The sequence below is a fragment of the Moschus berezovskii genome, chromosome 16 (genome assembly GCF_049115385.1).
Source record: "Moschus berezovskii isolate FMDL1 chromosome 16, NW_MosBer_1.0, whole genome shotgun sequence".
Lineage (NCBI taxonomy): Eukaryota > Metazoa > Chordata > Mammalia > Artiodactyla > Moschidae > Moschus > Moschus berezovskii.
The window spans coordinates 84,174,634-84,237,133 of record NC_142475.1 but is presented as its reverse complement, the minus strand read 5'-3'; the positions used below and the strand labels follow the sequence as shown (position 1 = coordinate 84,237,133).

At 39.1% G+C, this 62,500-nt stretch overlaps 2 protein-coding genes and 2 pseudogenes across 3 annotated transcripts; all 4 read left to right on the top strand.

Moving 5' to 3' along the window:
• The first annotated feature begins 12,090 nt into the window (after window positions 1–12,090).
• Window positions 12,091–13,028, top strand: LOC129560353 (olfactory receptor 5M5-like; annotated as a pseudogene).
• Window positions 13,029–27,616: 14,588 nt separating this feature from the next.
• Window positions 27,617–28,555, top strand: LOC148775305 (olfactory receptor 5M5-like). Its single transcript, XM_088844628.1, has one exon. The coding sequence runs from the start codon at window positions 27,617–27,619 to the stop codon at window positions 28,553–28,555; it is 939 nt and encodes a 312-aa protein (XP_088700754.1).
• A 12,410-nt stretch (window positions 28,556–40,965) lies between these two features.
• On the top strand, window positions 40,966–44,327 carry LOC129560369 (olfactory receptor 5M11-like; annotated as a pseudogene).
• A 4,497-nt stretch (window positions 44,328–48,824) lies between these two features.
• Window positions 48,825–54,409, top strand: LOC129560041 (olfactory receptor 5M5). Of its 2 annotated transcripts, XM_088844627.1 has the most exons (2): window positions 48,825–48,831; window positions 53,481–54,409. In XM_088844627.1, exons 1-2 carry the CDS (start codon window positions 48,825–48,827, stop codon window positions 54,407–54,409), a joined length of 936 nt encoding a protein of 311 aa, XP_088700753.1. The 2 variants fall into 2 exon arrangements, with proteins under 2 accessions (XP_088700753.1, XP_055287959.1); XM_055431984.1 differs by lacking the exon at window positions 48,825–48,831 and having other exon boundaries at window positions 53,453–54,409.
• The last annotated feature ends 8,091 nt before the right edge of the window (window positions 54,410–62,500 follow it).

Sequence of the window (62,500 nt, the reverse complement as noted above, 5' to 3'; positions counted from 1 at the left end):
GCTCCAGGTCATCTCGGGAACCAGCCCCGAGCATCCTGTATCATGTGTCAAAATTGGACTGATGATTCTTTCACGTATGATAATATACATGTTTCAATGCCATTCTCCCAAAACATCCCACCCTCACCCTCTCCCACAGAGTCCAAAAGACTGTTCTATACACCTTTTGCTGTCTCGGATACAGGGTTATCTTTACCATCTTTCTAAATTCCATATACATGCATTAGTATACTGTATTGGTGTTTTTCTTTCTGGTTTACTTCACTCTGTATAATAGGCTCTAGTTTCATCCACCTCATTAGAACTGGTTCAAATGCATTCTTTGGCTGAGTAATACTCCATTGTGTATATGTACCAAAGCTTTCTTATCCATTCGTCTGCAGATGGACATCTAGGTTGCTTCCATGTCCTCGCTATTATAAACAGTGCTGCCATGAACATTGCAGTACTTGTGTCTCTTTCAATTCTGGTTTCCTCAGTGTGTATGCCCAGGAGAGCGATTGCTGGATCATATAGCAGTTCTATTTCCAGATTTTTAAGGAATCTCCACACTGTTCTCCATAGTGGCTGTACTAGTTTGCATTCCCACCAACAGTGTAAGAGGATTCCCTTTTCTCCACACGCTCTCCAGCACTTATTGCTTGTAGACTTTTGGATAGCAGCCATTCTGACTGGTGTGAAATGGTATCTCATTGTGGTTTTGATTTGCATCTCTCTGATTATGAGGGATATTGAGCATCTTTTAATGTGATTGTTAGCCATCTTTATGTCTTCTTTGGAGAAATGTCTGTTTAGTTCTTTGGCTGATTTTTTGATTGGGTCGTTTATTTTTCTGGAATTGAGCTGCAGGAGCTGCTTGTTTGTTTTGGATATTAATTATTTTTCAGTTCCTTCATTTGCTATTATTTTCTCCCATTCTGAAGGCTGTCTTTTCACCTTGCTTATAGTTTCTTTTCTATGCTAAATTTTTAATTTTAATTAGGCCCCATTTGTTTATTTTTGCTTTTGTTTCCAATATTCTGGGAGGTGGGTCATGGGGGATCCTGCTGTGATTTATCTCGGAGAGTGTTTTGCCTATGTCCTCCTCTAGAGTTTTATAGTTTCTGGTCTTACATTTAGATCTTTAATCCATTTTGAATTTATTTTTGTGTATGGTGTTAGGAAGTGTTCTAGTTTCATTCTTTTACAAGTGGTTGACCAGTTTTCCCAGCACCACTTGTTAAAGAGACTGTCTTTTCTCCATTTTATATTCTTGCCTACTTGGGCAAAGATAAGGTGTCCATAGGTGCGTGAATTTATCTCTGGGCTTTCTATTTTGTTCCATTGATCTATATTTCTGTCTTTATGCCAGTACCATACTGTCTTGATGACTGTGGCTTTGTAGTAGAGCCTGAAGTCTGGCAGGTTAATTCCCCCAGTTCCATTCTTCTTCCTCAAGATTGCTTTGGCTATTCGAGGTTTTTTGTATTTCCATATAAATTGTGAGATTATTTGTTCTAGTTCTGTGAAAAATATCGTTGGTAGCTTGATAGGGATTGCATTGAATGTATAAATTACTTTGGGTAATATACTCATTTTCACAATACTTATTCTTCCAATCCACGAACATGGTACATTTCTCCATCTGTTAGTGTCCTCTTTGATTACTTTCACTAGTGTTTTATAGTTTTCTATGTATAGGTCTTTTGTTTCTTTAGGTAGATAAATTCCTAAGTATTTAATTCTTTTCATTGCAACAGTGAATGGAATAGTTTCCTTAATTTCTCTATTTTCTCATTATTAGTGTCTAGGAATGCATGGGATTTCTGTGTGTTGATTTTATATCCTGCAACTTTACTGTATTCATTGATTAGCTCTAGTAGTTTTCTGGTAGAATCTTTAGGGTTTTCTGTGTAGAGGATCATGTCATTGGCGAACAGTGAGAGTTTTACTTCTTTTCCAATTTGGATTCCTTTTATGTCTTTTTCTGTTCTGATTGCTGTAACCAAAACTTCCAGAATTATGTTGAATAGTAGTGGTGAGAGTGGGCACCAATGTCTTGTTCCTAACTTTAGGGGAAATGTTTTCAGTTTTTCACCGTTGAGGATAATGTTTGCTGTGGGTTGGTATATATCGCTTTTATTATGTTGAGGTATGTCCCTTCTATTCCCACCTTCTGAAGGGTTTTGGTCATAAATGGATGTTGAATTTTGTCGAAGGCTTTCTCTGCATCTATTGAGATAATCATATGGTTTTTATTTTTCAATTTGTTAATGTGGTATATTACATTGATTGATTTGCGAATATTGATGAATCCTTGCATTCCTGGGATAAAGCCCACTTGGCCACGATGTATGATCCTCTTAATGTGTTGTTGGATTCTGATTGCTAGAATTTTGTTAAGGATTTTTGCATCTATGTTCATCAGTGATATTGGCCTGTAGTTTTCTTTTTTTGTGGGATCTTTACCAAGTTTTGGGATTAGTGTGATGGTGGCCTCATAGAATGAGTTTGGAAGTTTACCTTCTTCAGCAATTTTCTGGAAGAGTTTGAGTAGAATAGGTGTTAGCTCTTCTCTAACTTTTTGGTAGAATTCAGCTGTGAAGCCGTCTGGACCTGGGCTTTTGTTTGCTGTAAGATTTCTGATTACAGCTTCTATTTCCATCCTTGTGATGGGTCTGTTTTCTGATTTTCTATTACTTCCTGGTTCAGTTTTGGAAAGTTGTACTTTTCTAAGAATTCGTCCATTTCTTCCAAGTTGTCTATTTTTGGGGCATATAATTGCTGATAGTGGTCTTTTATGATCCTTTGTATTTCTGTGTTGTCGGTTGTGATCTCTCCATTTTCATTTCTAATTTTATTGATTTGGTTTTTCTCCCTTTGTTTCTTGATAAGTCTGGCTAGTGGTTTGTCAATTTTATTTACCCTATCAAAGAACCAGCTTTTAGTTTTGTTGATTTTTGCTATGGTCTCTCTTGTATCTTTTGCATTTATCTCTGCCCTAATTTTTACGATTTCTTTCCTTCTACTAACCCTGGGGTTCTTCATTTCTTCCTTTTCTAGTTTCTTTAGATGTAGAGTTAGGTTATTTTGTTGATTTTTTTCTTGTTTCTTGAGGTGTGCCTGTATTGCTATGAACTTCCCCCTTAGCACTGCTTTTACAGTGTCCCATATGTTTGGGGTTGTTCTTGTTTTCATTTTCATTCATTTCTATGCATATTTTTATTTCTTTTCGATTTCTTCTATGATTTGTTTGTTATTCAGCAGCGTGTTGTTCAGCCTCCATATGTTGGCATTTTTAATAGTTTTTCTCCAGTAATTGAGATCGAATCTTACTGCATTGTGGTGGAAAAGATGCTTGGAATGATTTCAATTTTTTTGAATTTACCAAGGCTAGATTTATGGCCCAGGATGTGTTCTATCCTGGAAAAGGTTCCGTGTGCACTTGAGAAAAAGGTGAAATTCATTGTTTTGGTGTGAAATGTCCTATAGATATCTATTAGGTCTAACTGGTCTATTGGATCATTTAACGTTTGTGTTTCCTTGTTAATTTTCTGTTTAATTGATCTATCCACAGGTGTGAGTGGGGTGTTAAAGTCTCCCACTATTATTGCATTGTTGTTAATTTCCCCTTTCATACTTGTTAGTAATTGTCTTACTAATTGCGGTGCTCCTATGTTGGGTACATAAATATTTATAATTGTTATATCTTCTTCTTGGATTGATCCTTTGATCATTATGTAGTTTTCTTCTTTGTCTCTTTTCACAGCCTTTGTTTTAAAGTCTATTTTATCTGTTATGAGTATGGCTACTTCTGCTTTCTTTTGGTCTCTATTTGTGTGGAATGTCTTTTTCCAGCCCTTCACTTTCAGTCTGTATGTGTCCCTCGTTTGAGGTGGGTCTCTTGTAGGCAACATATATAGGGGTCTTGTTTTTGTTTCCATTCAGCCAGCTTTTCTCTTTTGGTTGGAGCATTCAGCCCATTTACATTTAAGGTAATTATTGATAAATATGATCCTGTTGCCATTTTCTTTATTGCTTTGGGTTTGAGTTTATACACCCTTTCTGTGTTTCCTGTCTAGAGAAGATCCTTTAACATTTGTTGGAGAGCTGGTTTGGTGATGCTGAATTCTCTCAGCTTTTGCTTGTCTGTAAAGCTTTTGATTTCTCCTTCATATTTGAATGAGATCCTTGCTGGGTATAGTAATTTGGGCTATAGGTTATTTTCTTTCATCACTTTAAGTATGTCTTGCCATTCCCTCCTGGCCTGAAAAGTTTCTGTTGAAAGATCAGCTGTTATCCTTATGGGAATCCCCTTGTGTGTTATTTGTTGCTTTTCCCTTGCTGCTTTTAATATTTGTTCTTTATGTTCGATCTTTGTTAATTTGATTAATATGTGTCTTCGAGTATTTTGCCTTGGGTTTATCCTGTTGGGGACTCTCTGGGTTTCTTGGACTTGGGTGATTATTTCCTTCCCCATTTTAGGGACATTTTCGACTATTATTTAAAGTATTCTCTCATGGTCTTTCTTTTTGTCTTCTTTTTCTGGGACTCCTATGATTTGAATGTTTGGGCATTTAACATTGTCCCAGAGGTCTCTGAGATTGTCCTCATTTCTTTTAATTCATTTTTCTTTTTTCCTCTCTGTTTCATTTATTTCTACAATTCTGTCTTCTAGCTCGCTTATCCTGTCTTCTGCCCCCATTATTCTACTGTTTGTTCCCTCCAGAGTGTTTCTGATCTCATCTATTGCATTATTCATTGTATATTGACTCTTTTTTATTTCCTCTAAATCCTTATTAAACCTTTCTTGTGTCTTCTCAATCCTTGTCTCCAGGTTATTTATCTGTAACTCCAGTTTGCTTTCAAGATTTTGAATCATTTTTACTCTAAAATTCTAATTTCTTTATCAGGTAGATTCCCTATATCTTCCTCTTTTGTTTGTGTTGGTGGGCATTTATCCTGTTCCTTTACTTGCTGGGTATTTCTCTGCCTCTACATCTTGCTTATATTGCTTTGCTTGGGGTGGGTGGCCTTTCCATCTTCTGGCAGTTTGTGGAGTTCTCTTTATTATGTAGTTTCCTTGCTGTGTGTGGGGTTGGATGGGTGGCTTGTCAAGGTTCCCTGGTTAGGGAAGCTTGTGTCGGTGTTCTGGTGTGTGGAGCTGGATTTCTTCTCTCTGGAGTGCAATGAAGTGTCCAGTAATAAATTATGAGATGTCAGTGGGTTTGGAGTGGTTTTGTGCAGCCTGTTTATTGAAGGTCAGGGCTATTCCCCTGTGTTGCTGGAGAATTTGCATGGTATGTCTTTCTCTGAACCTTGTTGACCCTTGGGTGTTGCCTGGTTTTGTGTAGGTATGGAGGCATTTGTTGAGTTCCTATCGATTAATGTTCCCTGGAACAGGAGTTCTCTGGTGTTCTCAGGATTTGGACTTAAGCCTCTGCCTCTGGTTTTCAGTGTTATTCTTGTCGTTGGCTCAGGACTTTTCCATCTGTCACTTCCTTCTGTTTAAGCTTTTTCTGTTTGCTGGTCTCTTCAGTGTCTAATTCCCGTCCTGACTCTAGGGGGCGGTGGTGGACACTTTTTTAGGCTCACCTGTTCAGTCGTGCTGTGGGGAGGGAAGAACGCTGCTATCAACTATCTCTGGCATCTGTGGGGAGTGATCACAGTGTCACAGCTACACTGGAATTGCCCCCGCTCACGGCGTGTGTGCTGTCCCAGTCTACACTGCACAGGGTCTAGATTGCTCTGCCGTGAACTCTCTGAGGCCAGCACTGGGTTGCATGCACATCCCAGGTCTGAGCCACTCAAGTTCAGGTACTCGGATACTCCACAAAGGGGCAGACTTGGTTGGGCCTGCGTTTTGTGCCCTTCCCCGGTCCAAGCAGCTCAAGTGACCAGGTGTTTGGCGAGAGCAGTCACTGAGACTTATCACCTCCCCGGTCCCTGCTGCTTGATTTTCTGGGTGTACCACCAGTGCACCTTCTCAGGCGGATATCGACCAGCCCGAACCCAAGAAGTCTTGGTTAGCAACGAAGCTTGTTTGTAGCTTGGTATTGGAAGTCTCTCTGGGGCCGCGATTGCCCGCTTCTGGCTCTGGCTGCCCTCCCCTGCGTGTCTCGGTAGGGGATGGTGGATGGGCCAACTGCAGCCGGCTAGCTCTGTTCGGTCCTTTGTTCTGTGAGCGGGTCTGGTGGTATCTTAGGTTGGGACTTTTTGCCTTTTCACAGGGTAGCTATCCCACAGTCTGCTTAACTATCTCCAGTTAGAGCCTTCAGATTGCCCTCAGGGCATTCAGGCCTGGTCCTCACTCTAAGCGATGCCGTCCTTGCCTCCCTGCCCAGCCCCCACTTGGTAGTGGGGAGTGCAGGCGTCTGCGCTGCTTCTCCACTGAGAGTTACCACTGGGCATGTATTCTGTGGGTTTTAATTATTTATTTCTTTTTTCTCCCAGTTATATTGCCTTCTGAGGCTCCAAGGCTCACCACAGACTCACCAGTGAGTGTTTCCAGGTGTTTGGAAACTTTTCCCTTTTTTTAAGCCTCCCTTCCTGGGACAGATCTCCATCCCTCCCTCTTTTGTCTCTCTTTTTATCTTTTATACTATTTCCTTCCTCCTTTTAAAGACAATGGGCTGCTTTTCTGGGTGCCTGATGTCCTCTGCCGGCATTCAGAAGTTGTTTTGTGGGATTTACTCGGTGTTTAAATGTTCTTTTGCTGAATTTGTGGGGGAGCAAATGGTCTCCCCATCCTATTTCTCTGCCATCTTCCTGTCTCCCCCTCAAATTTTCTTTTAAATAGTTATTTTTCTTCTTTTTCTCTATAACGTGGGTAAAAGAAGAAGTAGTGCTATATAGATCATCAGCTCAGTACCTACTGCTTATTGAGTCCTTCCTGGTATAAAAGTGAAAAAAAATGGCAAAGTCACTCGGGCATGTACAACTAATTGGTACCCCATGGACTATAACTCACCAGGCTTCTCTGTCCATGGGATCCTCCAGGCAAGAATGCTGGAGTGGGTAGCCATTCCCTCCAGAGAATCTTCCCAATCCAGGGATTCAACCTGTGTCTCCTACATTGCAGGCAGATCCTTTACCAACTGAGCCATGGGGAAGCCCACTTTCTGCTATACTGCCCTTCTAATTGCCGCTAAATTTCCCTTGATGACAGTGATAGGTTTCCCCAAAAAAGGTGTATCATAAACACACACATCAAATATAAGACACAGTTCACTTTGAGAAATGTTAAAATGTGACTCAGATTCGACAGTCATTTTAAGTATTAGGTTGGTTGTTTTGGACACTTCCCTCATGGAGAGGTAAGTGCAAGATCTCATTAGGTGAAAATTGCAACCCTCATTAACATACAGATTTAAAAAAAAAAAAAACCTGAGCAGGCTTAACTTGTTCTATTTTTCTCATAGTACAAAAATTTATAACTGTACCATGGAGGGGTATCATATTGGAAAAAGCAATAGATCACAGAACACAGACAGAGCCTCAAGGTAAGTATGATTGTCAAAAGCACAAATCTCATTAGTCCCCAAGGCCATTTCTGTCCACTTCTGAGTTTTTCTTGCCCAATCATGTAGGATATTGTGTTCTGTTTTTGAAAAGAAAGATCATGTCTATAAAGTACTGAGGTAAATGATCTTAAATATTCATTGCTTGCACTGCCTCATTTCCATGCAGTAAAAGTTGAATGGAGATGTTAAACATCTTGGTTGATGATTGAATAAATACAAACCTTAAAGACACAAACCAGAAACAAAGAATGTTTGCTTATTATGACCATAACTCTAATCCTAGGAATTTAGAAAAACCAAACAATTGTGGTTTCATAGATTTAAATGACTTGCCTTGCATTTTATCACCCTGGTTAATAAGTTCGAATATCTCAAGTAGATAATAAAATAGTTCAAATGGGCAAGAAAGCAGGAGCTGTTCATTTACAAAATGCATTACCCGTGACCCATGTCCATCCCTAACCTTGTAGTTATTCATGAGTCTTATAACAATGACATACCTGGTTATGTGCTATTGAAGGAAAGTGTAGATTTTTTTAGTATGGCCTTCATGGTCTCCTTTATCATGCACAAAAGTTGAGAAGTGAACTTTTTGATTTCTTACCTACTGTCTCAGTTTTATAGGTAATATGATTTTTTATTATCAATGTGATCTTTTACATGATATAAGGAAGTTGAATTCTTGTCATAGAGTTTACTCTTATTCTCTGCAAGGGTTAAAATGAGGTAGAGTTACAACAAAATCACTATGGTTTGGGGACATGTCTGTCAATCATTAAGTAATTGTCTCCTCCACAAAAACGAAGTTTTTGATACATTATTTCCCCAATCACTCCCTCCTTTAATAGTTGATACCAATGATATGTATAAAAATATACACATACTATTTATATACTATATGCTTATCTGTTTTCATAGAAAATCACTTATTTACTTTTATGTCCCATGAACCAATTTTTGCCCTCAATAATTGGCTGTAATATAATAATCTAATACTTTGGCCACCTCATGAGAAGAGTTGACTTACTGGAAAAAACTCTGATACTGGGAGGGACTGGGGGCAGGAGGAGAAGGGGACAACAGAGAATGAGATGGCTGAATGGCATCACCGACTCGATGAACGTTAGTTTGAGTGAAGTCCGGGAGTTGGTAATAGACAGGGAGCTGGTGTACTGTGATTCATGGGGTCGCAAAGAGTCAAACACAACTGAGCAACTGAAATGAACTGAACTGAACTGAAGTATATCCAGAGATGTCTTAAAAGTTAAGCAAAATTTGTTGATGTGAGGGCCTCTGGAGGTAGACAAGAGTAGATAAAATGAACATGTAACACAGAGTGAGGGACTAGGTTGAAAATGATCTTGAGGTTAGAGTGGCAGATAGACAGACACTGGTTCTATAAGGATCTATTTATTCCACACCTTAAATTCATTACACTGTGAATAAATATTTCAATTGCTGATGTTTTAGATACCACATAAAAATTATACTGAAAACAAAGGATTATAATTTCAAAGAAAAGCAATGATTAAATGAATTGAAAGTGACCAATTAATGATAATGAATTTTAGGAAAGATAAAAGCTTCAACTATGAAATGAAATGTAGAAAAACATTTGAAAATATGATTGTTTTTATGCAAAGGACCTCTCCTACCTTTTGTTGTTAGTAACTGAGTCATGTCCAAGCAAGCATTTGCGACCCAATGGACTGTAGCCAGCCAGGATTTTCTGTACATGGAATTCTCCAGGCAAGGTTACTGGAGTGGGTTGCAATTTCCTTCTTCATTGGCTCTTACCGAACCAGGGATCAAACCCGTGTCTTCCACATTGCAGGCAGATTCTTTAACGACTTGAGCCACGAGTGAAGCCAAAAGGAACTCTACTTTTAAAGTTAAATATTGAAAACATTCAGTTCAGTTCAGTTCAGTTCAGTCGCTCAGTCGTGTCCGACTCTCCGCGACCCCATGAATCACAGCACGCCAGGCCTCCCTGTCCAACACCAACTACCGGAGCTCACTCAAACTCATGTCCACAGAGTCGGTGATGCCATCCAGTCATCTCATTCTCGGTCGTCCCCTTCTCCTCCCGCCCCCAACCTTTCCCAGCATCAGAGTCTTTTCCAGTGAGTCAACTCGTCGCAGGAGGTGGCCAAAGTATTGCAGTTTCAGCTTTAGCATCAGTTCTTCCAAAGAACACCCAGGATCAATCTCCCTTAGAATGGACTGGTTGGATCGCCTTGCAGTATAAGGGACTCTCAAGAGTCTTCTCCAACACCACAGTTCAAAAGCATCAATTCTTCAGCAATCAGCTTTCTTCACAGTCCAACTCTCACATCCATACATGACCACGGGAAAAACCATAGCCTTGACTAGACAGACCTTTGTTGGCAAAGTAATGTCTCTGCTTTTTAATATATTATCAAGGTTGGTCATAACTTTCCTTCCAAGGAGTAAGCGTCTTTTAATTTCATGGCTGCAATCAGCATCTGTAGTGATTTTGGAGCCCAAAAAAATAAAGTCTGACACTGTTTCCACTGAGGAAGGCTTTCCTATCTCTCCATGCTATTCTTTGGAACTCTGCATTCATATGTTTATATCTTTCCTTTTCTCCTTTGCTTTTCACTTCTTTTCACAGCTATTTGTAAGGCCTCCTCAGACAGACATTTTGCTTTTTTGCATTTCTTTTCCATGGGGATGGTCTTGGTCCCTGTCTCCTGTACAATGTCACAAACCTCCGTCCAGAGTTCATCAGTCACTCTATCTATCAGATCTAGTCCCTTAAATCTATTCCTCACTTCCACTGTATAATCATAAGGGATTAGATTTAGGTCATATCTCAATGGTCTAGTGGTTTTCCCTACTTTCTTCATTTTAAGTATGAATTTTGCAATGAGGAGTTCATGATCTGAGCCACAGTCAGCTCCTGGTCTTGTTTTTGCTAACTGTATAGAGTTTCTCCATCTTTGGCTGCAAAGAATATGATCAATCTGATTTCGGTGTTGACCATCTGGTGATGTCCATGTGTAGAGTCTTCTCTTGTGTTGTTGGAAGAAGGTGTTTGCTATGACCAGTACGTTCTCTTGACAAAACTCTATGAGCATTTGCCCTGCTTCATTCCATGCTCCAAGGCCAAATTTGCCTGTTACTCCAGGTGTTTCTTGACTTCCTACTTTTGCATTCCAGCCCCCTATAATGAAAAGGACATCTTTTTTGGGTGTTAGTTCTCAAAGGTCTTGTAGGTCTTCATAGAACCGTTCAACTTCGGCTTCTTCAGCGTTACTGGTTGGGGCATAGGCCTGGATTACTGTAATGTTGAATGGTTTGCCTTGGAAACAAACAGAAATCATTCTGTCGTTTCTAAGATTGCATCCAAGTACTGCATTTCGGACTCTTTTGTTGACCATGATGGCTACTCCATTTCTTCTAAGGGATTCCTGCCCACAGTAGTAGATATAATGGTCATCCGAGTTAAATTCACCCATTCCAGTCCATTTTAATTCACTGATTCCTAGAATGTCTATGTTCACTCTTGCCATCTCCTGTTTGACCACTTCCAATTTGCCTTGATTCATGGACCTAACATTCCAGGTTCCTATGCAATATTGCTCTTTACAGCACCGGACCTTGCTTCTATCACCAGTCACATCCACAACTGGGTATTGGTTTTGCTTTTGCTCCATCCCTTCATTCCTTCTAGAGTTACTTCTCCACTGATCTCCAGTAGCATACTGGGCACCTACAGACCTTGGGAATTCCTCATTCAGTGTCCTATCATTTTGCCCTTTGATACTGTTCATGGGGTTCTCAAAGCAAGTATACTGAAGTGGTTTGCCATTCCCTTCTCCAGTGGACCACATTCAGCTGTGGTCCGTGTGATCAGATCAACTCGTTTCCTGTGATTATGATTTCAGTATGTCTGCCCTCTGATGCCCCCTTGCAATACCTACCATCTTATTTGGGTTTCTGTTACCTTGGTCGTGGAAAATCTCTTCACAGCCGCTCCAGCAAAGTGCAGCCGCTCTACCTTACTTTGGACGAGGGGTATCTCCTCAAGGCCATCCCTCCTGACCTTGAACGTGGAGTAGCTCCTCTCCGCCCTCCTGCGCCCAAGCAGCCACTGCCTGTTGGACGTGGGGCAGCTCCTCTCTGCCGCCGGCCCTGGCTTCAGGCGTGGGGTAGCTCCTCTCGGCCGCACCTCTTTGCCTGATCAGTTGTGCAGGGGCCGGCGTCTCTCACGTCTGCGCTGCCATTAATGCATGATTTCAGGTGATTTCTGTTAAGAATTTTTTTGATGTGGACCATTTCTGAAGACTTTCCTGAATTTCTTATGATATTGTTTGCCAAGAGGCATGTGATATCTTAGATCCCTACCTGGGAATCAAACTCTTATCCCCTGCATTGGAAGGTGAAAGTTTAACCACTGGATTACCAAGGATGTCCCTTAGATTACTTCTTTATGCCATAAGTATTTACAAGTTTGAGAGGAGTAAGCATCAGATGAAATGATGTGAACAGTGGAAAAATTATAAAAGACAAATTCATTTTCATTTCCTTTAGGTTAGAGCTCATTGGAAGCTGAGCAAACACAATGTTAAAGGAAAACTATACAGAGGTGACTGAGTTCATCCTCCTGGGACTGACAGATCAAGCTGACTTGCAACCTGTCCTTTTTATGGTCTTCCTAGTCATCTACCTGATCACAGTCATCGCGATGTGAGCATGATTTTGTTAATCAGAACTAACTCAAAGCTTCAGTGTACTCCAATGTACTTCTTCCCCAGCCACCTCTCTCTGTTATGCCACCAATGTCACTCCTCAGATGCTGGTCAATCTCTTATCCAAGAGAAAAACTATTTACTTCCTTGGTTGCTTTATACAGTTGGACTTTTCCATTTCCTTGGGGTCCACAGTTTGTTACATGCACACAGTGACGGCCTATGACCGCTACATGGCCATCTGCAAACCACTGTTATATGCCAGCAAGATGTCCCGAGGTGTCTGCCTCTCTCTCGTTGCTGCTCCTTATATTTACGGCTTTGCAAATGGTCTTTCCCAGACCATCCTGATGCTCCGTCTCTCCTTCTGTGGACCCAATGAAATCAACCACTTTTACTGTGCAGACCCACCTCTCCTAGTCCTGGCCTGCTCAGATACTTCTGTCAAAGAGACTTCCATGTTAGTGGTGGCTGGTTCCAACATCACGTGTTCTCTCACCATCATCCTCATCTCCTACATTTCACCTTTAGAGGCATTCTACGTATCTGTTCTGCAGAAGGGAGGAGCAAAACCTTCTCCACCTGTGGGTCTCACCTGACAGCTGTCACTGTATTTTATGGGACACTGTTCAGCATATTTCTGAGGCCCCCTTCTGAGACATCGGTAGAACAGGGAAAAATTGTAGCTGTTTTTTATATTTTTCTGAGTCCTATGCTAAACCCTTTGATCTATAGCCTTCAGAACAAAGATGCTAAAATAGTAAAAAAAAAAAAAAAAAAAGTGATTCAAGAGAAATTGTTTGTCAAATAGGGTACACATTTGGTCAGCAGTATGTAATATTTTGTATTCTGACAAATAATAATTTAAATTAATAAGTCCCTTTTTGTCATTGTTTTATTTTTCCTTTTGTAATTCACTTACGAAACTTGAAAGAATGTGTCAGATTCTCTTTCCCCCACACACACTTCAGGTTTAGTTTTCTTCTGTGCATTCAGTTCAGTTCAGTTCAGTCGCTCAGTCGTGTCTGACTCTTGGCGACCCCATGAATCACAGCACGCCAGGCCTCCCTGTCCATCACCAACTCCCGGAGTACACTCAAACTCATGTCCACAGAGTCGGTGATCCCATCCAGCCATCTCTTTCTCTGTCATCCCCTTCTCCTCCCGCCCCCAACCTTTCCTAGCATCAGAGTCTTTTCCAGTGAGTCAACTCATCGCATGAGGTGGCCAAAGTATTGCAGTTTCAGCTTTAGCATCAGTCCTTCCAATGAACACCCAGGATTGATCTCCTTTAGAATGGACTGGTTGGATCTCCTTGCAGTACAAGGGACTCTCAAGAGTCTTCTCCAACACCACAGTTCAAAAGCATCAATTCTTCGGCGATCAGCTTTCTTCACAGTCCAACTCTCACAACCATACATGACCACGGGAAAAACCATAGCTTTATATACCCTTATATTCAGTTATTTCAGTGAGAATTTGTGTGAGACTAATTCTCCTTTTTTTATTTTTCTGATAATTTTGTGTTTTAATTTTAATTCTCAAAGAATTTATTTGGATATAAATGTAGATACACAAATACTTTATTTTAGTACTGAAAAATATTCCATTATCTGTCTTCCATTAGTTTTAGTAATACAGATGGTTGCACTATCAGATAATTTGTATTTCTCTGTAGGTAAAATATTGTATTTTTATAATTTGCTTATTTGCAGTTTCAGCATTTGTCTTTGTTGGGATTTAGTTATATTTATCTTCTTACATTTTCATTGTCTCCTTGGCTGGTCTTTCCCAGTCATATCCTCTTAGTATCTGCTCTCAAAATATCATATAACTTTAGATGATAGAACTTTTCACAATTGCAATTTTAACAATATTTTTGTGATTGATTTAGTATATTTTATCCCCAGGATCATCACCTTCAAGCTGACTAGGTCTATGTTTGGCTTTGCTCACTAAAGTCAGTATATATCCCAAAACCTGGAATACAGGTGGTTCAGTAAATATCACTTAATTTAATAAACTGTCTCTATGCCTTTTGCATTATAATTGAGTAATTCAAGCTTACTCTCTTCAAATTCCCAACATGATTTTCACTGAAAGTTAGTTACACAGTCTTGTCCTACTCTTTGTGATCCCATGGATTGGATCCTACTGGGCTCCTCTGTTCATGGAATTCTCCAGGCAAGAGTACTGGAGTGGGTTGCCATTTCCTTCTCCAGGGGATCTTTATGACCCATGGATTGAACCCAGGTATCCTGCATTGCAGGCAGATTCTTTACCAAATGAGTCACTAAGTAAGTCCTCTAATTCTTAATAATTTAAAACTATGTATAGTACAACTGTAATGTTTCATCCCTCCCATCATAAAGAAGACATGCTTTAAGGACAGAAAATATCTTTTGACTTTCTTTTAGACACTTCATTAAGCATATGGCAACAAATAGAATGCTCTCCCTGGATATTTGTTAGTTATGTTGATGGAGGAATGAATGAATTGATGGATAAATGAATGCCACAATACCCATAGGATGTGTAATATTATGTAAAATTTTCACATTTCTTTCCTAAACCATTTGATATAAAAAAAACTATTAGCCTGTTTGAATCCCAGTCTCACAATTCGTTAGTTATCTCTCCCAGAGAAAGTTAATTAAACTCTACTAACCTCAGTTTCCGGAGAAGGCAATGGCAAGCCACTCCAGTACTATTGCCTAGAAAATCCCATGGATGGAGGAGCCTGGTAGGCTGCAGTCCGTGGGGTCGCTAAGGGTCGGACACGACTGAGCGACTTCACTTTCACTTTTCACTTTCCACTTTCACACATTGGAGAAGGAAATGGCAACCCACTCCAGTGTTCTTGCCTGGAGAATCCCAGGGATGGGGGAGCCTGGTGGGCTTCCGTCTATGGGGTCACACAGAGTCGGACACGACTGAAGTGACTTAGCAGCAGCAGCAGCAGCAGCAGCAGCAGCAGCAGCAACCTCAGTTTCTGGAGAAGGCAATGGCACCCCACTCCAGTACTATTGCCTGGAAAATCCCATGGGTTGAGGAGCCTGGTAGGCTGCAGTCCATGGGGTCGCTAAGAGTCGGACACAATTGAGCGACTTCACTTTCACTTTTCACTTGCATGCATTGGAGAAGGAAATGCAACCCACTTCAGTGTTCTTGCCTGGAGAATCCCAGGGGCGGTGGAGCCTGGTGGGCTGCCATCTATGGGGTCGTACAAAGTCGGACACTACTGAAGCGACTTAGCAACAGCAGCAGCAGCAACCTCAGTTTCTAATCTAAAAAAGATTACAATAGTACTAATGGCCCATGGATTTGTGAGGCTTAATATGTGTAAAGTGATAAGCCTAATACTGGCATATACTAAATATTCAGTGTCTATGATCTATATAAGTAATTACTCCAATTCTGTTTTCTTTCCTATAATATTTAAACAAGAGAGTCACTTATCTCATATCATCTCCCTACAGAGTCTCAGTTTTGAGGGATAAAGATGCCTTCAATGAATTCAAAATTACCTGAGAGAAAATAGCCACAATTTATTGTACAGTCACTGAATTAAACGCACACTGCATTCTCCTTAAATTATTCAGCATATATTTGCTCTTCAATTATTATCTTCAGGGACCTTACTAGCTGTGGGTATCACATCGTTTTTAAAAGTGTTTGTAGGCTAGTGGTGGCAACAGAAATATTAGTAGGTAATGGAAGCAATATATAAGCCAAGGATAGGGCAGAGTGGTAATATTGCATGCAGTATGGAGGTGAACAGATTCAAGAGATTAGATCTGATAAAGGGCCTGGAGAACTATGGTCCAGGGTTCATAACATTGTACTGGAGGTGGTGATCAAAACCATCCATAAGAAGAAATGCAAAATGGCAAAATGGTTGTCTGAAGAGGCCTTATAAATAGCTGAGGAAAGAAGAAAAGTGAAAGGCAAAAGAGAAAAGGAAAGATATATCCATCTGAATACAGAGTTCTGAAGACTAGCATGGAGAGATAAGAAAGCATCCCTAAGTGATCAGTGAAAAGAAATAGAGGAAAACAATAGAATGGGAAAGACTAGAAATCTCTTCAAGAAAATTAGAGATACCAAGGGAACATTTCATGCCACAATAAAGGACAAAAATTTTTTTGCACCTAACAAAAGCAGAAGATATTAAGAAGAGGTGTCAAAAATACACAGAAGGACTAGGAACAAGATGGCGGAGGAATAGGACGGCGAGACCACTCCCTCCCCCACAAATTCATCAAAAGAACATTTGAACGCGGAGTAAAGTCCACAAAACAACTTCTGAATGCTGGTAGAGGACGTCAGGCACCCAGAAAAGCAGCCCATTGTCTTCGAAAGGAGATTTTTTTAAAACCCACAGATTACCCACCAAACGGTAACTCCCAGAGGAGAAGCAGCTCAGATGCCTGCATACGCCATTAGCAAGCGGGGGCTGGGCAGGGAGGAGCCAGGAGCCGGGTGAACTGCTTAAAGAGAGGACTGGGCTTGAATGCCACGAGAACAATTTGAGAGAACTGGGGAGAGCAAAGCAGACTGTGGGATAGCTTCCCCACGAAAAGGCGGAAAGCTCTAACCTACGACTCGGCCAGCCCCGCTCACAGAATAAAGGACTGAGCAGAGCGAGCCGGCTGCAGTCGGCCCATCCCCCGCCAAGACAGGCAGGGAGCACAGCCAGAGCCGGAGCGGGCAACTGCGGCCCCAGAAAGGCATCTGATACAAACTGCAGACAGGCTTGTTGCTAATCAGGACTTCTTGGGCTCAGGCCAGGCGATATTCGCCTGAGAAGGTGCACCAGTTGTACACCCAGAAAACTGAGTGGCGGGGACTGGGGAGGCGATAAGTCGCAGAGACCGCGCTCGCCAAACACCTGGTCCCCTGAGCTGCTCGGACCGGGGAAGGCACAAAACGCAGGCCCAACCAAGTCTGTGCCTTTGTGGAGTACCTGAGAACCTGAACTTGACCCGCTCAGACCTGGGAAGTGCATACAACCCGGCGCCGGCCTCGGACAGTTCCCGGCAGAGCAACCTAGAGCCTGTGCAGTGTAGACTGGGACAGCATACGTGCTGTGAGCGGGGGCAAACCCAGTGTGGCCGAGACGCTGTGAGCACTCCCCACAGACGCCAGAGATATTCGACTGCAGCGTTCCTCCCTTCCCAGAACAGGACTGAACAACTGAGCCTTAAAAAGTGTCCACCCACCCCCTAGTATCAGGGCGGAAATTAGACACTGAAGAGACCAGCAAACAGAAGCTAAAACAGAGGGAACCACCTTGGAAATGACAGATAGAGACGTCTAGAGGCTACTCCAAGAATAAGACCAAAAACCAGAGGCAAGAGGCTTAAGCCCGAATCCTGAGAACACCAGAGAACTCCTGACTCCAGGGAACATTAATCGATAGGAGCTCATCAAACGTCTCCATACCTACACTAAAACCAAGCACCACCCAAGGGTCAACAAGTTCCAGAGCAAGACATACCACGCAAATTCTCCAGTAACACAGGAAACTAGCCCTGAGCTTCAATATACAGGCTGCCCAAAGTCACTCCAAACCCACTGACATCTCATAACTCATTACTGGACACTTCACTGCACTCCAGAGAGAACAAATCCAGCTCCACACACCAGAACACCGACACAAGCTTCCATAACCAGGAAACCTTGACAAGTCACCTGTCCAACCACACAAAGAGAGGAAACTACATAATAAAGAGATCTCCACAAACGGCCAGAAGAGGGAAAGGCCACCCAGAGCAAAGCATTATAAACAAGATGAAGAGGCAGAGAAATACCCAGCAAGAAAAGGAACAAGATAAATGCCCACCAACACAAACAAAGGAGGAAGATATAGGGAATCTACCTGATAAAGAATTTCGAATTTTGGTGGTGAAAATGATTCAAAATCTTGAAAGCAAAATGGAGTTACAGATAAATAACCTGGAGAAAAGGATTCAGAAGATGGAAGAAAGGTTTAAGAAGGACTTAGAGGAAATAAAAAAGAGTCAATATACAATGAATAATGCAATAGATGAGATCAGAAACACTCTGGAGGGAACAAACAGTAGAATAACAGAGGCAGAAGACAGGATAAGCGAGCTAGAAGATAGAATTGTAGAAATAAATGAAAGAGAGAAGAAAAAGAAAAACAAATTAAAAGAAATGAGAACAATATTAGAGACGTCTGGGACAATGTTAAATGCTCCAACATTCGAATCATAGGAATCCCAGAAGAAGAAGACAAAAAGAAAGACCATGAAAGAATACTTGAGGAGATAATAGTTGAAAACTTCCCTAAAATGGGGAAGGAAATAGTCACCCAAGTCCAAGAAACCCAGAGGGTCCCCAACAGGATAAACCCAAGGCGAAATACTCCAAGACACATATTAATCAAATTAACAAAGATCAAACACAAAGAACAAATATTAAAAGCAGCAAGGGAAAAACAGCACATAACACACAAGGGGATTCCCATAAGGATAACAGCCGATCTTTCAACAGAAACTCTTCAGGCCAGGAGGGAATGGCAAGACATACTTAAAGTGATGAAAGAAAATAACCTACAGCCCAGACTACTGTACCCAGTAAGGATCTCATTCAAATATGAAGGAGAAATCAAAAGCTTTACAGACAAGCAAAAGCTGAGAGAATTCAGCATTACCAAACCAGCTCTCCAACAAATGCTAAAGGATCTTTTCTAGACAGGAAACACAGAAAGGGTGTATAAACTCGAACCCAAGGCAATAAAGAAAATGGCTACGGGATCGTACTTATCAATAATTACCTTAAACGTAAATGGGTTGAATGCCCCAACCAAAAGACAAAGGCTAGCTGAATGGATACAAAAACAAGACCCCCATATATGTTGTCTACAAGAGACCCACCTCAAAATGAGGGACACATACAGACTGAAAGTGAAAGGCTGGAAAAAGATATTCCATGCAAATAGAGACCAAAAGAAAGCAGGAGTAGCAATACTCATATCAGATAAAATAGACTTTAAAACAAAGGCTGTGAAAAGAGACAAAGAAGGAAACTACATAATGATCAAAGGATCAATCCAAGATGAAGATATAACAATTATAAATATTTATTCACCCAACATAGGAGCACCGCCATATGTAAGACAATTACTAACAAGTACGAAAGGGGAAATTAACAACAATGCAATAATAGTGGAAGATTTTAATACCCCACTTACATCTATGGATAGATCAACTAAACAGAAAATTAACAAGGAAACACAAACTTTAAATGACACAATAGACCAGTTAGACCTAATAGATCTCTATAGGACATTTCACCCAAAAAAAATGAATTTCACCTTTTTCTCAAGCGCACACGGAACCTTTTCCAGGATAGATCACATCCTGGGCCATAAATCTAGCCTTGGTAAATTCAAAAAAGTTGAAATCATTCCATGTATCTTTTCTGACCACAATGCAGTAAGATTAGATCTCAATTACGGGAGAAAAACTATTAAAAATGCCAACATATGGAGGCTGAACAACACGCTGCTGAATAACAAACAAATCATAGAAGAAATCGAAAAGAAATAAAAATATGCATAGAAATGAATGAAAATGAAAACACAACAACCCAAAACCTCTGGGACACTGTAAAAGCAGTGCTAAGGGGCAAGTTCATAGCAATACAGGCATACCTCAAGAAACAAGAAAAGGGTCAACTAAATAACCTAACTCTACATCTAAAGCAACTAGAAAAGGAAGAAATGAAGAACCCCAGAGTCAGTAGAAGGAAAGAAATCATAAAAATTAGGGCAGAGATAAATGCAAAAGAAACAAAAGAGACCATAGCAAAAATCAACAAAGCCAAAAGCTGGTTCTTTGAGAAGGTAAATAAAATTGACAAACCACTAGCCAGACTTATCAAGAAACAAAGGGAGAAGAACCAAATCAATAAAATTAGAAAAGAAAATGGAGAGATCACAACTGACAACACAGAAATACAAAGGATTATTAGAGAATACTATCAGCAATTATATGGCAATAAAATGAATAACCTGGAAGAAATGGACAAATTCCTAGAAAAGTACAACTTTCCAAAACTGAACCAGGAAGAAATAGAAAATCTGAACAGACCCATCACAAGCACGGAACTAGAGGCTGTAATCAAGAATCTTCCAGCAAACAAAAGCCCAGGTCCAGACGGCTTCACAGCCGAATTCTACCAAAAATTTAGAGAAGAGCTAACACCTATTCTACTCAAACTCTTCCAGAAAATTGCTGAGGAAGGGAAACTTCCAAACTCATTCTATGAGGCCACCATTACCCTAATCCCAAAACCTGGCAAAGACCCCACAAAAAAAGAAAACTACAGGCCAATATCACTGATGAACATAGATGCAAAAATCCTTAACAAAATTCTAGCAATCAGAATCCAACAACACATTAAGAAGATCATACATCATGACCAAGTGGGCTTTATCCCAGGAATGCAAGGATTCTTCAATATCCGCAAATCAATCAACGTAATACACCACATTAACAAACTGAAAAATAAAAATCATATGATTATCTCAATAGATGCAGAGAAAGCCTTCGAAAAAATTCAACATCCATTTATGATAAAAACCCTCCAGAAAGTGGGAATAGAAGGGACATACCTCAACATATTAAAAGCTATATATGACAAACCCACAGCAAACATTATCCTCAATGGTGAAAAACTGAAAGCATTTCCCCTAAAGTCAGGAACAAGACAAGGGTACCCACTCTCACCACTACTATTCAACATACTTCTGGAAGTTTTGGCCACAGCAATCAGAGCAGAAAAAGACATAAAACGAATACAAATTGGAAAAGAAGAAGTAAAACTTTCACTGTTCGCTGATGACATGATCCTCTACACAGAAAACCCTAGAGACTCTACCAGAAAACTACTAGAGCTAATCAATGATTACAGTAAAGTTGCAGGATATAAAATCAACACACAGAAATCCCTTGCATTCCTATACACTAATAATGAGAAAATAGAAAGAGAAATTAAGGAAACTATTCCATTCACTGTTGCAAAGAAAATAATTAAATACTTAGGAATATATCTACCTAAGGAAACAAAAGACTTGTACATAGAAAACTATAAAACACTACTGAAAGCAATCAAAGAGGACACTAATAGATGGAGAAATATACCGTGTTCATGGATTGGAAGAATAAATATTGTAAAAATGAGTATACTACCCAAAGTAATTTATACATTCAATGCAATCCCTATCAAGCTACCAACGATATTTTTCACAGAACTAGAACAAATAATCTCACAATTGATATGGAAATACAAAAAGCCTCGAATATCCAAAGCAATCTTGAGGAAGAAGAATGGAACTGGGGGAATTAACCTGCCGGACTTCAGGCTCTACTACAAAGCCACAGTCATCAAGACAGTATGGTACTGGCATAAAGACAGAAATATAGATCAATGGAACAAAATAGAAAGCCCAGAGATAAACCCACGCACCTATGGACACCTCATCTTTGACAAAGGAGGCAAGAATATAAAATGGAGAAAAGACAGTCTCTTCAACAAGTGGTGCTGGGAAAACTGGTCAGCCACCTGTAAAAGAATGAAACTAGAACACTTCCTAACACCATACACAAAAATAAATTCAAAATGGATTAGAGAGCTAAATGTAAGACCAGAAACTATAAAACTCCTAGAGGAGAACGTAGGCAAAACAGTCTTCGACATAAATCACAGCAGGATCCTCCATGACCCACCTCCCAGAATATTGGAAATAAAAGCAAAAATAAACAAATGGGACCTAATTAAAATCAAAAGCTTCTGCACAGCAAAGGAAACTATAAGTAAGGTGAAAAGACAGCCTTCAGAATGGGAGAAAATAATAGCAAATGAAGCAACGGATAAAGGATTAATCTCCAAAATATACAAGCAGCTCCTGCAGCTCAATTCCAGAAAAATAAATGACCCAATCAAAAAATGGGCCAAAGAATTAAACAGACATTTCTCCAAAGAAGACATAAAGGTGGCTAACAAACACATGAAAAAATGCTCAACATCCCTCATAATTAGAGAGATGCAAATCAAAACCACAATGAGATACCATTTCACACCAGTCAGAATGGCTGCTATCCAAAAGTCTACATGCAATAAATCTGGAGAGGATGTGGAGAGAAAGGAACCCTCTTACACTGTTGGTGGGAATGCAAACTAGTACAGCCACTATGGAGAACAGTGTGGAGATTCCTCAAAAAACTGGAAATAGAACTGCCATATGATCCAGCAATCGCACTCCTGGGCATACACACAGAGGAAACCAGAATTGAAAGAGACACATGTACTCCAATGTTCATTGCAGCACTGTTTATAATAGCCAGGACATGGAAGCAACCTAGATGTCCATCTGCAGATGAATGGATAAGAAAGCTTTGGTACATATACACAATGGAGTATTATTCAGCCATTAAAAAGAATACATTTGAATCAGTTCTAATGAGGTGGATGAAACTGGAGCCTATTATACAGAGTGAAGTAAGCCAGAAAGAAAAACACCAATACAGTATACTAATGCATATATATGGAATTTAGAAAGATGCAAATGATAACCCTATATACGAGACAGCAAAAGAGACACAGATGTATAGAACAGTCTTTGGGACTCTGTGGGAGAGGGTGAGGGTGGAATGATTTGGGAGAATGGCAATGAAACACGTATGTTGTCATATGTGAAACGAATCACTAGTTCAGGGTCAATGCATGTTATAGGATGCTCGGGGCTGGCATGTGGGGATGACCCAGAGGGAGCATAAAGGGAGGAGGGATGTGGGAGGGGGGTTCAGGAGGGGGAACTTATGTAAACCCGGGGCGAATTCATGTCAATGTATGGCAAAACCAACCAATATAATATTGTAAAATAATTTGCCTCCAATAAAAAATAAATTAATTACCAAAAAATAAAAATAAAAAAAAGAAAAGAAAAGAAAAAAAAATACACAGAAGAACTATACAAAAAAGAAACTCACTACCTAGATAACCACAATGGTGTGATCACTCACCTAGAGCCAGACATCCTGGAATGCGAAGTCAAGCAGACCTCAGAAAGTATCACTATCATCATTATGAACAAAGCTAGTGGAGGTAATGAGCTATTTTAAATCCCAAAAGATGATACTCTTGAAGTGCTGCACTCAATATGCCAGCAAATTTGGAAAATTCAACAGTGCCCACAAGACTGGAAAAGGTCAGTTTTCATTCTATTCCCAAAGAAAGGCAATGCCAAGAATGTTCAAACTGCTGCACAATTGCACTCATCTCACATGCTAGCAAAGTAATATTCACAATTCTCCAAGCTAGGCTACAACAGTACGTGAAGTAAGAACTTCAAGATGTTCAAGCTAGATTTAGAAAAGGCAGAGGAACCAGAGATCAAATTGCAACATCTATCGGGTCATAGAAAAAGCAATTCCAGAAAAACATATATTTCTGCATCATTGATGATGTTAAATCCTTTGATTGTGTGGATCACAACAAATTGTGGGAAATTCTTAGGAAATGGGAATACCAGATCACCTTACCTGCCTCCTGAGAAACCTGTATGCAGGTCAAAAAGCAACAGCTAGGACCAGACATGGAACAATGGACTGGTTCCAAATTGGGAAAGGAGTGCATCAAGGTTGTATAATGTCACCCTGCTTATTTAAATTGTATGCAGAGTAGATCATGTGAAATGCTGGACTGGATGAAACACAAGCTGGAATCAAGAGTGCAGGGAGAAATATCAATAACCTCAGATATGCAGCTGACACCACCCTTATGACAGAAAGTGAAGAGGAACTAAAGAAACTCTTGATGAAAGTGAAACAGGAGAGTGAAAAACTTGACTTAAAATTCAACATTCGAAAAACTAAGATCACAGCATCTGATCCCACTCAGTTCAGTTCAGTTGTTTAGTCATGTTCTGATTCTTCACTGCAGATAGAGACTGCAACCATGAAATTAAAAGACACTTGCTACTTGGAAGAGAAGCTCTGACCAACCTGAAAGAAAAGTGAAAGTGAAAGTCGTTCAGTCATGTCCAATTCTTTGCTACCCCAAGGACTGAATTCTCCAGGCCAGAATACTGGAGTGGGTAGCTTTTCCCTTCTCCAGGGGATCTTCCCAACTAGGGATCAAACCCAGATCTCCCGCACTGCAGGCAGATGCTTTACCAGCTGAGCCACAAAGGAAGCCCATGACCAACCTAGACAGCATACTAAAAAGCAGAAATATTACTTTGAAGACAAAGGTCTGTCTAGTCAAAGCTCTGGTTTTTCCAGAAGTCATGTATGGATGTGAGAGTTGGATCATAAGGAAAGGTGAACACCAAAGAATTAATGTTTTTGAACTGAGGTGTTTAAGAAGACTCTTGAGAGTCCCCTGGACACCAAGGAGATCAATCAGTCAATCCTAATGGAAATCAGTCCTGAATATTCATTTGAAGGACTGATGCTGAAGCTGAAGCTCCAGTACTTTGACCATGTGATATGAAGAACTGACTCATTGGAAAAACCCGATGCTGGGAAAGATTGAAGGCAGGAGGAGAAGGGGGTGACAGAGGATGAGATGGTTGGATGGCATCACCGACTTGATGGATATGAGTTTAAACAAGCTCTGGGAGTTGGTGATGGACATGGAAGCCTGGTGTGCTGCAGTCCATGGGGTCAGGTCTCTACTTAGATTTTAGGTGGTTTTTTTTCCTTTGAGGAATCAATTAAATTTTTAATTTTTAATCAATTAAATGAGATTGCTGGATGGCATCACCGACTCTATGGACATGAGTTTGAGTGAACTCCGGGAGTTGGTGATGGACAGGGAGGCCTGGCGTGCTGTGATTCATAGGGTCGCAGAGAGTCGGACACGACTGAGCGACTGAACTGAACTGAACTGAACTGAAAAAACAAATGAATGGTATTTGCCAGCCACCTTGTCAGTTTATTCTTTAAAAAGAAGAGCGTTGTTGTGGTTGTTAATAGTCTGAATGACTTCTACTAGAAATAATTGAACCCTAGGGAGTTGATCCCTCTGGCTTATAAAGTCCCAAGGTTCTTCACATACATGCTGCCTCTGAAAAATCTTTCTTCTTTCACAGGTAGGATTAGGTATTGTTAAAATATATTTTGTGATTTACAAATAAATATTTTAATAACTAAAATAAAATTATGCCTGAAACATATTCTGATGAATTAGCAAATGTCTTGATTTAAATTTGCTATTCTTTTAAGAGTATGTGAAAGTCACTCAGTCATATCTGACTCTTTGCAACCCTATGGATCAGTCCATGGAATTCTCCAGGCCAGAATACTGCAGTGGGTGGCCTTTCCCTTTTCCAGGGGATCTTCCCAACCCAGGGATATAAATATTTATAAATGTACAGTAGAGTAACATAATAATGAAAAAAACTATATCAAAGGCCACATGAGACAGCCTCAGTGGTGAGGGTGAGTATCAATAGTACAAAATTTATTTGTCCCAGAGCTACTTCTGTCCACTTGCAAATACTTCCCTTTGAGTTTCCCAGCTCAACCATGTAGGATGTTGTGTTCTACTTTTGTGAAAAAAGGTTATTACCATAAAGTATCAGTATCAGTTAAATTATCTGGAATGTTCATTCCTTGCACTGTCTCATTTTCACACACACAAAAAAAGATTGGATATATTATTTTGGTTTTTGATGAATGACCATAAATAGAGGCATTAGATACAATCCCAGAACCAAAATAATGGTTTCTTATTATGACACTTGCTATAATTTTATGAACTTAAATAATTATGACTTCATTGATTTAAGTGACTTGTCTTGCCCTTTACTACCCTGTTCAGTATGTCCAAAATTCTTAAAAGCAGAATAAGTTAATGCAAGTGGGCAAGAAAGCAGGAATGGTTCATTTACCATGCACCTTACAATGTGACCAGTGTCCATCCTTTAGTACTGTAGTTATTAATAAGAGCCAGTATCACATTGACACATCTGCGTCTGAGATACTGGAAAAAAAAAATGGAATTTTTTTTTTGCAGGATCATTGTCACATTAATTTTTATCCTGCAGAGATATTGGGAGGTGAATTTTATTATTTCTTACCTATTGATTCAGCTGTATGTGTAATTTGATTATTATTGTTATTAACAGTATGACATTTTATGTGTTTTAAAGAACATATTTAATTCATGCTGTAGCGTTTTTCTTTACTTTTTGCAAGAGTTATAATTCTCCAGGCAAGAATACTGGAATGGGTTGCCATTTTCTTCTCCAGGGGATATTCCTGATCCAGGGACAGAACCCAGGTCTCCTGCACTACAGGCAAATTCTTTACCTTCTGATCCACCTGGGAATATTTTCCCTTAAGCATTATCTTTCAGGCTGTTCAATACTCTCTCTATATATATGTGTGTGTGTGTGTGTGTGTGTGTGTGTGTGTGTGTATACCTATGCACATACACATATCGTTTAGTACTGTATGCTCATCTATTTTTGTACAAAAACACTGATTTAAGTCTCATGAATCAATTTTTACCCCCAATAATTGATTATGATATACAAATCCAAGAATGTCCTGAGCTAAAATTGTAAAAGTTAAGTAAGCTTTGGTGATATGAAGGCCACCTGAGATAGGCACAAGTGGGGAGAATGAGCATGCATTGCAGAGTGAGGGATCAGCTTGAAAATGATCTTGGTCCTAGAGGGCTAGGTAGACAGATTCTAGAACTACAAAAACATATCTGTACCACTTCTTAAGTCCATTCAGCTGAGAAAACACATGAGCTTCAATGACTGATGCTTAAGATAGTGTTATTGTTGACTCACTGACTCATGTAGGACTCTTTTGTGATTCCATGGACTGCAGCCCACAAGGCTCTTTTGTCCATGGGATTTCCCAGGCAAGAATATTCGAATGGGTACCCATTTCCTTCTCCAGGGGATCTTCCTGACCCAGGGGTCAAACTCATGTCTCCTGTAAGTAGCCCGATTCTTTTGCTTAAGATACTACATCAAAAGGGATACTGAAAAGCAAAGACTAATAATTTCAAAGAAAAGCAACATTTAAAAAAACTATAAGTAAACATTTCATAGTAGTATTTGCAGAAAAGAGAAAAGTTTTTCAAATATGAAAAGACTTGCAGAAAAGCATTGAAAATATGACTACTTTATATAAAAGTGTGAATGTATACAAAGGAGCTCTATGTTAATTATTGAAAATATCAATTACAGGTTTACTAGGCTATTTCTTTATGTCACATGCATTTACAAGTCTGGAAGAAAAGGAATAAGTATTAGATGACATGATGTAGGAAATGGAAAAATAATAAAAGACAAATGAATTTTATTTCCATTACTTTAGCCATTGTTGGAAGCTGAGCAACACAATGTTAAAGAAAAACTACACAGAGGTGACTGAGTTTATCCTCCTGGGCCTGACAGATCGAGCTGACTTGCAGCCTTTCCTTTTTGTGGTCTTCCTAGTCATCTACCTGATCACAGTTGTCAGTAACGTGGGCATGATTTTGTTAATCAGAACTGACTCAAAGCTTCAGACTCCAATGTGCTTCTTCCTCAGCCACCTCTCCTTTGTAGATCTCTGTTATGCCACCACTATTGCTCCTCAGATGCTGGTCAATCTCTTATCCAAGAGAAAAAATATTTCCTTCCTTGGTTGTGTCATACAATTTCATTTTTTCATTGCCCTGGTGATCACAGATTATTATATTTTGGCAGTGATGGCTTATGATCGCTACCTGGGCATCTGCAAACCCTTATTATATGCCAGTAAGATGTCCCGAGGTGTCTGCCTCTCTCTTGTTGCTGCTCCTTATATTTACGGCTTTGCAAATGGTCTTGCCCAGACCATCCTTATGCTCCGTCTCTTCTTCTGTGGACCCAATGAAATCAACCACTTTTACTGTGCAGACCCACCCCTCCTGGTCCTAGCCTGCTCAGATACTTACGTCAAAGAGATTGCCATGTTCGTGGTGGCTGGTTCCAACCTCACGTGTTCTCTCACCATCATTCTCGTCTCCTACATTTTCATCTTTAGAGCCATTCTGCGTATCCATTCTGCAGAAGGGAGGCACAAGGCCTTCTCCACCTGTGGGTCTCACCTGACGGCTGTCACTATATTTTATGGGACATTGTTCTGCATGCATCTGAGACCCTCTTCTGAGACATCTGTAAAACAGGGCAAAATTGTAGCTGTTTTTTATATCTTTGTGAGTCCTATGCTAAATCCTTTGATCTACAGCCTTCGAAAGAAAGATGTTAAAAGATCATTAAGGAGAGTAATTCAAAGGAAATTGTTCACCAAGTAGGATAAACATTTTGGTCACAGGTATTTAACATAGCTGTATTCTCTGAGAATTTATTGAACTTAATAGTCATTTTTTGTCTTTTGTAATTGGCCTATTATATTTACAAGAATTTGTCAAATTATTAGCTTGTGTTGCCTTAGTTTATTTAAAATGAATACGGCACAGAAATTAAAATACAAGACCAGACAACATTATTATTGCTCTATAAAACTGATAAAGGACAGAAAATTCTATTGGCAGTACTCAGAGGGATACACATTATAAAAGACAGGATTTTTTAAAAATGTTAAACTGCAATACTTCGGCCACCTCATGCGACGAGTTGACTCACTGGAAAAGACTCTGATGCTAGGAAAGGTTGGGGGCTGGAGGAGAAGGGGACGACCGAGAATGAGATGGCTGGATGGCATCACCGACTCTGTGGACATGAGTTTGAGTGAATTCCGGGAGTTGGTGATGGACAGGGAGGCCTGGCGTGCTGTGATTCATGGGGTCGCAGAGAGTCGGACACGACTGAGCGACTGAACTGAACTGAACTGAACAGTTATTACAATTTGTTAGATTTTGGGGGTTTAAAATTTCCAAATGATTTTCCAGAAATTTTCAACCATAGCCAGTGTGGTTTTGTTTATCTATTTGTTTGTTTTTCCTTCATTCAAATTATATATCAGTGAAAATCTTTCAGAATATCATGCTGTTAATCTAAGGAGTATTTTTAGATCATAGAACTGGTCCAGTGAAATCCTCAAAAACTAGCACTTTGAAGGAAATACCAAATTTTCTTTGAAAGTTTTTTTTTCTTTTATTTTTTTAAATCAATAAGCAGCCATATCTTAAAATATTTAAAATTTTTCTTAAAATTCTAGAGAGATCGGAATACACACCACCTTACCTGCCTCCCGAGAAACCTGTGTGAAGCAACAAGAAGCAACAGTTAGAATCATACATGGAAAAATGGACTGGTTTAAAATTGGGAAAGGAGTATGTCAAAGCTGTATATTGTTATCCTGCTTATTTAACTTGTATTCAGAGAACCTTACGTGAAACACTGGACTGGATGAAGCACAAGCTGGAATCAAGGCACCTGGGTGAAATATCAACAACCTCAGATATTCTGATGACACCACTCTAATGGCAGAAAGCAAAGAAGAACTAAAGAACTATTGCAAAGGGTGAAAAAGAAGGGTGAAAACAGTGGCTTAAAGCTCAACATTCAAAAAACTAAGATCATGGCATCTTTCTTGCTCTCTCTCTCTCTCTTTAGTCACTAAATCATGTATGACTCTTGAGACCCAATGTACTATAGCCTGCCAGGCTCCTCTATCCATTGGATTCGCCAGGTAAGAATACTGGTCCTATCATTTCATGACAAATAGATGGGGAAAAAAAGTGGAAACAGTGACAGATTTTATTTTTTTTGGCCTCCGCGAATCACTGCAGATGCTGACTGAAACCATGAAATTAAAAGACACTTGCTCCTTGGAAAGAAAGCTGTGACAAACCTAGACAGTGTATTAAAAATCAGGGACATTGCTATGCCAACAAAGGTCCATCTAGTCAGAGCTATGATTTTTCCAGTAGTCATGTACAAATGTGAGATTTGGACCATAAAGAAGGCTGAGCAGCAAAGAATTGATCCTTCAAATTGTGGTGCTATAGATGACTGTTGAGCATCCCTTGGACAACAAGGAGATCAAACCAGCCAATCCTAAAGGAAATCAGTCCTGAACATTCATTGGAAGGACAGATGCTCAAGCTGAAGCTCCAATGCTTTGACCACCTGATGTGAAGAGCCGCCTTATTGGAAAAGACCCTGATGCTGCAAAGATTGAGGGCAAGAGGAAATGGGGATGTGACAGAGGATGAGACAGTTGGATGACATCAATGATTCAATGGACAGGAGTGTGAGCAAACTTAGGGAGATAGTAAAGGACAGGGAAGCCTGGATTGCAGCAGTTCCTGGGGTCACAAAAATCAGACATGACTTAGCAGCTGAACAAAAACAACAATCACATCTTAAAACTGGTTTTGTGTTTTCACATTTTTGTTTATTTATTTTGTTCTGAATTATTTCCAATATAGAGCCAAAAATAGAAACTAATAGATCACTGTCCCAAATATATGTAATAATTAATGTTTACATATAATGCCACTTTTTATTCAGATATTTTAAAAACTCAGATATTGGATCCCACTCCATGTTCTGGAGCCCTACCTGTCATACTGGCATTTCCTCTTGAGGCATACCTTAATATTCTGGTGCCAGTAAGTTCTCAGAAGTGATAGGAATTGAGTAGAGCAGTGTGCAAATAGATCAATTGGAGGGCATGGCCACCTACTCCAGTTTTCTTGCCTGGAAAATCCTTATGGACAGAGGAGCCTGGTGGGCTACAGTCCATATGGTCATAAAGGTATGGATACTACTGAAGTGACTTAGAATGCATACTCACACACTTGATTTATGCTTGTTTCTTTCTTCTGATCTTCAGTATCCCTGCTAACATTTTATTGTTTCATCTATAAAACCAAGAGAGATGTTTGTGTATTTGTCTATTTCTTTTTGTAATTTTTTTCTTTAAACACTTAGGCTGTATTATTAATCACATCAAGTAATGAACTGGCAGTTTCCTTTTATCATGGATAGTTTCTATCCCTTCTATGATGTATAAAGTCTAAAAGTTTAATTTGTCTGATATTCATGGCTCTTCAGCAGGATTTTTTGTTTTGTTTTGTTTTTAGTTAATTGATGCTTATTATAACTATTTTTGTCCTTTTTTTAAGTTGAAGTCTTCCCTGGTGGCTCAGATGGTAAAATTTCTGCCTGCAATGCAGGAGACCTTTGTTCAATACCTAGGTCTGAAAGATCCACTGGAGAAGAGAATAGCTACCCTCCCCAGTATTCTTGCCTGGAGAATTACATGGACAGAGGAGACTGGTGGGCTAGACTCCACGGGGTCGACTGGTGGGCCAGACTTCACAGGGTCACAAAGACTTGGAGATGACTGAGAGACTAACACTCACTTTTTTCATAGTTGACTTACCATATTATATGTTTCAGATGTACAACATAGTGATTTTGCTCCACTTACGGTTATTATGATATATATTGGCTATATTCCTTGAGCTGCCAATATATATTGGCTATATTCCTTGTAGCTCATTTATTTTATATGTCGTAGTCTCCAGTGTGTCTGTCCCTACCCTTATCTAGCTCCTCCCCCTTCCTTCTCCCCACTGGCAAACACTAATTTGTTTTCTATGTCTGTGAGTCTGGTGGGTTTTGTTGTTGTTGTTGTTCTTATTGTTGTTATACTCACTAAATTGTTTTAATTTTTATATTTCCAAATACAAGTGACATTCTACAATATATGTCTTTCTCTGTCTGACATTTCACTAAACATGGTACCTTTTTTTTCTTGACACTATGAGTTCCTCTAATCATTGGTTTTCTTATTTTGTTGTAAATATTAGTACTTTGGAATACTTTCTAACAGTTTTGTGCCTTAATTTTTTTTAATTATTAACTGTCTTCTATTAGTTTTGTTATACAGATGTTGCATTACCAGATTACTTGATATTTCTCAGTCTTTTTCTAATTTCCTAATTTTTAATTTCAGTGTTTGTCTTTGTTGGGATTTAGTTGTATTTTACCCTTTTGCATTTTCATTGCTTTCTTGACTGATCTCTCAGTCATATCCTCCTAAGATATGTTCTCACAGTGTCATATAACTTTAATTTACAGAACAGTTTTCAACTGTAATTTTAACATTGTCTATGTTAGACATATGTTAGACATTTTAACATATGTCTAACATTTCAACTGTCTTTAACATTGTCTATTCATGGTTATATTATCCTCAGGATTGTCAGCTTCATGAGGGCCAGGTCCACGTCTGGTTGTGCTCATTAATCTTTTTTTAGCAACTTGCTGCTGCTGCTGCTGCTGCTGCTAAGTCACTTCAGTCGTGTCCGACTCTGTGCAACCCCATAGACGGCAGCCCACCAGGCTCCCCTGTCCCTGGGATTCTCCAGGCAAGTACACTGGAATGGGTTGCCATTTCCTTCTCCAATGCTTGAAAGTGAAAAGTGAAAGTGAAGTCGCTCTGTCGTGTCTGACTCTTAGCGACCCCATGGACTGCAGCCTACCAGGCTTCTCCGTCCATGGGATTTTCCAGGCAAGAGTACTGGAGTAGGGTGCCAGTGCCCTTTCAGTTTTAGCAACTTAAAACAATACAAATTTATTATTTCACAGTACTGCATGTCAGAAGTTGGATTGGTTCAGCTGGTTTTTCTGGTTGTGGGCAGAATTCCCTGCTTTACGCTTGTGGGGCTGAGGTCCTGTTTCCTTGATGCCTGTCAGCTAAAGACTGCTGTTAGCTCCGTAAGGCTTCTTACTGGTCCTTGCTCAGAGGACCCTACATCTCAAAGCCAGAAACAGGGTGTGGTACTATTTTCACATTTGGAATCCCTCCTATTTCCTTCCTGCTCACTAAAGTTAACATTTATCCCCAAATCTAGAACACAGATCATTCTCAGTAAAAATCTATTGAGTTAATAAACTATCACTATGTCATTAGATTTTAGTTGTTTAAGTAATGCAAGCTTTACTTGCTTCCCTTCCATTTTCCAACATGATTTTCACTAATTCTTAATAATTTAAAATCTGATTATATGAACTCCATGCTTTATCCCTCCCATAGTGAAGCAGAAGCACACTAAGGACACAATCTTTTGGCTTTTTCTTACATTTTATTCATTGACCATATGGTGGCATAAAGGTTTTCCCTGAATACTTGTTAACTATAAGGATGAATGAATACATTGATGGTTGAATGAATGTCCTCACTATACTCATAGAGTACATAGTGTTTTGTAAGCTTGTCATGTTTCTTTCCTAAATGAAGTGATATCAAATGCTATTGACTATACTGTTTGAATATAAGCCTCACAATTTATTAGTTATCTATACCAGGAAGTTAATTACCCTCTACTTGCCTCACTTTCTCACTAAAAAATAATGGTCCATGTAGTTTGTGGGGATTAATTGACCTAATACTGGCACATATTAAGTATCAGTGCCTATTACCTGTCAAAAATTACCCCCATTTTGTTTTCTTTCCTGTGTTTTTTTTAGTAAGGGAGTCATTCATACTACAGAGAGGCCCCAGACTGAACAGTTTCTCCCCTGTGGACAGGAACTCCATAAAACAAGGATGATAGAGGAGATGGGCCCTGCCCAGATTAGAGATAAAAGACCACATGTTCCTCATTCTCCAAGTTAAGGAGACCTCCCTGACTATGTGCATAAATGCTTCAAGGAGGTCAAAAGAGAGAGGGCATTGTTTCATAGTAAATGAAGCAAATACTCATAGGCCTCTTCACTAGAATCCATCTAGACTAAGAGAGGGGCACACAGACAGGTGGAAGGATCCTGAGATATACCCAAAATGGTATATTTTATTATAAGTATTGGCATATCAAATCAAAATGATTAGTCAAGGGAAAAACAGATCAAAATAACTGACCAAAGAAAACCCAGAAGAAATGGCCCATAAAAGTGATTCAGACCACCGTAAGGGCGAGACTCTCCTGAGTCTGCACATGTGTCTATTCACGTGTACTGTACTCTTCTTCCTCCTAATAAACATTTGTTTCACTACTTTAAATCTCTTTTGGAATTCTTTTCTGCAAAACCAAAAACCAGGGCCTTGTCACTGACCACTGGTAAAGTGGCTACGATTTGGTGCTCTCACGATTGCAACTTGGCCTCAATCTCTGGCCGGGGAACCAAAGCCTTGCTTCAAGCTGCTGCAGGCCGAGGTCACCCGAGATCAGTGGCAGATCACCTGGTTAGAGTTTTGGTTTTAAGGGGCAAGGGTATGTGTTCAATGAAATTCAAAGTTATCTGAGAGAGGATACCAGGATTTGCTGTATAATCACTGAATTAGAGACATATTCCACTCTCAAATTATTCAACACATATTTGTTCATCTGTTATTTTGAGGGACCGTACTAGCTGCTGAGTTTATAGTCTGTGTTTATAAGGGTTTGAAGTCTAGTGGTAGCAATAGAAATACTAGGAATCAAGATTGCTGGGAGAAATATCAATAACCTCAGATATGCAGATGACACTACCCTTATGGCAGAAAGTGAAGAGGAACTCAAAGGCCTCTTGATGAAAGTGAAAGAGGAGAGTGAAAAGGTTGGCTTAAAGCTCAACATTCAGAAAACAAAGATCATAGCATCTGTCCCATCACTTCATGGCAAATAGATGGAAAAACAGTGGAAACAGTGTCAGACTTTATTTTTGGGGGCTCCAAAATCACTGCAGATGCTGATTGCAGCCAGGAAATTAAAAGACGCTTACTCCTTTGAAGGAAAGTTATGACCAACCTTGATAATAAATTAAAAAGCAGAGACATTACTTTGCCAACCAAGGTCCGTCTAGTCAAGGCTATGGTTTTTCCCGTGGTCATGTATGGATGGGAGAGTTGGACTGTGTAGAAGGCTGATCACCGAAGAATTGATGCTTTTGAACTGTGGTGTTGGAGAAGACTCTTGAGAGTCCCTTGTACCGCAAGGAGATCCAACCAGTCCATTCTAAGGGAGATCGATCCTGGGTGTTCATTGGAGGGACTGACGATGAAGCTGAAACTGCAATACTTTGGCCACCTCATGCGACGAGTTGACTCACTGGAAAAGACTCTGATGCTGGGAAAGGTTGGGGGCGGGAGGAGAAGGGGACGACCGAGAATGAGACGGCTGGATGGCATCACCGACTCTGTGGACATGAGTTTGAGTGAACTCCGGGAGTTGGTGATGGACAGGGAGGCCTGGCGTGCTGTGATTCATGGGGTCGTGGAGAGTCGGACACGACTGAGCAACTGAACTGAACTGAACTGAATGGAAATTGAGTGTATCAGCCAAAGATGGGCCTGAGCAGTAAGATGGTATGGAGGACAGAGGTCACACCAAGTTCTGTGGAAGCAAAAAAAAGCATTGTTCGAGAAGACTTCCATGTAAGCTTTTTCTATTGTCAGGATCAACTTGAATAAGATGAGAACAATACAAGCACTGCCTGGAAGAAACTAAGGGAAAGTTGAAAAAGTGGTGAAGGAAAGATGACAAGCTGTGAGCTCAGTTCAGTTCAGTCACTCAGTCGTGTCCGACTCTTTGCATCCCCATGGACTGCAGCATGCAGGCTTCCCTGTCCATCACCAACTCCTGGAGCTTACTAAAACCCATCTCTACTGAGTCGGTAATGCCATTTAGCCATCTCATCCTCTGGCGTCCCCTTCTCCTGCCTTCAATGTTTCTCAGCATAAGGGCATTTTCCAATTCTTTGTATCAGGTGGTCAAAGTATTGGAGCTTCAGCATCAGTCCTTTCAATAAATATTCAGGACTGATTACCTTTAGGATAGACTCGTTGGATCTCCTTGCAGTCCAGGGTACTCTCAAGAGTCTTCTCCAACACTGCAGTTCAAAAGCATCACGTTGACTTTAAATGGAAATGAACTACAATTGAAAAAGTAATCAATTGGGAATGTGAAGGCAGGAATTCAAGTCACACTCTGCCACTTCCTAGCTGTGTGGCACAGGGTTTACTGTTCCTTTAGTGGAGGGTCTGGTTCTTCAGCTGAAAGGACAGAAGGGAGTGTCTGCCTCTTAGTGTAATTTTGAAGGATCAATTAAATTGCCTATAGGAAAGTACTCCACACATAAGAAGTGTTCAAAGATTGATTTCTAATCATCCTGTCTGTTTCACATCCTGCTTATGCCTAACTCTGCCCAAGACTTCAATGTCCATCAGGAAGACCATTGTTAAGAACTCTGGATTTTAGGAAAAGAGGCTGTTTCAAGTATAAAAGAAAAAAAAAATCAGACCTTCTTCAAAATACAAACATGATTTTGTGTGTGTGTGCCATCCACCATACTCTTAGGGTGAATAGTAAATTAGAAAATATGAAAATTATGACTGAGGCATATGATTAGCTTTCTAATACCCAGTACATTCTGGTGAATTCCAAGAGGGCTGCATCCCAAAGACACACACATTTCTGCTGCTCCTAAGTCCTCTAGAGATCTGCTTTAAGATCTGGTTCCTAACTCCCATGTTCTGCTAGAAATTCAGCTGTGCTTCTAGCTTAGTGAAGCCTCAGTGAACTTCCTTCATCAGAGGTTCAGAAAATAGATGCATATCCAAACAAGAAGTAACTATTTGTGTACCTACTTTCTTATTTCTTAGTCAAGAAGAGACTGTAGTAAAAACTCAGACTGAGGCCCACAGATTTCTACCATGTTTGCTCAAAATATGCACATGCAAACCTATATGTTTTCAGTAGAGAATTTGAACCTCAATTGATTTCCTAGATGGCAAATCTATTGAAATTTCTATTGAGCTCCCTGGAAATATTTTATAGCCCTGGCACAGATGCAAAAGAACCAGGAAGGCAAACAGTCAGCAGACCACACACAAATATGAGTACATTTTCAGTTGTGAAACACAGCAGAGCCTAATACAAGAGCTCTTATTCTTTGTAGCCTGGAGAAATCTTAGCCCTTTATATATTGTTATGTAGATTTTTTGTTGCTGTTTTTAAGATCTTGTGATTGCACATTGATCTTGGTTGTGAATCTATAGTTCCAACAGGTTTTCATAGTTTTCTATGGAATTTGGAAAAAAGAAAATTAAGCTTAAGGGCCATCTTATCAAGAATTCTGCTAAACGTTTCTCTTACTTTTACCTCTGTTTTTTGGGATTTTTTTTCCCTCCTGAAACAAAATCTCTTCTCTTGCACTTGTGATTGACTGGCCCACAGAATTCATCTGGAACACTAGCCCACTGAACTGGATGACCCTCTAGGAGAATCACCCAAGAGCTGAACCCTAGCTTTCATCTTCTTTCTCTGTCTTCTTTTCCTTTCCGTCTACTTCTTTTTGCAGACGTGAGGATGCTCTCCTTCTCCCTCCATGTACCCGCACTGTTAGCTCTGCTGGTCTCTGCTGCAGAATGGCTGGCTTCACGGACATGCAGCTTATGCAGTTGACAGGGCTTTATTTTCAAAAGCCCTTCAAATCAGGTGCAATCTTCTGCTCTGTCTTAATAATTTTTGAAAAGTGATGCTCTACATTTTCTTTAGCACTGGATTCAGTCTATATTGTACCATGTCCTAGTTCCAGGTTTAAAAATTTGTAGCTTTCTACTGTCCTTGAGCTATCCCATTCCTGGTTCTTCCTCCACCAGACAGAAGTTCTCCTTGGTTGTGAACTAGTAAAACCACAAACACCTCTTTCAGAAAATGTTCATCTGTCACTCTGGTCTGACTCTGGCTGCCAAGTCAGCTGTGATATGATTTCTTTATTGTCTGTAGACATTTTTGCATCTCACCACTTAGTTCTTCTGCTCCTTTTCAGTTGGGATATGTCTGGATCCACTGGGATTGTGAGTCAACACCATTTCAGATCCCACAATCATTATATGTAACATGTCAACGAGTCCTTCTTCAAATGAACTTCTCAAGTCCAGTTTCTTACTGTGTCTTTATAAATGTGAAATTTCTACATCCTCATCTTTTTCTATTATTTTCTCTTCTAGTAACTACTACCTATTCTCTCTGGGGTTTCTTGGGTGCTGAACAATAGGAAAGATCTCTTAAGCCATCTTGCTCCTGGCATACAAATAGATATCTTGCTTTCAGCTGATTTATTGGCTAGACATTTCTTGCAGAGAAGCTGTAAATAACCACCAATGCAAGCCCATTTTTCCAGTGAGCGTTGTGATATCTTGGTTTGTCTAAGATAGATACCTTTGATATCTAAGTCGCTTCAGTCGTGTCTGACTCTATGCAACACTATGGACTGTAGCCCACTAGGCTCCTCTGTCCATGGGATTCTCCAGGTTAGCATACTGCAGTGGGTTGCCATGCCCTCCTCTAGGGGATCTTCTCAACCCAGGGATTGAGCCTGTCTCTCTTACATCTCCTGCTTTACCACTGGCGCTGGTATCTTGTTAAGAGTCTCATAGGTACAGATGACTCAGTCTCTCAATAAGGTGAAACATTTGTGCTTCAGGGGACATCTCAGCTATTATTTTTGGATATCTTCTGTATGAATTCTATACATGCACATATGCCTGCAAGTTTCAGAACTTGCTTTGCTTCTGGTCCTTAAACTTCTTACTGAGAATATCCTTCTTCAAATAGCTTTATGGCTTTTTCTCTTTCTCTATCAATTTGTTACTAAACACATCACCTTTATATGAATTCATTGTTTTTTCTTGAAAGCAAATTTTTTGCTTTAAAAAATTATTTATTTTAACTGAAGGATAATCACTTTACAATATTGTGATAGTTTTGGCAATACATTGACATGAATCAGCCGTACATGTGCCCCCCCCAATCCTGAACCCCCTCCACCCCCCTCCCCATCCCATCCCTCTGGGTTGTCCCAGAGCACTGGCTTTGGGTGCCCTTCTTCATGCATCAGACTTGCACTGGTCCTCTGTTTTCATATGGTAATGTATATGCTTCAGTGCTATTGTTAATGTTCCTGTTTAATTCTGAACACCCTTCCCTCTGACTCCATTTTCTGCCTTTCCCTCTATGTCAGTGTCATCTGAGACATGATTGGCTCATTTCATTATTATGTCTCTGTGTTCACCAGAAGGTGGATGCCAGAATGGCAGAGGTTTTGAACTTGGTTCATTTTGGCATTAGTGGTGCCTAAACACACGATATGTTGTGTATTAATAAATAAATATTGGAGGAGTTTGATGTCCACATGATGTGAGAAGAAAACAGAACCGATATTATTCCCATTTACAAACAGGGAATGAAGTACCTCATGGGTAAGAATCATTATCTATTATCAAGAACTATTATTAGCACATTCAGCAACTGTCAATTAAGTACTTCAAATACTAAGGTAGGGAGCTATAGGTCGAAAAAAACATATTTACTGTATTTCTAAAACATAACTAAAGTAAGCTTTTCTGACTCACTTTGAAATAAGACAAAGATTTGAGAAAGTTTTTAAAATATGATATATGAGAGAAAGGGAAAGGTATAAAAACATTTGGAGTGTAAGGAATAGGAAACTCAGCACTAGTTTAGAAGTGAAGACAAGCTAATAAATCTATAGATATTGTATTAATAATATGTCTATACAGAAGGAGTTGTGTTTAGCAACTTAAATATGAACTATGTGAAACTTACTATTTTTCTTTATGAACCAGTCTATCATTGCTGTAGACCATCCTCAAAACACTGTGAGAATTCATTTGATCTGACAATTCTTTGTTCATTCATTTGTCATATGTATATGGACAAGAATCTGCCTGCAATGTAGGAGACTGTCAGCAATGCAGGAGACCCAGTTCAATCCCTTGTTTGGGAAGATCCCCTGGAGGAGGGAATGGCAACCCACTCCAGTATTCTTGTCTGGGAAATCCCATAGACAGAGGAGCCACATAGGCTCCAGTCCATGGGGTTGCAAGATTTGTACACAACTTAGCGACGAAACCACCGCCATCACATTTATGGAAGCACTGTGACTGTGCCTTTTTAAACTGTGATTCTGGGAACATCTATGTTAGAATCACCACAGTAGTTGTTAGAGGTGAGGTTCCAGTATCCCATGTGAGACTTTCTGATACAGATTTTCTGTAGATTACCTTTATTAATAAGCTTCTCAAGCAATTGCTCTGATACAAGTTCAAAACTTTTAATTATCCTATGGAGGTATGACATTGTGAAAAGTTTTGTGGAGTTTCAGACTGCAAGAGTATGGTATTTCATGTTCACATTATTTTTTCTTTTCTTTTCAAAATGTAAATTTTACAAAGATACATATTTAGTATGTAAATATGTGGTTAGAAGTCACGGTACAGTAATGAAGTAGAATTTACTCTACCCCTGGAGAACTAATACATGAGTAGAAAGTGGATCTCCTCTGGTGATGTAATGTGCTAAGGAATAAATTAGAGTATACAGGGTGTCTGGGAAGTATAAAATAGAAGGGGATTAATTCAATCTCAGATATAATGAGAGAAGAGTGAGAAATGCTTCACAAGGGACTAGGCTTGAAGTTGGCTTTATAAGATAAGTAGAGTGCAGAAGAAAAAATAGTTCAGGAGATAGGAAATATGCAGCTCACTTGTGAGTGTGAACACAACTATGGTTAGAAGCATAGTTATCTAGACACAGCCATAGATACAGGAATAGGTAAGAGATGGAAATAAAATCATCATTCAGTAGTAAAGAAGCTGAAACAATGGCTTCATAGAAGTAAAGCAGCAATGTATGACAGTATAAATTTTTAATAACATCTGAAGGTATATAAAAAATCATTTAATTGTAATAAAATGTGTACCTTATGTTTCCTTTGACTGCATTTGTCTCAAGTGCAGAAAATGCCCCTCACCAATGATAGTACACTAAGAGATTTCATTCTTCTGGGGCTCACGGATCGCCCAGAGCTCCAGCCTCTCCTCTTTATGCTGTTTCTGGTCATTTACCTTGTCACCCTCCTAGGCAACCTGGGCACGATGGTATTAATCAGACTGGACTTTGAACTTGACACACCCATGTCCTTCTTCCTCACTCATTTATCCTTTGTAGACTTGTGTTATATCTCTACAGCAGCGCCACCAAAGCTGACTAATCTTTTATCACAGAAGAAGACTATCAGCTTTTCTGGCTGCTTTGCACAGTGTTACCTTTTCATAGCACTTCTCCTCACTGAGTTTTACATGCTGGCAGCAATTGCCTATTACTTCTCTGTGGCGATAAGCAACCCTCTGCACTACAGTGTGGAGATGTCCAGGTGTGTCTGCATAAGCATGGCCACATTCCCTTATGGCTATGGCTTCTCAGACGGTCTCTTCCAGGTCATCCTGACCTTCCACTTGACGTTCTGTAGATCCAACATCATCAACCATTTCTACTGTGCTGACCCGCCACTCATTAAGCTTTCTTGCTCTGATACTTATGTCAAAGAGCATGCCATGCTGATATCAGTAGGCTTCAACCTCTCCAGCTCCCTCATCATCATCATGATTTCTTATGCTTTAATTCTCACTGCAATCCTCAGGATCAAATCAGAAGAAGGAAGGCGCATGCATTCTCCACCAGTGGTTACCGCATGATGGCTGTAACCCTATATTATGGTACACTCTTTTGCATGTACGTAAGACCACCAAGAGACAAGATGGTGGAAGAATCCAAGATAATAGCTGAAGTCAAGAAACACCTGGAGTAACAGACAAATTTGGCCTTGGAGCATGGAATGAAGCAGGGCAAATGCTCATAGAGTTTTGCCAAGAGAACGCACTGGTCAGAGCAAACACCCTCTTTCAACAACACAAGAGAAGACTCTACACATGGACATCACCAGATGGTCAACACCAAAACCAGATTGATTATATTTTTTGCAGCCAAAGATTGAGAAACTCTATACAGTTAGCAAAAACAAGACCAGGAACTGACTGTGGCTCAGATCATGAACTCCTTATTGCCAAATTCAGACTAAAATGGAAGAAAGTAGGGAAAACCACTAGACCATTCAGATATGACCTAAATCTAATCCCTTATGATTATACAGTGGAAGTGAGAAATAGATTTAAGGGTCTAGATCTGATAGATAAGAGTGCCTGACGAACGTTGGACAGAGGTTTGTGACATTGTCCAGGAGACAGGGACCAAGACCATCCCCATGGAAAAGAAATGCAAAAAAGCAAAATGGCTGTCTAAGGAGGACTTACAAATAGCTGTGACAAGAAGAGAGGTGAAAAGCAAAGGAAAAAAGGAAAGATGTAAGCATCTGAATGCAGAGTTCCAAAGAATACAAGGAGAGATAAGAAAGTCTTCCGCAGCGATCAATGCAAAGAAATAAAGGAAAACAACATACTAGGAAAAACAAAAGATCTCTTCAAGAAAATTAAAGATATCAAGGGAACACTTCATGCAAAGATGGCCTTGATAAAGGACAGAAATGGTATGGACCTAACAGAAGCAAAAGGTATTAAGAAGAGGTGGCAAGAATACACAGAACAACTGTACAAAAAAGATCTTCACTACCAAGATAATCACGATGGTGTGATCACTCACCTGGAGCCAGATATCTTGGAATGTGAAGTCAAGTGGGCCTTAGAGAGCATCACTATGAACAAAGCTAGTGGAGGTGATGAAATTCCAGTTGAGCTATTTCAAATCCTGAAAGATAATGCTGTCAAAGTGCTGCACTCAATATGCCAGCAAATCTGGAAAACTCAGCAGTGGCCACAGGGCTGGAAAAGTTCTTCATTCCAATCTCAAAGAAAGGCAAAGCCAAAGAATGCTCAAACTACCGCACAATTGCACTCATCTCACACGCTACTAAAGTCATGCTCAAAATTCTCCAAGCCAGGCTTCAGCAATATGTGAACCGTGAACTGCCAGATGTTCAAGCAGGTTTTAGAAAAGGCAGAGGAACCAGAGATCAAATTGCCAACATCCGCTGGATCATGGAGAAGCAAGAGAGTTCCAGAAAAACATATATTTCTGCTTCATTGACTATGCCAAAGCCTTTGACTGTGTGGATCACAATAAACTGTGGAACATTCTGAAAGAGATGGGAATACCAGACCACCTGACCTGTCTCTTGAGAAAACTGCATGCAGGTCAGGAAGCAATAGTTAGAACTGGACATGGAACAACAGACTGGTTCCAAATAGGAAAAGGAGTACGTCAAGGCTGTATATTGTCACCCTGCTTATTTAACTTATATGCAGAGTACATCATGAGGAAAGCTGGGCTGGATGAAGCACAAGCTGAAATCAAGATCGCTGGGAGAAATATCAATAACCTCAGATATGCAGATGACACCACCCTTATGGCAGAAAGTGAAGAGGAACTCAAAAGTCTCTTGATGAAAGTGAAAGAGGAGAGTGAAAAGGTTGGCCTGAAGCTCAACATTCAGAAAACAAAGATTATGGCATTTGGTCCCATCACTTCATGGGAGATAGATGGAGAAACAGTGGAAACAGTGTCAGACTATTTTTTTGGGCTCCAAAATCACTGCAGATGCTGATTGCAGCCAGGAAATTAAAAGATGCTTACTCCTTGGAAGGAAAGTTGTGACCAACCTAGATAGCATATTAAAAAGCAGAGACATTACTTTGCCAACCAAAGTCCGTCTAGTCAAGGCTATGGTTTTTCCCATGGTCATGTATGCATGTGAGAGTTGGACTGTGAAGGCTGATCACCGAAGAATTGATGCTTTTGAACTGTGGTGCTGGAGAAGACTCTTTAGAATCTCTTGGACTGCAAAGAGATCCAACCAGTCCATTCTAAAGGAGATCAGTCCTGGGTGTTCATTGGAAGGACTGATGCTAAAGCTGAAACTCCAATACTTTGGCCACCTCATTCGACGAGGTGACTCACTGGAAAAGATTCTGATGCTGGGAAGGATTGGGGGCGGGAGGAGATGGGGACGACAGAGAATGAGATGGCTGGATGGCATCACCGACTAGATGGACATGAGTTTGAGTGAACTCCGGGAGTTGGTGATGGACAGGGAGACCTGGCATGCTGTGATTCATGGGGTCGCAATGAGTCGGACACAACTGAGCGACTGAACTGAACTGAACTGAACACCTTTGTAAGTCCAGCACTTAATCCATTGATCTACAGCCTTAGGAACAAAGATGTAAAACAAGCATTGAAGAGAGTCCTCCAAAGAAATATGGTCACTAAGATGGCAATGCCTCGATTTCCAATAAACTGTAACTCTTAATCTTTGACTCAAATGTCTTTACATTTATAAGATCAGTTTTCATATTCTTTGTGTGTGTGTTTCAATTGTTCTTCGGATTGAGAATAAATAAGCTGTACTTAGTCTAGACTACTGCCCTTTAATATGTTTTCCTGGGTTTGCAGTAGTAACATTTCCTTGGATATTGTTAGAAATGAAGCCTAGAATTCTGCACCTCAGATCCACTATTTCAAAACCGCTTTAGAACCAAATTTTAGGTTTTTTTAAGTCACTACATTTTGAGGAGACCCTCTCTAAGTGAAAATTCCTACTAGGTATTTCCTGGAGCACTGGTATGCTCTTACTGCTTACAACAGTAAACAGTACACACATGCTCGGAACTCAGTTCTTTGAACTTATTCTCTTTTTATTACCATCTATTTTGAAGGGCTAAGAAACTTTAAGAAGACCAACCTTCTGTACTCTTCCCCTAACTTACTAAGTAAAACTGTAAACTATGATCATGATAATGTTTTTCTGGTTCTTATGAATGCACTTGTTTGATGGTCAGTCTGGAATGAGAAGAAAGAGGAATATAATCATCCTTCTTTTCCCAGACAGCTGTTTGTGGATCTGGTTTGAGGCCTCTGATCTGTAGCGACCTAATTTCTCCCTCAGATCTGCAAGTGTGAATCCACATACTCAGGCCTAGGGAAAGAAAAAACACTTTTTGTATCATTGGATCTGAAAAATTTAGATTACTTGGGGTTACCTTTTATTTTCTTTTCTAGTTTTTTAATGATAATTTGAAATATTGATTTGAGTCTTGTTTCTTTTTTTATATAAAATCTTTCTATATTTCATATATGTATTGCTTGAACTGAAAGTCATTCACTTTGATATATTTTATCCCTGAGTTTGCAATATTTTCTTGTTTTTCTGTGCCTTTGATAACTTCTGTGCAAATTAGAAAACAGTGCTTAATTAACATATATTTGGGATTTAAAGAGATACTTCTTTATCACGTATTTTTTGTTTATTTCTGTTGTTAGAGATGATATATCTTATGATTTTAACTTTAAAAATTTATTAGGACTATGTTTATCCAGCTTCATTGGTATGTATTTGACATAAAATATTGTATAAGCTTAAGATGTGATGCTTTGATATATGCATGTATTACAAAATGATTATCATAGTAATATTAGTTGTCTCATCTATCATCTCATATAATTTTTTGTTGTTATTGTTTGGTGGTGAAACCTTTAACATATACCCTCTTAGCACTTTCACATATATATCATATAGTATATGTCACTATACTGCATAAGTGTTGTCACTATGCTGTATATTAGATTCCCAAATTTGTCTTATAGCTGGAAGTTTGTTCCTTTGGCCAACTTCTTCCCATTTCCCTAACCTCCAGGTGCTGATAATCATAGTTCCATTCTATACTTCTGTGAGTCTGATGTTGTAGATTCCACAAAAAGATCATACTGTATTTAATACTTTTATTTCTGTTTGTCTGACTTTTCACCTTTAATGTAATATCCTCAAGGCTCACTTATGCTGTAGCAAATGGTAGTTACCCTCTTTTATTTTGACTGAATAATACTCCGTTGTATATGTGTTTCTATATACATATATAAATGTATGTTCAGTTCAGTTCAGTTCAGTCGCTCAGTCTTGTCCGCCTCCCTGTCCATCACCAACTCCCAGAGTTCACTCAAACTCATGTCCATAGAGTTGGTGATGCCATCCAGCCATCTCATTGTCTGTCAGTCCTGTCTCCTCCCACCCCCAATCCCTCCCAGCATCAGACTCTTTTCCAGTGAGTCAACTCGTCGCATGATGTACTCTGCATATAAGTTAAATAAGCAAGGTGACAATATACAGCCTTGACATACTACTTTTCCTATTTGGAACCAGTCTGTTGTTCCATGTACAGTTCTGACTGTTGCTTCCTGACCTGCATACAGGTTTCTCAAGAGGCAGGTCAGGTGGTCTGGTATTCCCATCTCTTTCAGAATTTTCCACAGTTTATTGTGATCCACACAGTCAAAGGCTTTGTGGATCACAATAAACTGTATATATAACCCATAGTAAGAGCTTTGATTTCAATATATCCTTCGGATGATATGTTCTACAGAAAGATTCAACTGTCTCCAGATTTTCCAGTTAGACTAAGAACTACTTAAGCACATGGTTTATACCATTTTTATCTTTGTATCTCTTGAATAAGATAATAATTGAATACTTGGTAAATGAGAAGAAAATGCAGTCATGCTATCTTCACCTTTATCCTTTATATTTTCATTTGTGGTCAAAAAATAGCATTGCTAAATTACATGCTCACCAGGTTTTTGTAAAATATTACTTTCCAACACCTGGAAAGTAATATTTTCACATTTTGCACTGACTTTATGACAACTCATTATATCTTGTCCAAGTGATTTTTCTCCCTGTGTCTTATAATGTAATCACTTTATTCTGGATGTTAAGGTCTTTTTAACAAGCATTCACTCAATAGTAATTTAGGGGAAAGCACTTACAAAAACACCATTCAGACTGAAATGGTAACACAGAAACATCATAGTGTATGAATTATGTAATCATTTTATACCTTTATTAATTGTTCTATTGACTCAACTGAAAAAAGTGGTGATCCATAATGCAAAAATCTTTTGACAACCCAAAGCCATCAGTTCAAAATAAATCAAATTGATGAAATATCATTGTGAAAATCCCAAGACTCTAATGAGTATAAATCCATATAAATTACTGTTTCTCAGGAGATTTCTCTTGCAATAACATTGCAATTATTTTTTCAGAGTGTGCTGAAAAATGCTTTAGGGATAAAAGCTCCAAATTATAAGGTGGGTATAAATCATTCTTAGCAAACTCATCAATTGGGCTACTAATATCTCTGAGAGAATCTTTCCTTGGATCAGGTATGAATGAAAATACTGACTTCTGTACCTGCACTTTCTCTTTCTGTTTCAATTTTGGATCTTTACCCAGTAGGAGTCAGATGACAACAAAAGCAGTTTTGAAAGCTATCTTAATTTCTTAGCTAGTTAAAATGAGTCACTGTTAATTTTTTTCATAAATTTCTTATTTAGATTGGTATGTGTTTACACTCATTATTCTACAAATAACATTATTTCCATTCATTCAGTAATTTAACACACATCAAATAACCATATTACAGTGAGCACTTGACAATCATATAAACCTTTTTAGAATAATATCTGTTGAAAGAATGTCCCATCCCCCCCAAAAAAAAACTGTATGAAATAATTTAAAAGAGAGACAGATTCAACAGGAATTATACTCTTTCTAGCAAAAAATAAAACTGATTAAGACATTATGTAGATAATGTCTGATATTGAATAGGTGAGGACTCTGAAGTCCATGGGAGAAAGTCATCTATAGCAAGATAAAAAGATTATTTTATAAATGAAAACTTAAGAGAGATTTACTGATATAGCAGTGGGTAGCACAAAACCACTGTATGTACTGAAATCAGATAATGCACCTTGTCCTTACATTTGTGAGATATTGGACTGGAAAGACATAGGAGGGAGAAGAGCTGGGGTTTATTATGGCACAGCAGACAAGGGTGGCTCCCCTTGGGAAATTCATATTCACTTGAGATGGATGAGTCCATCAACTACATGACTTATCTGTCTTCTTCATTTACTATCTTAAAATATCATCACTTGCCAATCTATTCTTAGAGACTTACCTATGTCTTTATGACCAGCTGAGATAATTTCTAGACTGAAACTGAATTTCAATAACTCACTTCCACTTTCTGTTGTCCTTTTATTGGCTTCAGTATAACCTATTCTCCTACCTTTTCATCTTAAAGGACCACAAAATTGTAGACTTGGGCACTTAAAATTTTTAGTAAATGTGACAACAGTTCAAAATTAGTCTGCTACACAATGTAAATGGACCTGGAAGAGGGAAAACTTTTCTCCTATAAACATTTCAATGAGTAGTATTTCAGGTAACTGTGTCACTTGAAGAGGTGAGTTTTGTACTTTCACTGATTGATATTTTTGTTCTGGTAGTTTGTTTTTCTTGGTGAGGGAGAATAGGAAATTCTTAGAACTCCAAGATTCTACCAAATATTTACTATGTTTATCAATAAATGGCACCTCTGGTTTTTGGATCAATAATTCCTACTAAATTGCAAGTAAAGCTCTTTTTCTCACACTTGTGCATAGCAAAGTATAAACATATATGAATATCAATATCCTTGTAAATCAAATTCATTAGGATAAACAAATCTATATTTTCTATGTTACCTAGCTTATTCTGGTTTGTTCCAATCCAGAGGTAAGCAGTTTGACTTTATTGAGCCAGCGAAACCTAATGTGGAGTTTATTTCAGTTACATTTCTTGAGAAAAGTAACCTAGACTTTCAAAAAATGGTTGCTACCTACCTTGACTACTAATGACTCAGAATTTCAAACTGAACATTAAAAAAAAAGAATATCAATGTCCCATGAGAAAACCATTTTTAGAAGGATGTCTAGTTCCTTGCCTTACTGAAGTTTACTTAATGTTTGTGTGTGATATTTCTCCAACAGAGAACAAAATATTCATGGTTATTTTAAAACTAGTTCAGCAATGTCTCCAATAATTTTTCCCCAAACTTTAAGCTTTTTATTTCATATTGAGGTATAAGTGATACAATAATTTAATACAAATTATTTAGTATTCCATATCAGAAAGAGTTAAAAATGAAAGGGTTGTGGACTTTGATAAGTATCAAATAAACAATATTTCTAACCATAAGAAGTACTGCGTGCAGTAAAAATTAAATGGAAAGCTATCAAAGGTCATTCTCATAGCCACTGGACATCATTCTCTGACATATCTCAAGCTCTATAACCATTTGCTTATGGAAACAGAACTAATCTTCAATTGAATTTCTATTAAAAGCTCAGATATTTTCAGTGGAAAAAGAAAGACTTTAACTCTAAAGGAACAACTGAATTTATCAAAAATATTTAATGCCATTTATATTTGTAAAATAAACATTTAAGTTTTCAAAGAATTTTTAACTGAGATGTTGAGAATTATGTTTTCCAGTTACCACAGGCCGTTAAAGTGAGTTAGAAACAAAGCGTAAATAGAGCACTCTTGATAATAGTGTCATGGATGGCAAAATAGGGGTGAAAAAAGACAGTGGAGGAGAAACTCAGGCAGACATGATTTTAAAAAGAGCTTAATATTACTAATTCCAACACAGACAATTTAAAATGTGTGAAAATTATAAATATTTTAAAGTACTTAAAATATTTGCTTTCAAAGTAGTTGTAGTGCACAGGCTTAGCTGCTCCGCAGCATGTGGGATCCTCCTCCTGATGCTACTGCTGCTGCTAAGTTGCTTCAGTCGTGTCCGACTCTTTGCGACCCCATAGACAGCAGCCCACCAGGCTCCCGCGTCCCTGGGATTCCCCAGGCAAGAACACTGGAGTGGGTTGCCCTTTCCTTCTCCAATGCATGAAAGTGAAAAGTGAAAGTGAAGTCGCTCAGTCGTGTCCGACTCTTGGCAATCCCATGGACTGCAGCCTACCAGGCTCCTCCGTCATGGGATTTTCTAGGCAAGAGTATTGGAGTGGCTTGCCATTGCCTTCTCCGGGGATCCTCCTACCAGGGATCAAACCCATCTTCGCTGAGTTGACAGGCAGGTTCTTTACCACTGAGCCACAGGGAAGCCCTGCTGAGTAGTTTTGAAAATAGTAATATAAAAAACTCAGGTTGTAGCAAACAATGTTTATCTCTGCCCCATTATCCTCATTATTAATACATCTTCTTTGTATCAGTTTCAGGATTTTTCTAAAGGTGAAATAAAATAGAAAAGCATTAACTGCTTCATAAAATTGAAGCAACGATGCGCATGGGAGGAAGTACTCCTATCAAAATATAGTCTTTTTCCCCCTAAATTAAGGAGTGCGGTCATTGAACCTATTTAAAGGCAAGAATAGGAAGTAGATTAAATTCTCTCTTTTATTTTTGATTATCTATTTTTGTCTTTTGTTGTTTAGTTGCTAAGTCATGTACAACTCTTTGCAACCCCACGAAGTGTAGCATGCCAGTCTTCTCTGTCCATCACTAGCTCCGAGTTTGCTCAAACTCATGTCTGTTGAGTCAGTGATGCCATTTTGCCATCTCATCTTCTGTTGCTCCCTTCTCCTCTTGCCTTCAATTTTTCCCAGCATATGGATCTTTTCCACTGAGTCAGTTCTTTGCATCAGGTGGCCAAAGTACTGGAGCTTCAGCTTCAGCATAGTCTTCCAATGGATATTCAGGATTGATTTCCTTTAGGATGGATGGATTTGATCTCCTTGCTGTCCAAGGGACTCTCAAGAGTTTCCAGCACAGTAGTTCAAAAGTGTCAGCTCTTCAGCGCTCAGCCTTCTTTATGGTTGAAGTCTCACATCCATGCATGATTACTGGAAAAACCATAGCTTTATCTATAGGAAACTTTGTCGTATTTTTGTCTTTATTAGTTGTTAAAAGCAATACAGTGACCAAACAGGTGCTGTTATTTAGGGTTATTAGTGTAGAGATTTAAAGATTAGATAAGTATCTTTATGCCATAAATGGAAGCTTTATATATTCTAAAAGAATACTTTCCAAATGGACTTGTCATTCTGGTGAGTGAAAGAATTAGTTGCTCAGTCATGCCTGACTCTTTGTACCCCAGTGACTGTGTCATCCATGGGATTTCCAAGCAAGAATACTGGATTGGGTTGCCAGAGGAGGATGGTAGGTTACAGTCCTTGGGGTTGCAAAGAGTGACACAACTGAGCGATTAATACACATACACACACACACAAAATCTTAGGACACACAACTTGGAGTGGCCAGTTAAAATTAGACTATCCTTAAAAAAATAAATAAATAAAATTAGACTATCCTGAGTGGCTGCTGAACATTTATCTTGGGAACCACCACTTAGTTCACTTAAGTTCATTCTTATAATTACTCTGACAGGCTTCCCAGGTGGCACTAGTGGTAAAGAACCCACCTGCCAATGCAGGAAATTTAACAGACACAGGTTCCGTCCTTGGATAAGGAAGATCCCCTGGAGGAAGGCATGGCAACACACTCCAGTATTCTTGACTGGAATATTCCATGACAGAGGAACCTGCTGGGCTTTAGCCCATGGGGTCTGACTCACAAAGAGTCAGATATGACTAAAGCAACTGGGCACACAGGCACATACTCACCATTATTTTCTAAGTGGCTCCCACAGGCATTTGAGTTTTTGTTTCTTATTGTATGTAGTATATAGCTTATAAAATAGCACATGACAACATTGAGAATCCACAATGAAAATATACTAAATCTGTAATGAGAAGTCTGAAACAAGAATTCCTCATTTCATTCTTTCATTATCATCTTTATTGTCTGAACTGATAATCTTTCCCTGAAAGTATAATCCTTTCATTATAATTAGTATCATGTAAACTCTGCATTAAGAATGATTCTATCTCTGTTGATTAGTTTTTTTTTTATAACTTCTGGACATTGCAAGTCTGTGAAGAAGATAATTGATTTATTACATCAGTTCAGTTCAGTTCAGTCTCTCAGTCGTGTCCGACTCTCCACGACCCCATGAATCACAGCACGCCAGGCCTCCCTGTCCATCACCAACTCCCGGAGTTCACTCAAACTCATGTCCACAGAGCCGGTGATGCCATCCAGCTATCTCATTTATTACATAAATTGACCTAAATTGAACTATTGAACTATGTGATGCTAGGAAGGTTAGAGTCAAATTTCTGTTCCACTAGCAGCACAAAGTTACTGAATTTTGTCATATGCTATAAACTCCTTAAGTGCTATCTTGGATAAATGAAAAATGAATAAATAAATGGATAAGCAAACAAAACTATGATCTAAGTTTTTGCCACTTCTATTTTCCCCTATCCAAGTCTCTCTTGCTTTATTCACATAAACTCTTCTGAATGAAAAACTCTTCCTCTTATTCATACAGGACTTTGTTATTTCTGAATCTGGAGTCTTTGTCTTTGGTCTATTCACATAGGAATCCTACATCCTCCTGTATTGCGGGAACATAGTAGTAAAGTGAGACTTCCCTGGTGGCTGAGACTGTAAAGAATCTGGCTGCAATGCGGAAGACTCAGGTTTGATTCCTGGGTTGGGAAGATCCCTTGGAGAGGAGAATGACTACTCACAATAGTATGCTTGCCTGGAGAATTCCATGAACAGAGGAGGCTGGCAGACTATATTCCATGAGTTAGCAAAGAGTTGGAGATGAGTGATCAGTAAAATAGGCCTCAGTAATTTTTCTTCAAATTCCTATAATGTGGGACTCTAATACTCAGTGGTAAAGAATCCACCTGCCAATGCAGGAGATGCAGGTTCAATCCCTGGGTCAGGAAGATCCCCTTAAGAAGCAAATGGCAACCCACTCCAGTATTCTTGCCTGGGAAATCCTATGGATAGAGAAGCCTGGTGGGCTATAGCCCATAGGGTCACAAAAGAGTTGAGCATCACTTAGCAACTAAACAACAACAACAATACAGTAAGTAGGAAATACAATTCTCAAAGTTTGACTTTCTAAGTATGCACATACTGGGAAGCTTCCATGGTGGTCCACTGGTTAAGACTCTGCTTCCACTGCAGGGGGCACAGGCCAGGTCCCTGACCCCTGGTCAGGTAACTAAGATCCTGCATGTGGCATGACTAATAAACAAATAAATATGCACATACTATTAAAGACTGCAAAAGTGTTTCCAAGCATGTTCACCATTTTGTCCAGAATCATCTCTGAGACAAATGATGAATCTACAATTTTATAGCAATCTGTAAGTAATAGTTGGTGGTTGAAGCCATTTTAAGATAAACTTTGGCTCATAATTCCCTCATTCCAAAATAAGGTGGAGACACAGGAGCCATTCTGTTTGGGAATCATGTGCACATTGTATACCTAGTATTAGGGATTACGACCTTATTAAAAGTCTTACCTCCTTCAGTCTTAGACTATGTCTGATAATAGTTATGTGTGAGGGTAAGTGAGGGTAGAAGAAAAAGAGAGAAAAGGAATACAAGAAAGAGAGAAGAAATGCATGATGGACTTCTCATTCATTTCTTATTTTAATTTATCTAAGTGAACAATGCTGGCACCTAAGAAAGTTGGCAGAGGAAATTCCACCTTGGTGACTGAATTTGTCCTTTTGGGATTAACAGATCGTCCAGATCTTCAGCCCATCCTCTTTCTGCTGTTCCTGGGGATCTATCTGATCACCGTGGGAGGGAACCTTGGGATGTTGCTATTGATCAGGATAGATTCGCGCCTCCACACCCCTATGTACTTCTTTCTTGCCAGTTTATCCTGCTTGGATCTGTGCTATTCCACTAATGTGACTCCCAAGATGTTGGTGAATTTCTTATCAGAGAAAAAAACCATTTCCTACACTGCTTGTTTAGTCCAGTGCTATTTTTTCATTGCCATGGTGATTACTGAATATTACATGCTAGCTGTGATGGCTTATGATAGGTACATGGCCATCTGTAATCCTTTGATTTATAGCAGCAAGATGTCCAAAGGGGTCTGCATTTGCCTGATTGCTGGTCCATATACCTACGGGTTCCTTAGTGGCCTGATGGAAACCATGTGGACATACCGCTTGACCTTCTGTGGCTCCAATGTCATTAATCACTTCTATTGCGCTGACCCACCCCTCATTCGACTCTCCTGCTCTGACACTTACATTAAAGAGATATCCATGTTTGTGGTGGCTGGATTTAACCTCTCCAACTCTCTTCTCATAATCCTCATCTCCTACATTTTCATTCTCACTGCCATCCTGAGGATGCACTCTGCTGAAGGCAGGCGCAAAGCTTTTTCCACCTGTGGGTCCCATCTGGCAGCAGTGACTGTGTTTTATGGGACCCTGTTCTGTATGTACGTTAGACCTCCCACAGACCGGTCAGTGGAGCAGTCCAAAATCATTGCTGTTTTCTACACTTTTGTAAGCCCTATGTTGAACCCCATCATTTACAGTTTGAGGAACAAGGATGTGAAACAAGCCTTTTGGAAACTGATTAGAAGAAAGGTACTTTTGAGCTAAAATTGCAGTATCTTTTTCTTTATGTATTAAAAGTTATATTTATGAGAACTGGATCCAAGTTTAACTGCATTACAGAAATGTCGATTTTAAATCCATGATTAAAAGCTATAAGCTAATGACAGAAAAGCTAAAGACTCAGTTTATAATTCTACAGGTGACATGGAAGTGCATTATGTGTAAAAAGTTGGGCATTATATATGTAGGTATTTCACTTTTATGTTTACATCTGTGTATATACATTAATTTTACATTAATAAGTTATACATTCTCATAGCAAAACATTTAATCTCTAAAAGAATATAAAGTAAAAGATTTCCTTTTCTTTGTCCCACTCTGATCTTCCAATCTCACTTCTCAAATTTACCATTATTAACAATTTTGTATATGGCCATATATGTGCATATATATACAAAATTGTTAATAACACATATTGACTATGGTGAGCTAAATTATAATATTTTATAATTTTGTAGCATTTACCATGCAGGGACTTTGATCCCATGGTTTAGAAGAATGTGATCACAACTGCTGAGAAGACTTGCTGTCACTTCAGGGAGACAATGTGTTATGGCACCCTCATGTCCATGAATGACACCCATTTATTTTTCTCCACCTGTGACAGTCATTTTCAATCAGACATTTTCCTCCTTAGGCCATAACAGAAAGCAAAAATTTCCAAACAATTAATTTTTTTGTATTATTTCCTGAAATGAATATGTTTGTTCAAACAAAGATTGGTTCAAACAAAGATTTAGGGTTTGCCTCCGGAGGAATTACATCATCTCTAGAGTTTATCAACGTCACTCTGACCTCCTAGGGTTTTCATGCTTTCTCTCCTCTCTAGTAATCTATTTTTCCAGAATGTGGCAGATATTTTCTGTCAATAACATAGTTCAAATTTTACCCACAATTGTCCTTTGTCACAATTAATTCTTATATATCCAAGCTGATGAATGTTTAGCAGGCATCTACAATGAGCCAAGAACTGCTTCATGTACCAAGGAACCTGCAAGGAGAACTAGTGCTGCACAGTTTTATGAAACTGTAAACATACAAGTCAAAAAATTGTGCTAAGTGCTATAATAAAGAAAGGGAAAGGGCTGATGCTATTGAGGAAAGAATCTATTTATTCTGAGTAAATTGAAGTGAGTCTTATAATTGCACAAAACAAAAACTTGTTCATCTTTTATGCACCTGTCAAAATATACCAATAAGTCCCATTCAATATAATGTCAGATCAAGCAGTGTCTGAACAAAATCAGTGTCGGATGTTACTTTCAAAGGAAAAGAATGATACAAATATTATCCCCCCAATTGACACCTTTTTTTTCATTTGTATTTCAAAGCATCCTTTTCACCTTAGAGCTTATTTTTGCTGAATATTTTTATAGTCATTAATTACAGATTATCCCATACAATTATTTCAATCTTTCCATTACTAGATATTGTTATCAAAATAACTTTATTTTGAAAATCAGATTGCCTATAAATTTTGTTAAAACATACATACAAATAAATAGCTATTCTTTTGACTTTTAACATTCAATTTATAGTTTGTTGAATTCTACTTAAACATCTAAAGATCTATTGTTTTTAAGCATACAAACATATTCAGTTATGTAAAACTAGCCCTTTTATTATTTCAAATGTTGTGATCCCAGGGTCCATGCCTCTATCTAGATGGGCTTGACACTAAATAATGTTTCAGTAATGATTGAAGCTTTAAAAAAAAGGCCCATTTTGAAAGTGAACAAAGTGCCTCCCTTTTTGCAAATATGACAGTTTTTGGAAGAACCGAGTGACTCTGAGGAAGCATTATTTTTAAGCCAACAGTACTGTTCAGAAATTCAGGTGACCCACACTGTCACTGATGTTTATAACTGACACTAGCGATATGGTGCTCATAGTTACGCGCTCATGCACGTTTGAGACATAAGAGGATTTCATCCACTACTTTCATGAATTGACTAATTGGCCTCAGATAACCTGGTTTGTTAGTTTCTATTGAACACTGTGTTGGCCATAGAATATGTATGTGCTCAGGAAACACTTTTTGAAGTAGTGAAGTGCTTCATTAGACCCTGGGCTTCCCTGGTAACTCAGATGGTAAAGAATCTGCCTGCAATGTGGGACACCTGGGTTCAATCCCTGGGTTGGGAATATCCCCAGGGGAAGAGGATGGCAACCCACTCTAGTATTTTTGCCTGGCGAATCCCATGGACAGAGTACCTTGAGTTTTTACCTAAAAATTAGGGAATAACTTTATTAATGATAAAAATCTCTCTTGAAAAATGTTAGAATAGTCTCTTAAATCACTGTTCTTCACCTTTTAAAGTTAAATCTGACAGATCCTACGGTTACTGAACAAATTGAGCGATGTGATGATTGATGTTTCCATGAGAAAATAGAAAATATTTAATGAACTTTCCCTGTTGTTGTTTGCTGTTCAGTCACTAAGTTGTGTCCAACTCTCTGTGACCCCATGGACTACAGCATACCAGGCTTCCCTCTTCTCCACTGTCTCATGTCCATTGAGTCTGTTGTGCTATCTAATCAGCTCATCCTATCCCACCCGCTTCTCCTTCTGCCTTCAATCTCTCCCAGCATCAGGGTCTTTCCCAATGAGTCTGCTCTTTGTGTCAGGTGGCCAAATTTTTGGAGCTTCAGCATCAGTCCTTCCAATGAATATTAAGGACTGATTTCCTTTAGGATTGACTGGTTTGATCTCCGTGCTGTCCAAGGAACTCTCAAGAATCTCCTCCAGTGCCACAATTCAAAAGCATCAATTCTTCAACATGCAGCCTTCACTATGATCCAGCTCTTACACCCACACATGACTACTGGAAAAGATAGCTTTGACGAGACGGACCTTCATCAGCCAATTGGTGTCGTTGCTCTTTAATATGCTGGCTAGGTTGGTCATAGCTTTCCTTCCAAGGAGCAAATGTCATTTAATTTCAAGGATGCAGTCACCATCCACAGTCATTTTGGATCCCAAAAATATAAAGTCTGTCACTTCTACGATAACGTGATCACTGACCTAGAGCCAGACATCTTGGAATGTGAAGTCAAGTGGGTCTGGGAAAGCATCACTACAAACAAAGCTAGTGGAGGTGATGGAATTCCAGTTGAGCAAGTTCAAATCTTGAAAGATGATGATGTGAAAGTGCTGCACTCAATATGCCAGCAAATTTGGAAAACTCAGCAGTGGCCACAGGACTGGAAAAGTCAGTCTTCATTCCAATCTCAAAGAAAGACAATGGCAAAGAATGCTCAAACTACCACACAATTGCACTCATCTCACACGTTACTAAACTCATGCTCAAAATTCTCCAAGCCAGGCTTCAGCAATATGTGAACCATGAACTCCCAGATGTTTAAGCAGGTTTTAGAAAAGGCAGAGGCACCAGAGATCAAATTGCCAACATCCGCTGGATCATGGAGAAAGCAAGAGAGTTCCAGAAAAACATCTATTTCTGCTTCATTGACTATGCCAAAGCCTTTGACTGTGTGGATCACAATAAACTGTGGAAAATTCTGAAAGAGATGGGAATACCAGACCACCTGACCTGCCTCTTGAGAAACATGTATGAAGATCAGGAAGCAACAGTCAGAACTGTACATGGAACAACAGACTGGTTCCAAATAGGAAAAGGAGTACGTCAAGGCTGTATATTGTCACCTGCTTATTTAACTTATATGCAGAGTACATCATGAGGAACGCTGGGCTGGAAGAAGCACAAGCTGGAATCAAGATTGCTGGGAGAAATATCAATAACCTCAGATATGCAGATGACACCACCCTTATGGCAGAAAGTGAAGAGGAACTCAAAAGCCTCTTGATGAAAGTGAAAGAGGAGAGTGAAAAGGTTGGTTTGAAGCTCAACATTCAGAAAACGAAGGTCATGGCATCTGGTCCCATCACTTCATGGGTAATAGATGGGAAAACACTGGAAACAGTCTCAGAATTTATTTTTGGGGGCTTCAAAATCACTTTGGATGCTGATTGCATCCATGAAATTAAAAGACGCTTACTCCTTGGAAGGAAAGCTATGACCAGCCTAGATAGTATATTAAAAAGCAGAGACATTACTTTGCCAACCAAGGTCCATCTAGTCAAGGCTATGGTTTTTCCCGTGGTCATGTATGGATGTGAGAGTTGGACTGTGAAGAAAGCTGATTGCCGAAGAATTGATGCTTTTGAACTGTGGTGCTGGAGAAGACTCTTGAAAGTCCCTTGGACTGCAAGGAGATCCAACCAGTCCATTCTAAAGGAGATCAATCCTGGGTGTTCATTGGAAGGACTGATGCTAAAGCTGAAACTCCAATACTTTGGCCACCTCATGCAACGAGTTGACTCACTGGAAAAGACTCTGATGCTGGGAAGGATTGGCGGCGGGAGGAAAAAGGGACGACAGAGATGAGATGGCTGGATGGCATCACCGACTCAATGGACATGAGTTTGAGTGAACTCCGGGAGTTGGTGATGGATAGGGAGGCCTGGAGTGCTGTGATTCATGGGGTCGCAAAGAGTCGGACACGACTGAGCAACTGAACTGAACTGAACTGAACTTGCCGCAAAGTGATCAGACTGGATACCATGATCTTAGTTCTTTGAATGCTAAATTTCAAACCAGCTTTTTCACTCTCCTCTTTCACCCTCATCAACAGGCTCGTTAGTTCCTCTTCACTTTCTGCCATTAGAGTGGTATTATCTGCATATCTGATGCACTTTCCTAAGGAAAAATAACTATTGCAACATAGCTACATTTTCCTTTCCACCTATCCAAAAGACCATTAGCTCTAACTAGTATTTTATTTTTTTAATGAAAACCAATCCTGGTGTTTAAACAAATAGTTGAGTATTTCAGGAAATAGTAATGCTATAAGTCTAATATTTTTATTCAAACATGTTTTCTTTGGAGTAGTGGATACTTGAAGAATGTTTAGATTTTCACACTCAGACATGTACACATGGAGGAGAGAAAAAGAAATAATAATACTTTTCAAAGATCAGGCACTGTTTTAATATTGGATTGGCCAAAATGTTTGTTCGAGTTCTTCCATCAGATCTTGCAGACAACCCGAACAAATCTTTCTGGCCAACTTAATAGCTGTTGTTCCACTTAATGTTTTCACCAATACTATTATTTCAGTATTATAGTTCCCATTTTAGAGACGAGCATACAGAGACTACAGATTACTAACCTAAAATCGCATAACTTAGAAAGTGAAAAGTGAAAGTGGCTCAGTTGTGTCAGACTCTTTGTGACCCCATGGACTGTATCCATGGAATTCTCCAGGCCAGAATAATGGAGTGGGTAGCCATTCCCTTCTTCAGGGGAACTTCCCAACGCAGGGATCGAACCCAGGTCTCCCGCATTGTGGGCAGATTCTTTACCAGCTGAGCCACAAGGGAAGCCCAAGAATACTGAAGTGGGTAGCCTATCCCTTCTCCAGAGGATCTTCCCAACCCAGGAGTTGAACTAGGGTCTCCTGAATTGCAGGCAGATTCTTTACTAACTGAGCTATGAGGGAACCCCAAGTTTGTGTGAATACTGGAGTGGGTAGCTTTGAAGACTATTTCAAATATGTTTGACTTCCAAGTTTATTGCTTTTTTCTACTATACCATCCTTTTTTTCACTATAATTTGTTGATGACAAAAACCACACAATGAATAAAGCTATCATTTTCTGTCTTCCAATAATGTTATTGACCAGGTATTTAACAGTTGCTGGACACTGAATGATGTAATCCATCATGAGAAGACATCCTGTCTTATTATGTATAACAAATTCAACATGTTTAATAAAGTAAGATTTATAATCAGATCCTGACTCCATCATTTGTCAACTAAATTAAGAGTTAAAAGCATCAATTCTGGAATCAGATTCACTGAGCAGGTTACTCAGCCACTCCCTGCCCCAGTTTTCTCATCTGTGAGATTAATATATGGTGCTTTCTAACAGGGAAGCTGTGTAGAGGAAATGGATTAATACTTAAAATGTTTAGAACAGTGCTTGTTGCATAACTTTCACTCAATAAAATTAACTCATTTTATGATTAAATAGAAAATTACTCACTTGTTTGAGACTCTCCTCATAGCTTTCTTTATTTTTCCATTATTACATTTATTACTGTTTAGATATAATACCCTTATAGGTTTGGTTATTTAATTTAAACCAATGTTTCCCATGATACTATAAATGCCTTTTTAAAAAATTGAAAAGTTAAATCACTCAGTTGTGTCTGACTCTTTGCAACCCCACGGACTGTAGCCTGCCAGGCTCCTCTGTCCATGGAATTTTTCAGGCAAGAGTACTGGAGTGGGTTGCCATTTCCTTCTCCAGGGGATCTTCCTAACCCAGGGATCAAACCCGGCTCTCCCACATTGCAGGGAGACTGCTTACCATTTAAGCCACCAAGAAATCCTTTTAAATAAACGTCTTAAGGCCAGATACAATTTTGAAAGCAATTATTTCTCTATTACTTAGCCTGGTACATAGTCAGTGCTCCCAAAAACATAGGCATGTGATGGATAGAAGGCACATAGATGGATAGATAGGAGTATAGACAACTTTTACAAAGTGGAAATTACATAGACACCATGTTAACACACTGATGGTATCATAAATGTGTATAACTTATTCATGTGTAATAAATCTGTTTTTATTTCCTTAAACAGAAGAATTAAACTGGAAATGTTCAGAATAAATCAAACATGAAAGAAGGATTTTAGCCTCCTGAAACTGACCAGTTCTTCAGTTTTGCAACTTGTCTTCCTCATCTTATTCCTATTTCCCGGTATTCTCTTTCTTGTTGAAAACTTAGACCTAACTTTGAGATTCATACCCTCATTCTGCCACTTTGCCAGTCTGCCAGTCTCACACATTCTGGTTAACATTTTGCTTAAAAAAGTCATTTCCTTGTCCAACTTATTCGAGGAGTATAAAATGATTACATTCCTGGTAACTCAAGGTTTCATTCCTGCTGCTCTCTGTGACCATTACATCCATATGATTACCTACTTTTCATGTACTTTCATGTACTTTTCATGTAGTTAAGTCTAATATGTACACTTATGTAGCTAACATTGCCTATACATGAGGTTTCACATAAATTTGTATACAGCATCACAGTTGTTTTCTTTCTTTTTCAATGTATTTATTTTAATTGGAGGCTAAATACTTTACAATATTGTATTGGTTTTGCCATACATTGACATGAATCCGCCCCGGGTATACATGTGTCCCCATCTTGAACACCCCTCCCACCTCCCTCCCCATATCATCCCTCTGGGCCATCCCAGTGCACTTGCAGAGCTGGTGATATGGAGCAACATTATGGTGTCTTGCCACTTTGTAACTACTAAGATCAAATGAAATTGTTATTTATCATAGATCATATTGGAACTCCAAAATATGGCTGAGGATATAGGTAATCTCAAAAATTTGCAGTTTTACAAATGAATTTTCCATCTTTTTAATCTTTGCAAGCTGGAAAAATATCCCTGCTTTGTAATCCTCTTATGAATATGGTACTTCCTTGGAAGCATGAAGAGCAAAATTGAAGTAGTGTCTCTCCTACATGTTTGTAATTCTTCATTTGAACTGCCAAATAAATAGAAAGAATATAAAGAATACCACATTTGAATTACTACATATTATTCTTTATCCATAAGGATGAAGAATCACTACCTGAAAAATTTGAACGGCTCATATTTGATTATCTTTTTACTATGGGATATTGTAAACATTATTTTTTGTCTGTTTTATTTGAATAATAGAATAAATATTATGTTTTTTAAAAATATTCAATCTTGAGTCAAGTAAAATTTATATCAGTGACTTACTTAAAATCCTTGGCTCTGAATCCTTGATTCCTTACTTTAAAACTCATCTACCTCACAATCTACAAGTAGATGTTCAATAGAAATTTAATTGTTGAATAAATTTTCCTGAGTTTTAAAGAAATAATATGATACTCATTATTGAACTTAGAAAATCAGAATGTGTGTAAACATAGTCATTGATTTGGAAATTGCAGTATATTTTGAACTATTGCTTATTTTGATGATTTTGGGTTGAGAA

Bases quoted from the DNA above. Each gene is read 5' to 3' on its own strand.
- LOC129560041 (XM_055431984.1), top strand. From the start codon at position 53,453: ATGCTGGCACCTAAGAAAGTTGGCAGAGGAAATTCCACCTTGGTGACT.
- LOC148775305 (XM_088844628.1), top strand. From the start codon at position 27,617: ATGTTAAAGAAAAACTACACAGAGGTGACTGAGTTTATCCTCCTGGGC.